The sequence below is a fragment of the Ranitomeya variabilis genome, chromosome 5 (genome assembly GCF_051348905.1).
Source record: "Ranitomeya variabilis isolate aRanVar5 chromosome 5, aRanVar5.hap1, whole genome shotgun sequence".
In the NCBI taxonomy this organism is placed as follows: Eukaryota; Metazoa; Chordata; class Amphibia; order Anura; family Dendrobatidae; genus Ranitomeya; species Ranitomeya variabilis.
The window spans coordinates 410,929,355-411,001,443 of record NC_135236.1 but is presented as its reverse complement, the minus strand read 5'-3'; the positions used below and the strand labels follow the sequence as shown (position 1 = coordinate 411,001,443).

At 44.5% G+C, this 72,089-nt stretch overlaps 1 protein-coding gene across 2 annotated transcripts; it reads left to right on the top strand.

The window, feature by feature from the left end:
- Positions 1–14,903: 14,903 nt before the first annotated feature.
- USP44 (ubiquitin specific peptidase 44) lies at positions 14,904–68,108 on the top strand. 2 transcript variants are annotated; one of them, XM_077265157.1, is made up of 6 exons: positions 14,904–15,043; positions 25,713–27,205; positions 44,139–44,337; positions 46,319–46,427; positions 65,001–65,206; positions 67,592–68,108. In XM_077265157.1, the coding sequence occupies exons 2-6, from the start codon at positions 25,781–25,783 to the stop codon at positions 67,768–67,770; spliced, it is 2,118 nt and encodes a 705-aa protein (XP_077121272.1). In that variant the 5' UTR covers positions 14,904–15,043; positions 25,713–25,780; the 3' UTR covers positions 67,771–68,108. The 2 variants fall into 2 exon arrangements, with proteins under 2 accessions (XP_077121272.1, XP_077121273.1); XM_077265158.1 differs by lacking the exon at positions 14,904–15,043 and adding an exon at positions 25,475–25,599.
- The last annotated feature ends 3,981 nt before the right edge of the window (positions 68,109–72,089 follow it).

Here is a 72,089-nt window from a genome sequence, read left to right as displayed (position 1 = left end):
ATGAGGAATAACAGAGGAACAGCCCAAAGCTGTAGGATAAGAAATATTTCATGGGGTATGCAATTATGTGTTAAAACAGACAAGGCAGGATTGGAAATAGATCCTCTGGTATGTTATGGTAGGATCATGGGACAAACAAAAAATAAAAATGATCCTTTGGGTGCAGACAGACTGCTATTTAACACAGACGATGATAGCATCAGAGTGCATGTCTCCTGGCCCAAGAGTGAAATACATGCCATAACGCCTGGGTCAGGAGATCCGCCGGCCAGTCTGCGCATGGCGATCTGATCATCGTCCAAGTTATAAGGCCATCTGATGGCACTCTGTGAGGCTCAAGCAGCACAATGCTCTGGCTGGTGAGGTCCTAGTAAAAATGATTGACATGTGCTAGTGTGAACAAGCCATAAACATCTCTTACATAAAAAAAGGCTGGAGTGCAAGCAATCCAGTCTCCACTTCCTTATGACAGCTCATATCATCGTAAACCTTAGCTATAAATATATATGATGGTAAAGGAACCTGAACGTCATACCTTGGAATTTACTGATTTACACCTCGAGGTTTATGATATGGCTTACACTTTACAAACAAATTCTTAAATAGAATCTGTCACCAGATTTGGTGTCAAAATCCAAAAACAGCATAATGTAGATATAAAGACTCTGATTCCAGTGATGTTTCGCTTATTACTGTACTGCTTAGTGTAGTTTTGATAAAATCAATGTTTTATCAGCAGATTATCACAGTTGGACTAGTAAACCTGCTGCCATACAGTCCTCCATATTCATGAACTCTGTATAACCTCCCAGCACAACCACTGATTAACAGATTACTGCCTATGCACAGTGTACACAAAAGCTGTTAATCAGTGGTGGGGGCGGAGTTATACAGAGCTCAGCATTCAGAGAACTGATAGATCTGTAGCAGATAAAACAGGGATTTTATCCAAACTGCAGCAAGCAGCCCAGTAAGTGACTCTCAGAGGGATAGCAAAAACCTAATAACAGGTTCACTTTAAGAATTATTCACACTGGCTAGCCGTGGAAATGTATGTTCGCACAGAGGTTTTGATGGATTTGTGCTGTTTTGTGCATGGGTTGCTTTTTCTGCTTAATTAAAAAGTTTCAACAAGTTGCTTCTTATTCCAGATGGAAAAAACTGCATCATGTGCACTATAGGTGTGTTTTCCAATTGAATAGGAATCTTATTGAAAGAAAGGTTTAATCATTTATTTCATTTGAATTTTGGAGCAGAATCCACTCCAAAATCCACATATAAAACCTCCATGTGCGTGTACTCTAAGGGCTCATACTCATCTGCGTTTAGAAAATTGTTCTGGTCCAGAAAAGTTGGACGAGTGTCATGCGAGTACAATGCGATTCTTCTCACCTAGCATCCATATGACATGCCTATGCAATGAGTTTTTAACATCAGATTTTACATACAGGAATTCTTTATGTCATTTCAAGCTAGTTTACTAAGTAATAAAACAATTTTAGATATAGATAATGATGGATAAATAGAGACACATAATTGAGATATAAAATCATTGCAGTGTAGCTTACTGTACATGTATTTAGCTCATAATTAAATACTTAAAAAAAAAATGGCATGGGGTTCCCCAAATTTTTAATAACCAGGTGAGGGAAAGCCGATAGCTGGGGACTGTTGTTTGTAACCCCCTGGGAAGGGGGTAATAGACATGGAACTTCCCAGGATATCAATATCAGCTTACAGGTGTCTACTAGCCTTTACTGGTTATTAAAGTGGGGGAACCCAAAACATAATGTGGGGTTTCCCCATATAATTAATAACCAGCAAAGGCTAAGCAGACAGCTGCGGGCTGATATTAATAGGCTAGGACGAGTCCATGGATATTGGCCCCCTCCCAGACTAAAAAAAATCAGCCCTCAGTCGCCACAGAAATGGCGCCTCTATAAGAGGTGCCTAGTCTGGCGCTTAGCCTCGCTCTTCCCACTGCAAGTAGGGTAATAGGGTTTGGTTGATGTCGGTGTATTGCAAGCGTCCCTGCATGAATCCTCCTCACAGCTGGGATGTTGGCGTACTCACCACTCCTTGCTGTGCTGTAAGCTCCATGTCCTCTACTTGCTGTGCATGTTTCCTAGCATCATGCTTATGGAGCACGTGCGGGAACTTCTTGGTTCTTAAAGAGACAGTGCATTCGCTCCTAAGATGTCCCCAGCCAATATCTGGGAGGCATCTGATACTTAAGGCACCTCCCAAGCCATTGGGAGGTGCCTATTCAACATCATAGACTTTAGTGTCTGTTAGCTGCTAAGTCCATTGTCAGGTCCACGCCTTGCCCGAACCTCTTTCTGCCACCCTGGGGGCTGAATACCCAGGCCGAATCCTGAACCTGTATTTGTTCTTATCTGAACCTGTGTTCCTAGGTATGTTTGCCCAGGCCTGAGTTTGTACATGTGCCTAAATTAGGACCTGACTCTTATCCTGTTTGTGTCCAATCTATACACTGTGTGCAGAATTATTAGGCAAGTTGTATTTTAGAGGATTATTTTTATTATTGATCAACAACTATGTTCTCAATCAACCCAAAAAACTCATAAATATCAAAGCTTAATATTTTTGGAAGTTGGAGTGGGTTTTTTTTTAGATTTGGCTATCTTAGGAGGATATCGGTTTGTGCAGGTAACTATTACTGTGCAGAATTATTAGGCAACTTAATAAAAACCAAATATATTCCCATCTCACTTGTTTATTTTCACCAGGTAAACCAATATAACTGCACATGTAAAAACAAAACCCCAAAAAATTAGTGACCAATATAGCCACCTTTCTTTATGATGACACTCAACAGCCTTCCATCCATCGATTCTGTCAGTTGCTTGATCTGTTTACGATCAACATTGCGTGTAGCAGCCACCACAGCCTCCCAGACACTGTTCCGAGAGGTGTACTGTTTTCCCTCCCTGTAGATCTCACATTTTATGAGGGACCATAGGTTCTCTATGGGGTTCAGATTAGGTGAACAAGGGAACCATGTCATTATTTTTTTCTTCTTTGAGACCTTTACTGGCCAGCCACGCTGTGGAGCAGTTGGAGGCATGTGATTGAGAATTGTCCTGCATGAAAATCAAGTTTTTTATGAACGATACCGACTTCTTCCTGTACCACTGCTTGAAGAAGTTGTCTTCCAGAAACTGGCAGTAGGTCTGCGAGTTGAGCTTCACTCCATCCTCAACCTGAAAAGGTCCCACAAGTTCATCTTTGATGATACCAGCCCATACCAGTACCCCACCTCCACCTTGCTGGCGTCTGAGTCGGAGTGGAGCTCTCTGCCCTTTACTAATCCAGCCTCTGGCCCATCAAGAGTCACTCTCATTTCAGTCCATAAAACCTTTGAAAAGTCAGTCTTAAGATATTTCTTGGCCCAGTCTTGACGTTTTATCTTATGTTTCTTGTTCAAAGGTGGTCGTTTTCCAGCCTTTCCTTACCTTGGTCATGTCCCTGAGTATCGCACACTTTGTGCTTTTTGTTACTCCAGTAACGTTGCAGCTCTGAAATATGGCAAAACTGGTGGCAAATGGCATCTTGGCAGCTGCACGCTTGATTTTCCTCAATTCATGGGCAGTTATTTTGTGCCTTTTTTGCCCAACACGCTTCTTGCGACCCTGTTGGCTATTTGCCATGAAACGCTTGATTGTTTGGTGATCACGCTTCAAAAGTTTGGCAATTTCAAGACTGCTGCATCCCTCTGCAAGACAGCGCACAATTTTGGACTTTTCAGAGCCCGTCAAATCTCTCTTCTGACCCATTTTGCCAAAGGAAAGGGAGTTGCCTAATAATTAAGCACACCTTATATATGGTTTTGATGTCATTAGACAACACCCCTCCTCATTACAGAGATGCACATCACCTGATTCACTTAATTGGTAGTTGGCTCTCAAGCCTGAACAGCTTGGAGTAGGACAACATGTATAAAAAGTATCATGTGATGAAAAAACAACTTGCCTAATAATTCTGCACACAGTGTATCTTTCCCTGTATCTGCTTTGTCAGTATCTGAACCTGTCTCTGTATCCTTCTGTGCCTGAATCAGCACCTGTTTCCACACCAGCTGTGTCTGATTCAGTTCCTTCCTTCAAACCTGTTGTCTGAATAGGCCGGGTTCACATTAGGCTTCTTTCACACTTCCATCGGTCGTCCTGTGTCAGAGTGCAGTGAACCGACGTATGTTGCAAAAATAGTTGAAAACGTGTGCAACGCATCCAGTGTTATGATGGATGCGTTGCATGAATCCTGGGCTGAATTTTCATGTATAAAATGTCCGGGGAGGAGAGAGAGTGATATGGAAAATGCTTCCTGGCATGCTCACATGTAAAAACTGAATCCGTCACTGGATTCCTGCATTTCAAAGTGTGCACAGGATCCAGTGTCCATAGGCTCCCATAGTTCAAGGGAACGTTTTTCCGTACGTCGCATCCAGTGTTTCACACTGCGCATGCCCAGCAGGAAATATCGCTCTCACGATCTTTCCTGCTTGGCAACGCAGACGGAAATGTGAAAGCAAACACTTCAGTCGGTACGTCGGGCGCTTCGTGACGGCCCTGTACCGACGGAAGTGTGAAAGAAGCCTTAGCGTTTCTGTGCGCAGCGTATGATCCGCATACATCTGCATGCATCATGCGTACATATCTTTAACATTGTGTACGCAGAGATATGTTTTTGCATGCGACGTTTCGCAGTGTGCGGCGGTGTCTGGCGAACGCAACATGTTACATTTTTTGAGGCTTCAAATATTGCGCAATCGTCCGCATGCGGACGATTGCATATGATTGCGTCAAAAAATCATTATTGTCTATGGGAATGCATTGGTATGCAAGGACATGTGTACGCATGCGTTCGATACGCATGCGTACTTTAGACTGCACATGTCCAGAAAATGATGTCACAGCCTCCACCATGCGCATAAAAACGCAAACGCATGCCAAAACGCATTTAAACACATGACACGCAGCATTTTTGTTTGCATCATGTGCAAGATGATGCGCAGGCGTAAGCATGCTTTTGCATGCATTTTTGATGATACGCTGCACACAGAAACGCTAATGTGGACCTAGCCTTAGTCCCTACCCCTATACCTGCTGTAGCAGATTTCTTTCCTAATGTGCTGTCTCACTCTGTACCTTTCCTTAAACCTTGTGTCTGAACCAGTACCAATTGCTAAAAACCTGCAGTGTCGGAACCAATACCTATCTCTATTTAGTTGTCGCCATGCAGCAGTAGTGATCTGTGTTATACACTTGCTACTTCATGGGAAGTACGCTGTGCAAATATGGCTCTGTCTGACCGGTGTGTACTTGCCCTTATGTTCGTCCTGTGTGAACCTTGTCCAGTCTGTTCTGTCTGTACCTATCCTTACCCTGTCTGTTCTATGTGAACCTGCTCCTGTCTGTCCTGTGGGAAACTCTGGTTCCCAGTTAGTCCACATTTGCGGTTCCTGTATCCCAGTTGTACCTGCAAGTGACCCAGTTCTTCCTAAAACTGTTCCTGTCTATCCAGTCTGAACTTGGTCCTACTTGTGTCTGCCGGCACCTGCCTGCCTGCAAGTATATCAGCTGTGCTTGCACCAACCTATCTACATACTAGCTGTGGCTGCCAGTACCAGCCTGTGAATCAGCTGTGCCAGACAGAATACCTACAGTACCTGCCGCTATAGTGTCCTGTCCCTTTGGTGGTCAGCTGCTACAGCCAGATGCCGCCCTGGAGTGGTACCTGGCAGCTACTGGCCATACATGCCTGACCTCACTACTAGAGGCTCCAGGGAAGACCATTGTAGCTGCTAATTAGTCACGTCCCTCTGGGATAAGTCTGGTCTGTGGCACAGTGGGTCCACGATCCATGCTAAAAAGTACAACAGTCAGCTTTCTATTGTCAACTGACACAAGGTCAGGAATTAGTAATGCAGAGGTCTATAAGATGCCCCATTACTAACCCCATAGTCATATTGTAAAAAATACACATCCAGAATAAAGTCTTTTAATTGAAAGAAAGACACAGACTCCTTTATTTTAAATAAATATGGATGTTTATTATTTTTTATTTTACAGTAATAAATGGGGAAAAAGAGGGATGAGGAGTATTTATTTAAAATAAAGGAATCTGTGTCTTTCTGGTGAGGCTTAGGGTTTGATGGTCCAGCCTGCAGCTGTCTGCTTAGCCTTTTCTGGTTATTAGTCATATGGGGGACCCCACATTATTTGTTTTGGGGGTCCCACATTTGAATAATCGATAAAGGCTAAGTAGACAGCTGTGAGACAATATTAATATCCTGGGAACCTCCATGTTTATTACCCCCTTCCCAGACTATAAACATCATCCCCCAGCTGTTTGCTTTCCCTCAGCCAGTTAACAAAATTGTGGGGGATCCTACGCCTTTCTTTTAGGTTACTTTTTAATCATTGTAAAAACATGTTAAACAACTTAAAAAACTGGGCAAGAAAATATACATGAAGAGAAAATACAAGGTCCTTATATCCGAAGCAAACTCATCACTGCTATAGGCCTACTTAGGTATTTTAAATACCGCTTCCTGTAAATCTGTTAGCATAAATTAAGTTTAAAAATGTATTCAAATTCACTATAGGAGTGGACAGATAGGGAGTAAGTGAGGGAAGGCGACTAGAGGGGGGAAGCCCGGAATGTTGGGTAGGAAAGGGTTTTCTGAGCCAAATATACTACCCTCATCCTGTGGTTCAGGTGGCTTATGCGGCTCTGGTGGCATCTCAGCACTGAACTCGTCATTTGGATATCTCCATCGGCCATTGTGTTCTAGGATTTGCCCCACATTTCAAACACACAAAAGTGTTTGTGGCAGGAGACATAGTGGTTAGGGAGGTGTTGGGTGCCAAGATTGTTGGACTGGAGGAGTTTGTGCTGGCTCCCAGGTGGCTGGCACTGGAGGAAGTTGTGCTGGCTACTGGGTGGCTGGGACTGGAGGTGGATGGTGTCGAGCAGGTGGCTCAGCTGAGTGATCTTCTTTGAGGTACAATTGCCGGTTTTGGTTTTCCTGAGAAAAGTACACCTTTCTAGGAATTCAGAAACTGGCATTGGACAATTTCAAAGTGGTGCGTTACTCAAAACGATTTGTATGGCAACCCTGGTCCTGAGCCTCAAACCAAAGGGGACATGGCAGAAATAACAAGCCAAGCTATGACAGAAATCCTCCTCCCCATCCTCACTTACAGTAACTTCCATGTCTCAACTGGCAGTGATGGCGTGGCAGGCCCTCCTTCGCAGGAAGCGTTGCTGGATGATGGGTAGCTGGGGGAGGTGTCAATGGTCTTTGTTGTGGTGGTGATCTCCGCCAGCTATGGCTTCCAGCACCTCCAAACTGGTGGCAGCTCCCTTCCTGCCCCGGCCCACTCTGTAACGTGAGGGATGACAAAGAAAAAATTATGTTTTCAATGCAAAATAATAATGAAAACATTACAAAAAAAATGAAAAAGTTACCACTTACGGGCGAAGATCAATCACTGGGACCAAAAACTGGAGCCGGTCGTAATAGAGGTATGGCCTTTTTCAGGGCAACACCACCGCTCTTGCTCCGTTCTTGTCTCTCACATGGCAGACCTGGTCCCACTAACTCCTCCATTTTCTTGTCACTAAACCCACTGGAAAGAAAAGTGGAAGATATTAGAATAATACAATAATATAGGTAAAGGATGCTGTATGCAATAACGTATAGTGTGTGGTCTCATCTCAGTGCTGGTATGGTGTTTATTTATTTAGTTGAGCGAAAAATGATTGTTGTTGGGTGTTTTTGTTTTGGTTGAAAAAAAAATGCAGATGTGAACAGAATCATTGACTAACAATAGTCAGAGTGCAATAGGATTTTTTATCGGATTCCTCTGGGAGATGAGTATGAGCCCTAGGAGTGTGTGCACACGTGTTTTTCAGATGGATTTTGAAAGGATTTTGGAAAAGCGTTAAATCCATGAAGAAAGAATGTTTGTGCAACAATGTAAAAAGCAATGACGTTTTGTCACTTATTTTAACCTCCTCAGGCTTCAAAACTGCGAAGCAATTGAGAGAAGCGTCATGTTTATTCCTCAAGAATTATAATAATATGTACAATTAAGGCCGGCCTCACACTGGGCGTAAGACAATACGCCACGTATTATACGTCCGTACTACGGCCGTAATATGGAGAAATGTTCCCAAAATATTGATCCGTAGTCTTGGTGTGTCAGCGTATTTTGCGCATGGCATCCTCCGTATGTAATCCGTATGGCATCCGTACTGCGAGATTTTCGCACAGGCTTGCAAAACCGACATCTAATGGATTTATGTGCTCAAATGTTCGGGAAAACATATATACAGTATATATATATATATATATATATATATATATATATATATATGTCATACATACAGTAAACCATCTCATATCCCCTTTTTTTTGCATATTCCACACTACTAATGTTAGTAGTGTGTATGTGCAAAATTTCAGCGCTGTAGCTGCTGAAATAAAGGGTTAAATTGCGGAAAAAATTGGCGTGGGCTCCCGCGCAATTTTCTCCGCCAGAATGGTAAAGCCAGTGACTGAGGGCAGATATTAATAGCCAGGAGAGGGTCCATGGTTATTGGCCCCCCCGTGGCTAAAAACATCTGCCCCCAGCCACCCCAGAAAAGCCACATCTGGAAGATGCGCCTATTCTGGCACTTGGCCACTCTCTTCCCACTCCCTGTAGCGGTGGAATATGGGGTAATGAAGGGTTAATGCCACCTTGCTATTGGAAGGTGACATTAAGCCAGATTAATAATGGAGAGGCGTCAATTATGACACCTATCCATTATTAATCCAATTGTTGGAAAGGGTTAAAAAACACACACACACACATGATTTAAAAGTAGTTTAATGAAATAAACACAGCGGTTGTTGTAATAATTTATTGCTCTCTCAATCCATCAGGAACACCCTCGCTTGGAAAAATAATAAACGCACAAGATACATACCTTCTGGTGAACCGTCTCGTCCCACGAAGTAATCCATCTGAAGGGGTTAACTAATTAAATAATGGATAGGTGTCATAATTGACGCCTCTCCATTATTAATCTGGCTTAATGTCACCTTCCAATAGCAAGGTGGCATTAACCCTTCATTACCCCATATCCCACCGCTACACGGGAGTGGGAAGAGAGTGGCCAAGTGCCAGAATAGGCGCATCTTCCAGATGTGCCTTTTCTGGGGTGGCTGGGGGCAGATGTTTGTAGCCAGGGGGGGCCAATAACCATGGACCCTCTCCTGGCTATTAATATCTGCCCTCAGTCACTGGCTTTACCATTCTGGCGGAGAAAATTGCGCGGGAGCCCACACCAATTTTTTCCGCAATTTAACCCTTTATTTCAGCAGCTACAGCGCTGAAATTTTGCACATACACACTACTAACATTAGTAGTGTGGAATATGCAAAAAAAAAGGGGATATGAGATGGTTTACTGTATGTAAACCATGTCTCATATCCTGTCGGGTTTGTGCAGGAGAAATGAAAAGCCGGCAATTGAATTACCGACTTTTCACTAACACCGCTGCGTATTTCTCGCAAGTCACACTGCAGGTCCGTGTGGAATCCGTATTTTTCTCGCCCCCATAGACTTTCATTAGCGATTTTTTTGCGCAATACGCTGACAAACGCAGCATGCTGCGATTTTGTACGGCCGTAGAAAGCCGTATAATACTGAACCGTAATATACGGCTAATAGGAGCAGCCCCATTGAGAATAATTGTGCCGTTTATTTTGCGAGTTTTATGGACGTAATTTCTGCACTCTTACATCCGTAAAACTCGCTAGTGTGAGGCCGGCCTAAGACATAAGAAAAAAATGGCGGAGAAGCCACTGCCAAAAATGTCAGAGGCTTTATTAAAAACAGACATTTCAGGAAAAACACCAAGCTGTGTGCAAATATCCTATGGGTATGTTCACACATGGCATTTTTTAAACTGCGTGTTTGGTGCACAACATACCCATATCGTATTCCACGGTTTTCCTGTCAGCCTTCAGGTTTTTGGTGCAGAGAAAAACGCAGCAAAAATGCAACGTGTGAACATAGCCAAAGGGTATTTCTACATAGAAGGGTTTCCTTCTGGAAACTTTTCTGTAAAAAAACCTCAATGAAAACAATGATTTTGGTGCTTTTTCCATACATTTTTGTGCCTCAGATATTTTTTTTCTGCTTTGTTTCAGCTTTGGAGCATTTTTTTCAAGCAGAAACGCCCTAAATATTACATATAGTTACATAGTTATTAAGGTTGAAGGAAGACTTTAAGTCCATCTAGTTCAACCCATAGCCTAACCTAACATGCCCTAACATGTTGATCCAGAGGAAGGCAAAAAAAAAACATGTGGCAAAGAGTAAGCTCCACCTTGGGGAAAAAAATTCCTTCCCGACTTCACATACGGCAATCAGACTAGTTCCCTGGATGAACGCCCTATCAAGGAATCTAGTGTATATACCCTGTAACATTATACTTTTCCAGAAAGGTATCCAGTCCCCTCTTAAATTTAAGTAATGGATCACTCATTACAACATCATACGGCAGAGAGTTCCATAGTCTCACTGCTCTTACAGTAAAGAATCCGCGTCTGTTATTATGCTTAAACCTTCTTTCCTCCAGACGTAGAGGATGCCCCCTTGTCCCTGTCACCGGTCTATGATTAAAAAGATCATCAGAAAGGTCTTTGTACTGTCCCCTCATATATTTATACATTAACATAAGATCACCCCTTAGCCTTCGTTTTTCCAAACTAAACAGCCCCAAGTGTAATAACCTATCTTGGTATTGCAGACCCCCCAGTCCTCTAATAACCTTGGTCGCTCTTCTCTGCACCCGCTCCAGTTCAGCTACGTCTTTCCTATACACCGGAGACCAGAACTGTGCACAGTATTCTAAGTGTGGTCGAACTAGTGACTTGTATAGAGGTAAAATTATGTTCTCCTCATGAGCATCTATGCCTCTTTTAATGCATCCCATCATTTTATTTGCCTTTGTAGCAGCTGCCTGACACTGGCCACTGAATATGAGTTTGTCATCCACCCATACACCCAGGTATTTTCATTGACGGTTTTGCCCAGAGTTTTAGAATTAAGCACATAGTTATACATCTTATTACTTCTACCCAAGTGCATGACCTTACATTTATCCCCATTAAAGCTCATTTCCCATTTATCAGCCCAAGCTTCTAGTTTACATAAATCCTGTAATATAAAATTGTCCTCCCCTGTATTGATTACCCTGCAGAGTTTAGTGTCATCTGCAAATATTGAAATTCTACTCTGAATGCCCCCTACAAGGTCATTAATATGTTAAAAAGAGGGCCTAATACTGACCCCTGTGGTACCCCACTGCTAACCACAACCCAGTCTGAGTGTGCTCCATTAATAACCACCCTTTGTTTCCTATCCCTGAGCCAGCTCTCAATCCACTTACACATATTTTCCCCTATCCCCATTGTTCTCATTTTATGCAACAACCTTTTGTGTGGCACCGTATCGAAAGCTTTTGAAAAGTCCATATACACTACATCCACTGGGCTCCCTTGGTCCAGTCCGGAACTTACCTCTTCATAGAAGCTGATCAAATTAGTCTGACATGAACGGTCCCTAGTAAACCCATGCTGATACTGGGTCATGAAGTTATCCCTCTTCAGATACTCCAGTATAGCATCCCTTAGAATGCCCTCCAGGATTTTACCCACAGTAGAGGTTAAGCTTACTGGCCTATAATTACCGAGTTCAGTTTTTGTCCTCTTTTTGAATATTGGCACCACATTTGCTATACGCCAGTCCTGTGGTACAGACCCTGTTATTATGGAAAATAATGGTCTATCAATGACTATACTTAATTCCTGCAGTACTCAGGGGTGTATCCCATCCGGGCCCGTAGATTTGTCAATTTTAGTGATTTTTAGACGCCGACGTACTTCCTGCTGGGTTAAGCAGGTGACATTTAATTGGGAATTTTTATCACTAGTCATTTTGTCTGCCATGGTATTTTCTTTTGTAAATACTGATGAAAAAAAGTCATTTAGCATATTGGCTTTTTCCTCATCCTCATCCACCATTTCACCCAGACTATTTTTAAGGGGGCCAACAGTTTCATTTTTTAATTTCTTACTATTTATGTAGTTAAAGAATATTTTGGGATTATTTTTACTCTCTCTGGCAATGAGTCTCTCTGTCTCAATCTTTGCTGCCTTGATTTGCTTTTTACAGAATTTATTTAATTTTTTGTATTTATTTAATGCCTCATCACTACCTACTTCCTTTAATTCTCTAAATGCTTTCTTTTTGTCACTTATTGCGCCCCTTACAGCTCTATTTAGCCATATTGGTTTCCTCCTATTTCTAGTATGTTTATTCCCATACGGTATATACTATGCACAGGTCCTATCCAGGATGCTAATAAACATCTTCCATTTTCTTTGTGTATTTTTATGTCTCAGGATATCATCCCAGTTAATTGCACCAAGATCCTCTCTCATCCGTTGGAAATTTGCCCTCCTGAAGTTTAGTGTCCTTGTCACCCCTCTACTACCCATCTTATTAAAGGTTACATGAAAACTTATTATTTTGTGATCACTATTCCCCAAGTGACCCCCAACCCTTATATTTGATATGCGGTCTGGCCTGTTGGTTAATATTAGGTCTAGCAGTGCCTCCCTTCTTGTTGGGTCCTGAACCAGTTGTGAAAGGTAATTGTCTCTCATAGTTGTCAAAAACCCATTACCTTTGCTGGAACTGCAGGTTTCTGTTCCCCAATCTATTTCAGGGTAGTTGAAGTCCCCCATAATAATGACTTCTCCTTGAGTCGCAGCTTCATCTATTTGCTTTACGAGGACATTCTCCATAGCTTCCTTTATTTTTGGAGATTTATAACAAACCCCTATCAGTAATTTATTATTTTTTCCCCCTCCCCTTATCTCCACCCACAGGGACTCTACATTTTCATTAAATTCACCTATATTATTACGCAGGATGGGTTTTAAGGACGATTTTACATACAGACACACCCCTCCCCCTCGCTTATCTGTATGGTCATTTCCGAAAAGGCTATAGCCCTGCAAGTTAACAGCCCAGTCATGGCTCTCATCCAGCCACGTCTCAGATATCCCCATGTCATAATTATGCTCCAACATTAATTCTAATTCGTCCGTTTTGTTGGCGAGGCTACTGGCATTAGTATACATGCATTTGTTGTTCCTCTCTGTACCTCTATTCTTTCTTAAATTAACTGTTCTAACCCCACCTCCCATGCCACCGCCACCCCCAACTTCCTTACTTGTGCCCAGGTCTCTATCTGCACTATCTTCCCCTCCTATAAATTGAATACCCTCCCCCCCAATCCCTAGTTTAAACACTCCTCCAACCTTCTAGCCATTTTCTCCCCGAGCACAGCTGCACCTTCCCCATTGAGGTGCAGCCCGTCCCTAGCGTAGAGCCTGTAGCCAACTGAGAAGTCGGCCCAGTTCTGCAGGAACCCAAACCCCTCCTTCCTACACCAATTGTTGAGCCACTTATTAACCTCCCTAATCTCCCGTTGCCTCTCTGGCGTGGCACGTGGTACAGGCAGTATTTCGGAAAATACCACATTGGAGGTCCTTGCTTTCAGCTTGCAGCCTAATTCCCTGAAATCATCTTTAAGGACCTTCCACCTACCTCTAACTTTGTCATTTGCGCCAATGTGCACCATGACCGCTGGGTCACCAGCCCCTCCCAGTAATCTGTCCTCGAGCGCCAGGTAGGCAGCACACCGTTCGACGATCCCTGTCTTTGTGACAGATTGCCCTATCTGTTCCCCTAATAATTGAGTCCCCCACTACCAGCACCTGTCTGGCCTGCCCTGCTCTCCTATTTCCCTCCTTACTGGAGCAGTCACTCCTCCGGCTTTCAGAGGACATGCCTGGCTGCAGCAGTGCTACCCCTGTACTGGCACCCCCCTCATCTGCCAACTTAGCAAACTTATTGGGGTGTGCCAGATCAGGACTAGCCTCCCTGGCACTCTTCCCTCTACCCTGCTTCCTGTCACCCAGCTTGCTACTCCATTGTCCTGCAGCTCCATCCTACCATCCCCCCCTCATCTATCCCATTGAGCGTCTGCTCAGTGAGCAGAAGACTCCTCTCCATATTGTCTATGGATCTCAGTGTTGCCAGCTGCACATTTGGATCCAGAATCTGGGCTTCCAAATGCTCAACGTGCTCACATCTCGCACAGCAGTATGCACCCTCGACCGGCTGATCAAGGACTGCATACATGTGGCAAGATGTGCACTGGATGGCATTATTGACGTGTTACTTCTTTTTCCGCGTGGAAAAACAGCGCTATGGCCACTATAGGCGCATATTCCCGCTGAATAAATACAGGGAGTTATTTAGAGGGTAGCTGAAAAGCAATAAAAGCGGCCCCAACACTAAATACTCCTCCTACAGAACCCACTTTGCTGTCCCTGCAGTGAGAGTTATTTTTTTCTGTCACGGTTTTGAAAACCTTTTCGTTGAAAAAGAAGTGACTTCTGGACCTCCAGCATGGAAAACCGCATGAAGCCGCGACCTGGCCAGCACGACATCGCAGTACATGTGACAGGCCAGCCTCGGCCAGCCCTAAGCCATAGATTGCGGTACTGCGCTCTGCTCACTGTGTGTACTGTCACATATGGCACACAGCGGCTCTCCGCTCCAGCACCGCATGGGATCCCGTGCCCTCATCTAACATGGCGCTGAGTAGTCTCATCTAACACGCCTCCTCTGCCTTCTGCACCAATCAGAAAGCCGGCTTGTTGTTACCCAGCCTTAGGCCCCTCCCACCGCGGCGGCGGCGCTGAGCGGGTGCCCGGATTGTCTCCGCCTCCTCCCCTTGGCCGTCCGCAGACGTCATCCTCCTCGTCACCGTCAAGAAAGAGAGAGCAGAGCGGCGGGCTGAGTGAAAGAAGCCACTAAGTGTTGTTATTGTTGCCGTGCTCCGCGTCTCTCTCCTTCCCGGGCAGCTGCCATACCTCTGCGCGGTGAGTGCCTCTTGTGTCCCAGCAGCGGCTCCAACGGACAATGGGAGCAACAGCACATGTCACCCAGCTCCCGGCCGCTCCGGGTAGACGAGCCTGGCTGCTGGACAAAGCCTGTGAGAGGGCACATGTACGGGGTCTCTGCCTCCCCCGGGCAGGGAGCCGGGCTCTGCTCCGGCCCCGACAGTCCTACAGGCTGGGACTAAAGTTGTAGTGATCGGGCAGATCTCCCCGCACGGACTGTCCTGGCTGTGTGCCCGGCATCTGCTGTGTGGTAGAGCCGTGCACACACCACCTGTGCTGCTCCCCTGGGTCTCCAGGACCTGTGTATAATAGAGCCGCCGTCCTGTATCGGTAGATGGGTGTGAGTGACACTTTCTACACTACTTTGTCGCCCCATTGTCTGTCTGTCCTTCCAGCAGGTACATAGTGAGGCCTCAGCTCTAAGAAAGGTCCATTCTGCATCCAAGGGCCACATTCAGGCTGCACTCACATGTCCCACAGTGCGGAGCACAGACTGATTTGTGGCCCACAGGTTTCCTGACCCAAACTGGCATCTTAGGGCCCCGTCACATGTCCGTGTCTCCAGTACGTTGGGCATCCGTTGTTTTCATGGCTATTACACGCACCCATTATAACCTATGGGGCTGCACACATCTGTGGGTTTGCAGGAACCGCGTGTGCGACCACACTGATAAGGGCCGATACTCGCACAGCACATGGAGGGCATCAGTGTACAGTGTGTGTGCCGTCCGTGTGCTGTATGTGTTTAACACTGCAAGTATAGGAGAAACCTAGAATGGTAGAGTTTGAAGACTTCCATTGAAGGAGAACTCCCCACGTCTCGTGGCAGCCTGTTCCACCATTGATCCCCCTCACTGTCAAAAAGTTCTTCTATTATCTAATTTGTATCTTCTCCCTTTCAGTTTCATTCCATTGCTTCTCGTCTTTCCTTGTGCAAATGAGGATAAGAATGATCCTTCTACACTGTGACAGCCCTTCAGATATTTGTAGACAGCTATTAAGTCTCCTCTTAGCCTTTTTTGCAAGCTAAACGTTCCCAGATCCTTTAACTGTTTCTTGTAGGACATACTTTGCAGTCTGCTCACCATCCTGGTAGCTCTTCTCTGAACTTGCTCCAGTTTTTCAATGTCTTTTTTTTTTTTTTTTTTTTTTTTTTTTTTTAAATGTGGTGCCCAGAACTGGGCTCAGTATTCCAGATTAGGCCTCACCAAAGAGGAGTAGAGGGGAATACTTATACTTATTTCACGTAGCCTCTATTAATACAATCTAGAACAGTGTTTGCCTTTCTTGCTGCTGCATCACATTGTTGACTCATGTGCAGTCTGTGATCTATTAGTATACCCGTCTTTTTCACACATGCTGTTGCTTAGTTCTATTCCTCCCATTCTATAGATGCATTTTTCATTTTTCTCGCCCAGATGTGGAAACACAGGAGAAGTTTTCTGAAGCCATACCAGAAGGAAAAAAGGATGGCACATTGATCCAAAACACCTTCCAGTACTGGTGTTATCTGGATGTGGAAGGGCCTTTTATAGGCATATATGAGGCTGTCAAGTTCGGGTCAGATCTGCGGCCTGCCTGGAAATCGCAGTCCATAAACGAACTGTGAACCTGCACATGTGAATACAGCCTGTTAATGCATTCTAATAGCTAGTGCAAACTCACCAAGGAAGATGAGGCAAATTTTTTACATCGCCACATCTTCCTAGGAGTGAAACGCTTGGGTGTTGCACCTAAAACTGGCACAACCCACTAATAAACCTGGCGCATTTTTAGAGTCTCAAACTCCTCCATCTTTCACTGCAGTCCTGACACAATGTTAGGAAAGGGTCTGCCTCTGATCTTCTATAGGGCTCATCAGTTGACAAATATGATTAGTTGGTGTAGAGACGGCATGCATCGGCACACTACAGCGATGACTTTGCACCAGGCCTACTAGTCAGAAGAGGCATGCCAGCTTGTAGGAAGAGGGTCACAGGGCTGTGGTCAGCCACGGACTACCAACATGGCTGCAGGGATACTCTTTTTTTGCTTAACTTTATTCATCAGGCTTCTGTTCTCTTAGTAAGGCCTCCTACACATTAGATAAGTGGTCTGAACCTGCCAATATTGGCGGGACCGACGGTCATTCCATGGTAGCTAACGTTATTACAACACAATATAGTAACTTGCGTTACAAAGATGATGTTAACTAAGGCTACGTTCACATTTGCGTTGTTGGGCGCAGCGTCACCGACGCATGCGTCATGCGCCCCTAACTTTAACATGGGGGGCGCATGGACATGCGCCGGTATGCGTTGTACTGCGTTTTACGACGCATGCGTCATATAGACGCACAAGACAGGGTGCAGGGGACGCTACTTGTAGCGTTTTCCCTGCGCCGAAAGTCCCGATCTGTAGGATCTTATGACAACGCATGCGTCGCAAAACGCTGCGTTGTGTACATGCGTTGTTGGTTGCGTCTCCGACGCTGCATGCAACAACGCAAATGTGAACGTAGCCTTACCTGACAATAAGTTTAATCCAATGGATGGTAACATATTGTAACGTAAGTTACCATCAGCTTAGTAACGAAAGTTACTACACTGTGCGGTAACGTAAGTTATCTACATTTCTTGTAATAAAAACTGTTGCTTTTAACTTGAGAGGTTCAAATAATTTTTTTTAAAGTTGCTTGGTCTAGTTTTAATACAATAAAAATAGTGCTTCTCCCCTGTTTACTAGAACACAAGATTTGGCAGTCTCATGATATGGACAATTGCCTTTCCTTTTTGTGTAACGTAAGTTACAAAGTAATAACACTGTATTTTGTATTTAATTTGTATTGTTGAAAAATCAAACTGTGTTGAAATCTATTGAGAATAGTTTAATGTACAATATACATTCACTCATTTTTGTGCCTGCCTTCAAAGAACAGTCTAGCCAGTTTTTGGCTTGTGAATGTAATGTAAGTTACCGTGGAATGACCCACACAGGATACGGTATATTGTGTATGAGGCCGTCCACCTGCCCCGACATATTATGTTAGGGGACATAAGGATCGGTTGGTTGGAATTTTTTTTTTTTTTTTTAAATTCGTTTATTTTCAAACACAAATAAAGTATAGCATACATATTTGTCCTTGTCATTAGTCCGCATGGTTACATTTACAAAGGATAATAAGGACAGCACATACATATGCCAATTATTTCACAGAGGAGAAACTTATGTGTACAATTATAAAACAATCAAACACAAAATCATAAACATAAAACTCTTAAACTACAACCAAACCAAGCCTCCAAAACTATTAAGCCACCATTTAACGATAGTGAACAATATTTCCCTCCCTCCGCTGCGTAGTGCTTGTAGAATAAGAGTCAAACAAACCATGTCCTTGTCTATTAGTCCCGTCATAAGGTGAGATGAGAGGCGTTCCATCTATCCCAAATTTTATTGAACTTGCCCGGGCAACCCCTGTTTTGATATAGAGTGCGCTCATATGTGACAACTGTATTCACCAACTCGATCCAGGATCTAATGGAGGGGGGTGAACTCCCCATCCACCGCAGAGCCAACAATTTCCGTGCCAGAAACAGAGTTTCACGTAGAAAGATCCCCGTATAATGGTCCCAAGCTTCCTCGTCCCATACTCCAAACAGGCAGACCAAAGGCTCCACAGGAACCGGGATTGACAGTACAGAGGTTAATAGCGACGTCACCTCCCCCCAATATTGAAAAACAATGGGACACTGCCATATCAGATGTAGAAAGTCAGCGTCTGGTGAATGGCAACGCAAACAGTCTGATGTCGAGTATCGACCCATCCGAAAGAGTCTCAGTGGGGTCAGATACGACTGATGGATTATATACAGCTGGGTCATCCTGTTATTAACTGACGGAGAGACTTTGAGGGGGGAGTCTAAAATATCCTCCCATTCCTCGCTTTGCATATTAGTGATGAGCCCTTCCCACTTGCTCCTCACCGAGTCCATAACAGAATTCGCTCCCACCGATAGCAAATATGTGTACAAAGAGGAAACAAGGCCCTGAGGTCCCTGTGACTTAAGAATACCTATCAGGGGCAAAGACGAGATGTTACGGTTTGTTCCTACATTCCTGACAAATGACTGGATGGCAGATCTGAGTTGTAGGTATCGAAAAAATTGAGATCTTGGAAGATCATATTTAACCTGTAGCTGTTCAAAAGATCTAAAGACCCCCTGATCATATAAATCACCTATCAACAGGACCCCGTGGGAAACCCAAAAGCCCGCAGACGGGTGACCCACCAGCACAGGGAAATAATCATTACCCCATAAAGGCATCTCAGCCACAATGTCCCCAAATCCAATGACCTTTTTAGTTTTCTTCCAAGTGGATCGCGCCAATCTTATCATGGGCAACAATCGGGGGGCATTTACTTTCCCTGATTCTAGAAGGCCCAGTGGACAATTAGTACCGGCAGAACTAACCAGGTGACTTTCAGAATTAGGGAGATAATTATGAGGCATCCACTTACAGAGTGCCTTGATCTGCCCTGCTAAGTAGTATAAAAAAAAATCTGGTAATGCCGCTCCTCCCCCCTGCTTAGGCCTTTGTAAAGTTGTCAATTTAAGTTTGGGTCTACTTTTCCCCCACACGAATGAAGTAACATAAGAATTTAAGTTAGTGAAAAAGAATTTTGGCACGGTAACTGCGCTATGTTGAAGACAATAGTTGAACTTAGGGAGCAAGATCATTTTTATGAGATTGATACGGCCTGTTACAGACAGTGGAAGTTTACCCCAGGACGTGAATTTCGATTTGGCATATTCTAGCAGGGGAAGGACATTGAGTTGTAAATCTAATTCACTACACCGGGACATATAGATACCCAAATATTTAAATTCAGACACTACAGGTAACGGGGAAAGAGCATCAAGATCAGGTATTGGGGACTGGGACAGAGGTAGTAGGGTAGACTTATCCCAATTAATATATAGGCCTGAAAACCCACTAAATTTGTCTATGGTATCTATTACCTTTGGCAATGTTTTTTCTACCTCATCCATGAATACTATCATGTCATCAGCATATAGACCGATGATATCGGTACGGTCCGCTATTTTAATACCATCAATATCGGGAGCAGAACGTAGACGAATAGCTAATGCCTCTATTGCTAGAGCAAACAAGGCTGGGGATAGGGGACACCCCTGACGGGTTCCCCTATGCAGTGGAATTGACTCAGACATGGAGCCATTTACGATTATGCGGGCCTTGGGTTTCACATATAACACGCTAATCCAATGTAGAAATTTTTCCCCAAAGCCATACCTCTGCAGACAAGCAGACAAAAAGGGCCACTCGAGAGAGTCGAACGCCTTAGCCGCGTCCAGTGACGCCAGCGCCCAACTGTTATCTGGTAATAAAGAGCTATATTGGATCACTGATTGAACCCGTCTAATGTTTATAGATGTACTCTTACCAGGCATAAAGCCTGTTTGGTCTGGGTGTATAATATCTAATATGATGGAGTTCAGTCTGGTCGCCAGTATCTTAGTAAAGATCTTATAATCCACATTTACCAGCGATATGGGACGATAGGAACCACACTCCAAAGGATCTTTCCCCTCCTTCTTGAGCACAATGATATGTGCCTCGTAAAAAGTATCAGGTAGACATCCACCCTCCCAAATCCCTCTAAATACCTTCAGTAACAGCGGAGCCAGTATTTCCCGGTATCTCCTATACAGCTCTATAGGGAAGCCATCCGGTCCAGGGGCCTTCCCAGAAGCCATATCCGTTATAGCTTTCTCTACTTCCTCCAGAGTAAACTCAGCGTCCATAAAGGCCTGCTGGGTGGGACTCAACGTGGGGAATGTTATATCAGATAAATAACTTAGACAATCAGAGACGTTAAAACTACTCTTAGATTCATACAGTCCTTTATAGTAATTATAGAAACATTGAAGAATCCCCTCAGTAGTGGAATTTAGTGAAGCATCAGGTGAGCGAATTTGTATTATCATATTGGATATGTTATGTTGACGCACTAGATAGGCCAAGAATTTTCCCGCCTGATTCCCCATTTCAAAATACGATTGTCGTGTGAAAAAGAGTTTGCGCTTAGATTTGGTATCTAAGTGTTGGGTATATAGTCTTTGTAGAGTCAGCCACTCAATCCTATTATTATTAGTCTGATCGGCCGTATATGCGGCCTCAGCCTTTCTCAGTTGTTGTTCAACCTCATCGTCCTCCTTTGACGTTTTCTTTTTGATATAAGAAATTGTAGACGATAGACAGCCTCTTAAATATGCCTTAAGTGTATCCCAAAATAAATTAACATTTTGAAGGTCTGAATGGGATTGGATATAGCAGTTCAACTGATCAACCGTCCTATCACCCGAATCTAATAGTTTGAGCCAGAAGGGATTTAACTTCCATATTCTACCATTATTCACCTTTCCAAACACAAGTTTAAGTATAATTGGACTGTGATCCGAGATTCCCCTATTACCATGTTCCACATTATCCACCCACTGTACTAAGTTGCTGGATCCAAAGATATAGTCTATACGTGAGAGAGAGCGCTTAGTGGATGAGTGACAGGTATATCCCCTCTCCTCCTGATGACGTACCCTCCATAAATCCACCCAGCCGCTATTTTCTATAAACAGTGCCAGCTGAGTCGGGGTCGAAGAAGGGGGGAAGGGCAGGGGACCCCCAGGAGATCCATCCCCCAATCTCATTCTATCAAGATCACTATCCATAATTAGATTGAAGTCACCCATACAGATAACATGTGCGTCTGGGTAATTTAACACAAAGCTCATTGCCATCTTAAGCACAGAGGTACTGGCCGGAGGAGGGTTGTAAATACACAATATAACATATTCGCGGGAATCAATTAATGCATGGACAAAAACAAAACGTCCCTCCAAGTCCCGTCGAGTCGTCTGAGCCTCCCACCTGACATCTTTATGTACTAACAATGACACCCCTCTCGAATAGCTAGTGTGAAATGCGTGAGCATGCCATTGTACCCAGGGCTTCTGCACGTATTTGGCCGTGTCTCTGGTCAAATGTGTCTCCACCAGGCCCACAATATGGGGATGGTACCGTCTTATCTGAGAAAACACCTTAATTTTCTTTCGGGGTGATTTAATACCCCGTATGTTCCATGTCATGCATATTAGTTCAGACCCCATATTCACTCATTAAAAAACATAATATGCATCGACAACAATAATAAAAGTCCACATACTACGCATAGAAGGTTATAGCAGTATCGAAGGCGGCTTTTACCTAGATACCTACTGAGGCTAGTTAAATTTAACAAGAAAAAAAGAGAGAGAAAAAAAACACAACTTAACAAAAACTGCATAATCCAGGAGCTTAACTCAGCGCTCCCATCCTTAAGTAAACCTGGGGATACCCCCGCTGATTCCAGCGTCCGGTATTGTTGGTATACTAAACGCTCATTGGGAGAGCTCCAATTCAACAGTTGAAGAGTTGTAAATCAGCTTAAAATCTATCAGGGATCTGCTCCATTAGACTTCCCGCGAGAACGTAGCCAGTCCGCCGCTTCTGACGGGTCAGTGAAGAACAAGGAGGAGCCATTGCTGACAACCCGCAAACGCGCCGGGTATATCATGGAGTAAATAATGTTCTTATCCCTAAGTTGCCTCTTGACATCTACGAATCTTGCCCGCTGTTTCTGGAGCTCAGCGGAGAAGTCTGGAAATATTGAGATTGTAGCACCGTCGAGCTTGATGGGACTCTTTTGTCGTGCCAACCGCAGGATAGCATCTCTATCTTTGCAATTGAGGATGCGTGCCAGAAAAGGCCTGGGTGGAGCTCCAGGAGGATGAGGTTTGGTGGGCACTCTATGAGCTCTTTCCACTGAGAACATTGGGGAAAACATGTCTCCCAGCGAGGACTTGAGCCAGTCCTCCAAGAATTTTTCAGGTTGTTGGCCTTCTGCGCGTTCCGGTAGACCTATGATGCGGATGTTGTTGCGGCGCATTCTGTTTTCTAAATCATCAGCCTTTTGCTTCCAGGCATTTGTGGAACCAGCAACTTTTGCCAATTTTGTCTCCATAGGTTTAATGGTGTCTTCCACCTGAGATACCCTCGTTTCCACTTCCGTCATACGTCCCTTCATAGCTTGCATGTCTTGTCTTAGACGTCCCACCTCAGTGTGCACATCCTCTATCTGTCCAGAAAGGGACGTTCTAGTCAGGGATATAGCCTGCATTAATTGTGCAGATGCCTGCGCAAGTGTCAGTTCATCTTGTTCAATCTCATCAGTACTATCAGAGGGACGGTTTTTCCCCCGCTGGGCTTGTGATGAGCTATTTCTAAGAGATCTTGTATTATCATGGGCATCACTCCTAGCAAACTCCTTAAGCTTGTCAGCTACAGATGTACTCTTTGTGCGCTGCATGATTGACCAGTAGGTGGCGTAGCAGGACAGTTCAGAACAGAATCACAACAATGTCCAGAAGCCACACCAAAGTTATTGTATATAGTATGCAGTGCTGCTGTGAACCTCTATGACCAGGAGGAGCACTGATGTATTATCAGGAGATGTATGCTGTAAGAGAACGGCAGTCCCTTCAATAGGGAAAGTTCCAAATAATGGCAGAGAACGGTTTAGGAGGGGCTGGGGGGGTCTGCAAATTAAAGGTGCAGCCGGCTGGAATACTATTTATGGGGAGAACGTGGGGCTCTATGCTCAGAGCTCACACCACGCTGTCCCTGCGTCCATGTGAGGCAAATACGAGCTGCTCAGCCGCGCTGCTGTAATGAGAAGTTGCGCTGCCTCCTCAGCTACAGGGGCATGCGCCTCAGCAATGGCCGCCGCACACAGCCTCCCCCGTCACCTTTATAGCTTCCTCTTCTTACTCGTCGGGTCGGGGGTCCTGCAGCTCCCACCCGCAGGTGTCCGCCGCCCTCTGAAGGCCGAGGAGGATCTTCAGCTGCCGCTACTCCGCAGCGCCGTGCCCTGTATCACAGGATCTCCTGCCGGGAAGATGGCCGCCGCCACATGCAGGGCTCACCACGCCGCCGGTCTCTCTTCCTCACCAGCGTTCCCCAGCCGTCACTTCAGTCCTCACCAGGGGCCAGCAGCCTCTGTGCTTCCAGGAGTCTCGGTAACGGTGAGGTACGTGCCGATTTAGGGGTCCAACGGATTAAATGATATCAGGATATTGAGGAGCTCTCCCAAAACACGTCTCTCCTCACTCACTCCATAGCCACGCCCGCCGGTTGGTTGGAATTTAGTCGCCCAATCCTTCTGTTTGTATGGGAGATAACCTACTGCCATGATTTTGCCATCTGCTTTTACGTCGAGAACACTTAGCATTCCTGTGCATGTGGGAATTCTATCGATCGACTGACCACTATCTAACGTGTGTGGTCGGGTGAGAAATGTACATCTTACTGCAGAGCATGGAACATCTCGTGACCTTAGCCTTCCATATTTAGCAGGACGTTCATCGCTGGGTTACTCCTAATATGAGCCTGTTGCACTCGTGTCCATAAGGAGGACAGGGGCTTTCTTTGAATCTACCAGGAGCTTTATTTGCAGACTTTATCACGTTTGATGGGAAAAAAGCTAAACACAGCATAAGGCCAGTCTCACGTCCAGATATTTCCGGTACTGGAAGAAACGGTCCCGGCTATCTGTGTCTGTGTGTGCACGTAGGTCATCCGTGTGCTATCCGTGTTTATCGTCCGTGTATTGAAACAATTTGTTTCAATTTTATCCCTATGACTTTAAAAAAGCATACGGACGGCATCCGTGTGCGGTACGTGTTGACACGCACCCATTGACTTTAATGGGTCCATGTGATCCGTGCTCTCCCACAAACACTGACATGTCTCCGTGTTTTGCACACGGACACACGGTCCATGAAAACACGCTGACATCTGCAGAGACCCATTTATTTTAATGTGTCTACGTGTGTCAGTGTCTCCGGTACGTGAGGAAACTGTCACCACACGTACCGGAGCCACGGACGTGTGAAATCGGCCTAACCTTTATTTGTTTCCTCTATGATTTGTAACTTAAAGGGAATATTTTGGCAAATCCGAGAATTTAAAGGGTTTGATTAACATTCTTTTTAAATTGTCATAAAGCTGGGAAGGCAATGAAGTAACAGTCCACCAGTTGTTTGGCTGGGCTTTGTAAATTATCATGCAGGAATGGTGGGTTGTAACTGTCACATGCGCATGTCTCGCATGTCGTCACCTCTGACAGTTCACTGGAAGAACGAAAGTGCTGGAATGGCAGGGACTTACCAGATATGTTATTTTGTTATCTGATCGCCTGTCTTGCTTTGTGGCCATTTTTCCAATTCTTGAACAACCCCTGTACGGGGAGGGAAGACAAGAAAAAGAATCCCTCTATAAAAATAGCACCAGGAACTCATTGACATGAATGGGGCATCCTACAGTAACAGCTGTACATTCCTTCAGGGATCAGCACCATAAAGTTGTCCTGGGTTAAGGCGTTGGCTATATGGACAGTTTATTAGGCACTTGTCAATGGTGCTTTGTGTCTATAGGTAAAATGCCCCAAATATACTGTATGTTCATACAATAAGTGCATTCTTTCTAATGTACTATATACCCATGTACATTTACAGCAGTCGTCTAACCTGTCATTGTTGACTTGCAGGCCAGAATGTACATGCAAAGTGCCACAGACCAGTCGCAGCGGAGCTGACACACATCTGAAAAATCAAGATGGATAAATGTAGGCATGTGGGTCGATTACGACTCGCTCAGGACCATTCAATATTAAACCCTCAAAAATGGCACTGTGTGGATTGTAACACTACAGAATCTGTGTGGGCCTGCCTGGGCTGTGCCCACGTGGCATGTGGTCGATACATTGAAGAGCATGCACTGCGACACTTTCAGGAAAGCAAGCATCCGATGGCACTGGAGGTGAACGAACTGTATGTATTCTGTTACCTCTGTGATGATTACGTTCTCAATGACAATGCCACTGGTGACCTTAAACTTTTACGCAGCACATTGTGTGCGATCAAAAGTCAAAATTATGACTGCACAACGCGCAGTGGTCGGACTTTGCGGTCAATGGTAGCTGTTGATGACTCGTATAGTTCTCATCAAGGTGCTAAAGCACTTCTTCAAACTGAAGACCTCACGTTTATGGCTCTTTGGCATCGAAGACACGCACTCTTGGGGAAAGTGTTTAGATCATGGTTGGCTTTGACGCCAAGAGGTAAACAAAGGTTAGAAGAAGAATGCCTCAGGGAGAAGACTGAGAAGAAACGGGAGGAAGCCCGGAAAAGGCGCCAGATGCAAAAGCACAAATTAAAAGAAGAGATGGAAAGTACCCCCCCAAGAAAGAGCTACCGCTTGCAACAACAAATGCAAACACCTAAGACGTTGCCACTAACAAAACAAAAAATCCACCAAAAAACGGTATCTAGCAAAAAACGAAAAACATCACAACCTACCTCTGATGTACGTATAAAAAAATTGCGTGATTCTCCAATAAAAAGGAAGCCCACTTTGACCCCTGGGGTGACAGGACTGAGGAACCTTGGCAACACTTGCTATATGAACTCTATTCTACAAATCTTAAGTCACTTGCACGTGTTCCGGGAATGTTTCTTACAGCTTGATCTCAGTCAAACTCAGGAGATATTGGCAGCCACAGCCAATGGAAAAGACAGATCTTTGAGCCAAATCTCTCCTGCTACAGACTTCTCTAGAATAGCTAAAAAGCACACAAAAGTGGAGAGGTCTTTGGTAAAGCGCCAAAGCTCTTCATCTGGCCTTAGTGGCGGAGCATCAAAGAGTCTAAACATGGAACTCATTCAACCTAAGCCTAGCTCAACGCACATTTCTCTTTGTCATGAATTGCATACTCTCTTCCAAGTCATGTGGTCGGGTAAGTGGGCACTAGTCTCCCCCTTTGCCATGCTTCATTCAGTCTGGAGGCTGATCCCAGCCTTTCGTGGATATGCACAGCAAGATGCTCAGGAATTCCTTTGTGAACTTTTGGATAAAGTACAACAAGAACTGGAGACCAGTGGGACCAGGTACCCAACCCTGATTCCCAGCTCTCAGAGGAAACTCATTAAACAAGTCCTGAATGTGGTCAATAACGTCTTTCATGGACAGCTTCTCAGTCAGGTATGTCAATCACCACCACCATGCTAGTTGGCGGCGTGGAGTGAACATATGTCCTGTGTACAGTGACTGTGATGTCATGTCTTGGCATTAATGATGTCACAGCAGACAGTCTTGCCACATATGATTTTTGAGATCTTGCCAAAGGCATTTTTTTGTTTTCAGCAAATACGCATGGTCATTTCCTAATATTACATATGCATTATAGAATTTTCTTATATTTTCTGTGTATTTCTTGTGTTTCTCAGTGTCCTTAAATAGGAAGCTTCATTTACTTTCAGAGGGCGAAAGTAGGTGACGTGATAACACTAAAACACAGGTTATTACAGTGCAAGGCCTTTCTCTTGTACATGACCAGATTTTATCCTCTTTTCAAGGACTAAAAGCAGCGATAACGTCATACCTGTGAAGATATAATTCAGATATCATATTAGAAAACTGCACAATTTTCCACCTTGTTAGTCATGCTTCACTCCCCTACAGCAGTTTGAAACAAATCTTGGACCACCGTAAAACCTCATGTTTAGCTCATTAGGGCGCGAGTGCTTGCAACAAAATTATGGCCATGTGATTGTTATTGATAACATAGCCTTATGGGCCATTTATATGAGATCGATGGAACTCCGACTCCCAGCACCTCTGCCAATCTGCTAACGGAAAGGGGTCCACAGTTTACCAGGCACCACTCCATACGTCTTATGGCTGTTTCCCATTAGAGGAGGCAGCACTGATATGGCGCTGATGTGGGCAAAAACCAGGGCCATGTGCAGCCTTTGCAGTTTTCAGTTTTACTAAATGGGCACATAAAATGAATACGACTGAGCTTCAATATCAGTCACAGCTGCAAACAATTGTACAGCACTGTACCTGGAAAACAAGCATCCCTTCATTGAGCAGATCGGGTGCTGGCAGAACACCACCATGAGTCCGATATTAATGTCTTGGGCTACACCATCAATATCAAATACCTTTTAAAGAGAATCTGTCAGCAGGTTTTTGCCATCTAATCTGAGGACCGCATGATGGGGGTGTTAAGACACCGAATTTAGTGATGTGTCACTTATTAGGCTGTGTGCTGTTTACTTAGACTGAAGGTTTTATCACCTTGTGATCATCATTGCTCAGGCTATAGAACTACATGAGCCTTGGTCTGACTCTGCCCCCTCCTGTGATAAACAGCTCGCGGTGTATAGCTTGTACATGGAGAGCTTGGCGTGGGCAGATTTCTCAGCTCTGCTGCATTGCTAAATCTAAAACCTCTGTGTCAGATCTAGAGTTGAGCGAATTTTTCAAAAGTTGGTTGTGATTATTACCGGCGCCGAATATTGTTTTTGCAATATTTGCCGTACACAGCCAAACGTCATTGGAGTCAATGGGAGTAAAAATTAACGAATATGCCCAGAACCAATCATCAAACATAAATTAGCCATGCATAGGGTACCAATATGGCAAATTCATCTTCAGCGACCGATTCCGAGCATATTCACTCAACTCTAGTCAGAGCGGCTGCTCCCAGTACAGATTCCCTTTAAAAAGCACATTCCATAATACGCCAGGGACACCTTGCCTTGAATGCACTTCTCTTTTGTATGGCAGTGACATAGGACTGCTGTTCTCTGGTTTCTGCACTATACACACACTATAAGGCCTTGTTTAGACGTCCATGAATTATATATGTGTTCTGTCTGTGAGGCTGTTCACATGTCCGTGTCTTAAAAGAAAAAAAAAAAGAAAAAATTGTTGTTATTCTTGACCCAAGTTATGGATCAAAATTACTCAATTCAAATCCGTGGGTCAGTGAAAATCACAAATGGCCAACAGATGGCATCCTTGTGCATTCTGTGAAACACTGATGGAAATCTGATTGATCACACTGAGACCGGGACCATTTCTTGCGTACTCGAAAAATCCCTGCCATCTGAATGAGGGCTCTAAGATGCCTTTCTTCCTGTTTCTCACAGCGCTGCCATACAGGAATGTGTGGCCTCCTTTGTGGACAGGTTATCTTTTGTCTTTGCCCCTTGGTTGTTCTGAGGTCATTTTCTCTTTATAAGGCATCAGGACAGTCTTTGGATGGCATTACCCCATGTCTGGGCACTGTATAAGGCTGGTTCCCGTGGATTTAGTTTGTGGAGGATTTGTCTGTAATTTAGTGTCTTCACTGGGATATTTGATAAATGAGACTCTTTGGGGCACCACTGTCTGAAGGATTTGTAGAACGGGCCTTGTATATATGGGCAGCTCTGTCCACTCTCCCCCAGCAGCCATGGATTTTAATTGTTTAACCTTTTCATTGGAAGGGGCTCAGTTCAGCCTCTTCTTTCATGTCAGAATGGTCATTGAGGAAAAAAAAATCCTTTTCACATGCATTGAAGCATAACGATCCAATCCCACCAAGGGCCGGCTTACTCAATGCAAGTTTTCTGAGCAGCGTGCTAGAGATCTCCGGACCCCCCTTTACTAGGTGCCTTGTTATTGAAGTCCTGCTGGAGGGATGTGCAAGCGCCTCTTTGATTTTTAATCTTCAGAACTTTCTACGTGATATTTTATGGTGGTCTTCTATATATAATGTATTGGACAGAGCAATCTGATAGACTTGGCTCTCTTTTCTTTTCCAAAAATAGTACTAGTTTGTTTCCGGCCCAAAGTTATAGCCACGGTTTATCGGTCTGTGTTGGCAATGGTTTTTCACTTTTGGTGTCACTTCATATATAATTCCGGTGTACATAGATACTAATATGGGATTTGTACTTCGCTTTCTTGATATTTTTTTCACTCATTAATTTTGTTTTTCTATGTCAGGGAATACAGGAGCCAAGATCCTTGGTTATACAATTCGTGAAAAATGCTACAGAACTAGTCATACCGGTGTAAAGAACATGAGCCTAGGAAGGAACAAGATTCTGATCACAAGTGTACTTCCCAAATAATCCCTTCACAGTAAAAATAATCATCCTACACAGGCATCTATTCATTTTTATTTTTATTTTTTTTGCGGCAGTAGATTTTGTGTCGAATTGGCACAATTTATTATTTATTGGGACAAACTAAAAGATTAGAAAGAAGGAATATAAACCAGCTCACCCGTGATGCATAAACCAATCTTGGGGAGCACGGACCCGCTGTGTCCAAGCGTATAAAGTCCAAAAAAGAAGAGAATGTCCAGCTTCACCGAATCCGTAAAAGAGTTTTCTTTATTCGCAAACTTTAAACCTAGAGGATACAGACTTCAGCACAAACCATATGGGTAAGAATCTCAACGTGTTTCTGGAGACTAAGCTCCCTTAATCAGGTGCTGAAGTCTGTATCCTCTATGTTTAAAGTTTGCGAATAAATAAAACTCTTTTTTACGGATTCGGTGAAGCTGGACAGTCTCTTCTTTTTTACAAACTAAAAGATGCCTATGGTTTTTTGGCCTTTTTTGCACTTTCTTAATAAACAAAATGCCTAAATAAATTTGGCTTAAATAAAAGTGCAAATTAAATAAATGAATATGACCCAGATATAAAGTCACTTTGAGGACCAATTTTACTCCAGAAAATGGCGCGTAAGCGATGATGAACCTGCTCCGTAGTTTGCAGAAAAGCTTGTCACTGGTTATCTGAGAGCTCCGAAATACGTTACACACTCAGGACACTGATGTCATTTTACTAACAGACTTGGTCGTGGCGTTTTGGGACTTTTAGCTCAGCTTTGGACTTGTTGATTAAGAAAATTCCCAGATGATTTGGGTTTTTGGCTTGCTTTTTAAGCCGTTGAGAGTGAATTGCAGGTGCCTGATAAAGAAAAGCACTGGGGGCGTAGTGTACACTGTAAGCAATGTGTAGGTTTTTATGTTTGTATCCTTGATTGGCTATCTGTTGTCTCTACATTTGCAGTGTAAGAAATTAAAATGATACATGACATGGTAGAAAAGTCGTCTCTGTGAAGCCATTGCTCCAGACTAGGCATGGAAAATCCTCTTATTTGCATTCTAGATGGTGGCACGATTCTAACGTATCTGGTATCTACTATATAATTGTCTAAGGGTCATGTCCGTCCGTCCGTCCGTCTGTCTGTCACGGATATTCATTGGTCGCGGCCTCTGTCATGGAATCCAAGTGGCTGATTGGTCTCGCCAGCTGCCTGTCATGGCTGCCACGACCAATCAGCGACGGCCACAGTCCGATTAGTCCCTCCCTACTCCCCTGCAGTCAGTGCCCGGCGCCCGCTCCATACTCCCCGCAGTCACCGCTCACACAGGGTTAATGCCAGCGGTAACAGACCGCGTTATGCCGCAGGTAACTCACTCCGTTACCGCCGCTATTAACCCTGTGTGACCAAGTTTTTACTATTGATGCTGCCTATGCAGCGTCAATAGTAAAAACATCTAATGTTAAAAATAATAAAAAAAAAATAAAAAATCATTATATACTCGCCTTTCCCGCTCCTCGCGATGCTCCGGTGACCGCTCCATGCAAGCGGCAGGTTCCGGTGGCAGAGATGGTCTGCGAGAAGGACCTGCCATGACGTCACGGTCATGTGACCACGACACGGTCATGTGACCGCGACGTCATCACAGGTCCTGCGCGAGAAGGAGGCGGCAGGACTACAAGGGGCCCTCGGAAGGTGAGTATATGTTTTTTATTTTTTAACCTGTGACATACGTGGCTGGGCAATATACTACGTGGCTGGGCAATATACTACGTGGCTGGGCAATATACTACGTGGCTGGGCAATATACTACGTGGCTGGGCAATATACTACGTGGCTGGGCAATATACTACGTGGCTGGGCAATATACTACGTGGCTGGGCAATATACTACGTGGCTGGGCAATATACTACGTGACTGGGCAATATACTACGTGGCTGGGCAATATACTACGTGGCTGGGCAATATACTACGTGGCTGGGCAATATACTACGTGGCTGGGCAATATACTACGTGGCTGGGCAATATACTACGTGGCTGGGCAATATACTATGTGGCTGGGCAATATACTATGTGGCTGGGCAATATACTACGTGGCTGGGCAATATACTACGTGGCTGGGCAATATACTACGTGGCTGGGCAATATACGTGGCTGGGCAATATACTATGTAACTGGGCAATATACTATGTAACTGGGCAATATACTATGTAACTGGGCAATATACTATGTAACTGGGCAATATACTATGTAACTGGGCAATATACTATGTAACTGGGCAATATACTATGTAACTGGGCAATATACTATGTAAGTGGGCAATATACTATGTAACTGGGCAATATACTATGTAACTGGGCAATATACTACGTGACTGGGCAATATACTACGTGGACATGCATATTCTAGAATACCCGATACGTTAGAATCGGGCCACCATCTAGTTCTAGAATATGTAGGTAGTATATAGCACAGGAAAAAAGGAGAAGATCCAGCTCAACGATATAGTGAAAAGTCCATAGTTTTATTTCACCTCGAGGTGAAATAAAACTATGGACTTTTCACTATATCGTTGAGCTGGATCTTCTCCTTTTTTCCTGTTTGTTCACGCCCTGACACAGCGGTTCCGTGCTCCGAGACCTGGGGAATGTCGGTATGGTGAGCTGGACTTTGTTCCTTTACTCAGTATATAGCACAGGCTACGTACTATATTGCACAGTGACGTAGTATATAACACAACAGACGTAGTATATAACAGAGCTACGTAGTATGTAACACAGCGTACGTAATATATAGCAGAGCAACGTAGTATATAACATAGCTACGTAGTGTATTGCACAGGTGCACAGGTATGTAGTATATTGGTCAACCACGTAGTATATTGCACAGCCACGTAGTATATTGCACAGCTACGTAGTGTATTGCACAGCTACGTAGTGTATTGTAGAGGCACGTAGTATATTGCACAGTTGACGTAGTATATAACAGAATAGACACAGCCACATGGTATATTGCACAGCTACTTAGTATATAACAGAGCACGTAGTATATTGGACAGTCACGTTGTATATTGCACAGTCACGTATATTGCCAAGCTACATAGTATATAGCACAGAGATGTAGTATATAAGAGCCCACGCAGTATGTAACACAGCCCACGTAGTATATAGCAATGTGGGCACTATATATACGTGGTTAAAAAAGACTTAAAATAAAAAATAAACATACTCACCTTCCGAAGGCCCCTTGAAGTCCTGGCGCCTGTGTGCGGTGCACGCGGCAGCTTCTGGTCCCAGTGTTGGTATGAGTGCAGGACCTGTGATGACGTTGCGGTCACATGACCGTGACGTCATGGCAGGTCCTTCTCGCATAGCATCCTTGGCACCGGAACCTGCCGCTTGCACTGCCGAGGACAGCCGCGACGTCAGAAGGTGAGAATAACCTTTTTTATTATTATTATTATTATTATTATTATTTGTAACATTAGATCTTTTAGAGCATTCTTACATTGCAGCATTATTCTGGAAGATATTTCACGCGATAACTGCATGGCTTATGAACAGCTGTTTACTTGCATATGTTTGTGAAAAGCAAGTGCTAAGTGATGGAGTTTATCCTTTTATTTTCTTAAAGCAGCACTTCAGCATTTTTCTTCATTACAGTGCTGGAGTGGTGCGACTGATGTAAGTTTACTGTACTCCCCAGCCTCTGTCCTTCGGCTCTTCCCAGTGCCACTCTGGTCCCGCTCTGTCATCTTGTGACTGTGTCATAATTTTCCAGGTTCATAGATTCTGAATGAATTCGAGTTCTCTCTATTCCAGGAATCATGGATTACTCACACACTACATTTGTCTTGCATTTGGGCCTGGGGTAATCTGGCAGATTGCAGCCTTCTACATAAGAAGTGTAATTTTAATAATTGAGGATTGTGGTGTAATATGATTGACCTCAAACTTTTCCAAAATATATTGTTCATCAGTACAGAAAAAACTATTGTTACAAGCCTTACATCACAATCACTAGTTAGGATGTGCATGTAATTATATGTGTAGAACAGCCAATAATGCTGTGTCTAAGCTCTGTACTATGAGTCTTGTGTAATATTTTCCCTCTCCTTCATTGCAGTAAGACCCCAATTTATCATTGCTTTTGTGCCCATTCTGTGTTTACCGCTCTTGTTTTTGTTTGAACTCAATTTTTTAATCTAAATGTGCCATTTTTTTTGTCTATGTGCTTGTCTGTGGTGGCTTTTTTATTCTTTTGTTATCTGCTTTGTCAGTGGATTACAGCAATTCCATATATAATGTGCAGCACGGTGGCTCAGTTGTTTGCACTGTTGCTTTGCAGTGCTGGGATCCTGGGTTCAAATCTCACAAAGGACAACTTTGGTTAAGGCATTTGTATGTTTGCGCCGTGTTTCTGGCGGTTTCCTCCAGGTACTACCGTTTCTTCCCAAACACCACAGACCTACTGATAGGAAAATTAGATTGTGCACCTCAATGGGGAGTGTGTTGATGGTATCTGTAAAGTGCTGTGGCATTAATAGCGCTATGTAAATAAGTGAGTAATACACGTAAATATTAGCCTGATTAATCAGTTGCAAAATTTAACGCAATATCACTCCAGTCACCACTTACGGTATGTATTTTTGAATACAACTAAATTTTGGCGATTTTTTTTTTTTCGACTTTTGGCCTCAATTGTCACAAAAAGAGTTCAAATATCAAAAAATTGACCAGCACTTCAAAACCGAAAAAGACTAGTGTAAAAAGGTGCAAGCTAAGAGAGCCATTCTATGTAACTAACAAATTAAAGCTGAACTCTGAAATGCTATTGGATCGTCCCCCCCATAGGGCAGTGGGGTACTCTGTATCGGGTCCTTCAGTTCTCAAGGGGGATGTCACGGTGTCTGACCCGGTCCGTGGCCCTAGGGACGTCCGTGTAAAAGGGGGAATGGTCTTTAAAGGGATAATGTTCGTGATGCCACCTGTGGTATTCGGTCAGGGTGACCGACGCTGCTTTAAGGGGTCTGCTGGGGTGATGTTATGGCAGCTAGATGGTATACCTTCCCACAGGTGAAGTATGTCCCCAGGACTTCCCAGTGTGTGGATGGTGAGAGGCGCAGTGAAGAACGAGGACACAAGGTTGCAGTCTCTTTACCTTTTTACTGAAGGCTTCAGCATCCACAGTCCAGGTCACCAGATCATAGGGCAGGCAGAGTCCAGCCGGTCCGAAGGCAATTCCAGAGTCCCCTTATCCAGGTGGAAATCAGTAGCCTTCCTCTAGCGCCTGGGTGTTGTAGTACCTTCCTGCTGAGCGTCTCGGTTAGGTCCTCACAACTGATGTTGGTGTTCTAGATGTTATGTCTCTCTCTCTGTCTCCCAGATGGATAGGAACAAACCCGTATGACTGATGGCCTGAGGCTTTTTACAGGGACTCTAGCACGCCCCGGCCCCCACAAGTTGCCACCGTGCCTCCTGGGTATAGGGCGGATCAGTAACTTGGAATTAGCTGTCCTGCCGGTCTCTGGAGCAAAGCATGGAGACTGTTGCTCCCTCGGTGTTTCGGCTACCGGATCCTGCGCCTCAGAAAGGAGGCAGCCTTTTGCAGGGCAGAACTCCATCTGGTTTCCTCTCCTTTTGCTATGACTTCGTTTCTCACCCTCTACAATACAATTCGCTGTTCGTGTCTTTCTTAGGATGCTGCCACACGTCGGGCAGGCGCAGCTCCGTGGCCTTCTCTCTAGGTCTCTGACAGGATCCCACCCCTGTCAGGGACCACCCTGTCAGCAGCTATTAGGTGTTCCTCCTTCCCCTCTGTCTGCCTGAGAGGTACTGCCTCGGTGAAGACCAGTCAGCTTCTGCCTAACTTCCTATCCAGACCACCAGTTTTACCTAATTGTGAAGAGTGCCCTAATAGATAGGAGCATAGCTCCCCCTGGTGGACTGGAGTGTGAATTGTGTTGCATGGTTTGTGATACCTGGTAAAGAAATCTCCTTTATTGCCTTCAGACGTAACATCACTCCCCCGGTGGAAGAATGACATTACTGCAATGACCAGGACCCTGGGGCGCTGCACTATAGTATGTAAACATTGAATATATGAAATTGGAACTGCATTACTGCTGGAGAAAATAAGTTAAATGAAGGTACTTGGCGCGTAAACTGGTGAATACATGAGAGCCCAACAGCCAGCGACAAGGCGTACCCTTTTGTTGGGACCCTAAAACTAACATGCCTCTACCAGGCTGAAAGCCTAGTTATATGGGCGGGTTGGATCAAGCTCGTTTAAAAAAAAAAAAAAAAAAGTTTTCTTCCTGTCTTGATTTTTTTTTTTTTTTGGTCCCAAATTCATGAATCGTTTGCTCCATTTTGACGACTTTGGTGCCAAAACCGGCAACTAATACTACAAGACAAAAAAGGAAGGTGACATAACAAATTGTTCATTTTCTGTCTGTGCCTTTAGATTGAAGCTGGAGGGAGAAACCTTGGACTTCATACACACAGTATATTGTAGCTTTGTGCAACTTCCAAGTATACAAGCAGCGATACAGGACCTATAAAAATTCTGCAGATTTCCCACAGATTTCATATTTTGGATTAAATCTGCAGTGAAAATCTGCAACATGATTTTGTATGCTGTATATTGAAAATCTGGACAGCAGGTCAATTTTCGCTGCAGATTGTGGTAAAATCTCATCCACAATATTTTTACTCTAAGGATGCTTTCACATTGTGTTCTTCCTCACATTCAGTGTTCCCGTTGGGGCTTGTGTCCAAACCCTCGCAAAATTTGGACATATGCGCCAATGGGGGCGATAGACTGTAATGGTACCAGCGGAATAATTGTGCGCTGTGACGTGCATCATTTTCGGGTGTGTACCTACTGGCGGTGGACAGTCAGACGTAGTAGACTGCTACTGGGTGTCCGACTCCAGTAGGCATATACGCCTGAAAATGTTGCATGTCAGAGCGCCCCTTCTCTCGGTCGGCACCATTTTAGTCAATAGCCCTGTCAGCGCATACATCCGACTTTCATTTTGTGGGGGTTTCGGACACAAGCCCCGACAGGGCCACTGAACGTGGGCAAGAACGCAGTGTGAAAGGGGCCTAATACACAGCTGATTTCCCACACACAATTCTGTGAGAACATACCTTAACCCCTTCATGACCTTGGGATTTTCAGTTTTTCCGTGTTCATTTTTCGCTCTCCTCCTTCCCAGAGCCATAACTTTTTTTCCGTCAATATGGCCATGTGAGGGCTTATTTTTGCAGAACAAGTTTTACTTTTGAGCAACATCATTGTTTTTACCATGTCGTGTACTAGAAAACGGAAAAAAAATTCCAAGTGCGATGAAATTGCAAAAAAAAAAGTGCAATCCCACACTTGTTTTTTGATTGGCTTTTTTGCTAGGTTCACTAAATGCTAAAACTGACCTGCAATTTTGATTCTCTAGGTCATTACGAGTTCATAGACACCAAACATGTCTAGGTTCTTTTTTTATCTAAGTGGTGGAAAAAAAAATTCCAAACTTTGCTAAAAAAATAAATAAAAAATGTTTCGATACCCATAGCGTCTCCATTTTCCGTGATCTGGAGTCAGGTGAGGGCTTATTTTTTGTGCCGAGCTGATGTTTTTAATACCATTTTGGTGCAGATAATGTTCTTTTGATCGCCCGTTATTGCATTTTAATGCAATGTTGCGGCGACCAAAAAAAGTAATTCGGGCACTTCGAATTTTTTTTCTCGCTACACCGTTTAGTGATCAGGTTAATCCCTTTTTTTTTATTGATAGATTCTGAACTCGGCAATACCAAATATGTGTAGGTTTGATATTTTTTTTTTAATTTTTTTATTTTGAATGGGGCGAAAGGGGGGTGATTTAAACTTTTTTTTATATATATATTTTTTTAAACTCTTGCTATGCTTCAATACACTTGGGAGGCCAGAAGCTGGCACAACTGGATCGGCTCAGCTACATAGCAGCGATCATTAGATCGCTCCTATGTAGCTGAATTACAGGCTTGCTATGAGCGGCAACCTCATGCGTTCAATATGAAAAAGATTTTCCAGGAGAATTTCCTTGACACAAGCCACGCCAAATGGGCGTGTCTCATGGGATTTCTGTATATAGACCCTTGTAGATGAAATCCTCAGACTTTGTTCCTGTATCCTGTGTCAAGATGGATCTTCGCATGGAGAGTTTCTATCGGAATCTGGATTTGGATGTCAACTTGTTTTTTTGCATTTGCTTGTGAGCAAGAACGGAAAAGAGAAAGACAGAGAAGACTGCGTCGGTGCTTTTGGCAGCACCCAATTGTTTAACTCCGACAGAGCCGTGGAGCCTACTACTTCTTATACAGTGAGCTCTGTGAAAACCTGGAGAAATATTTTGAGTACACGAGGATGTCTCAAGACAGCTTCATGAATTTGCTGCTTCGTGTACAAGGAGCCATCAGCAGGCAGGACACCCAGATCCGTAGAGCGATTCCTGCTGAGGAACGTCTGCTGGTGACACTAAGGTTCGTAATATTTAAAGGAAACCTGTCAACCCCCCCCCCCCCCCCAGGCGTTTTAAACTAAAAGAGCCACCTTGTGCAGCAGTAATGCTGCATTCCGACAAGGTGGCTCTTTTAGTTATTGGTGCTGTAACTGCAGAAATAATCCGTTTTGTAATTTGTCTCAAATACCTTTCTTCAGTCCTGGAGGCAGGCCTTTCCCCCCCTGCTGCAGACGCCACACAGCCGTCACTCAAGTCTGAAAATAAAACCCCTCTAGTGAAACACCTGTTCAAAGTGCCCTCTACATTACAATACTTTTTTTAGTTTTATAAGGTGATCACCGGTTCACAACTAGTCTTTATAAAATCCACTCCCTGTTTAATGCACTTACACTACACCTCTTCTCTCTGAGGTCAGTGATCTGGTAGGTGACCTTGGATTAGCTCCATCGTCTCTTCAGTCTGCATTTCTATAGTCCAATAGATTAATGCAGACTGAAGAGATGATGGAGCTAATCCACCTCATGACTTTACTCACCTGCCCATGTGTCAGAACTAGTGCACTCAGGATGCAGAAAACCCAGCATCCTGAGTGCACTAGTGTTGACACCTGGGCAGGTGAGCATTGCTGACCCTTTGTGCTGTATTAATATATTTTTTTGGAGGATTTTCAGTCCTCTTTGTGTTTTTGCCACCTCATAGCTCCATGACAGACACAAGAAACAAAGCTGCAGTGTAAAGCACATAAAGAGGGGCAGCAGATTGTGTGTCATGGAGCTATGCGGTGGCAAAAACAGTGTGTGTCGACGCCGACGAAAGAGACAATGAACAAGCAGTGATAGGGGAAAAACAAAACAAATGTATTGAACGCAAACAAAAACAAAAAATATTTTTTTACGAGACAATGAGGGTGAAATGTTATGGACCTGGGGGGTGTGGTGGAGCTGGGAGGATTGGCTAGGTGTGGATGATGAAGGATTCCAGGGGAAGGGCCTACTACATTTTTGGGGTCTGGGAGGTCAAGGATGGAAGTAGACACATTAGGAGTGGAAGCATGTGACGGGAGAGACACATTGGAAGGGAGATACAAACTGGACAACACAGACACATTGGGAGGTGAGGGTGGCGGTAGTACGACAGTGCTTGTTGCCCGTTTCTACTTATTCTGTTTGCCATGAGTAGGCTGGTGGCTTCTTTGTCTCCTTGGGAGGGTGGGAGTGGTGGGATCCAGAACCGGCGTGGTGGTGGATCGGGATGGATGTGCAGTTTGCTGAACCGCCATGGTGGTGGCGGTGGACGGCCATGCAGGAGCAGGACTCTGCATGGTGGTGGAGTGACTTTCAGCAGCACCCGGCATGGTGGTGGCAGTGTAGTGGTGTGTGGCAGGACTGGGCATGGTGGTGGCCGTACAGTAGTATGCAGCAGCAGAACTCTGTATTGAGGTAAAGTGTGTAATTGGTGGCACAGGTGGAAATACCACTTGTGGCTGCTGTAAGTACCGAGTCGGCTACTTTCACACTAGCGTTTTTCGGCGGACGTCGCAATGCGTCGTTTAGGAGAAAAAACGCATCCTGCAAAGTTGTCTGCAGGATGTGTTTTTTCCCTATAGACGAACATTACCGACGCATTGCGACGCAGTGCCACACGTGGAAACCGTCGTGCGACGGTTGCGTCGTGTTTTGGCGCACCGCCGCCACAAAAAAAGTTACATGTAACTTTTTTTTGCGTCGGGACCTCCATTTTCGACCACGCATGTGCGGCCGAAACTCCGCCCCCTCCTCCCAGACCTTACAATGAAGCAGCGGAAGCGTCTTAAGACAGCTTCTTCTGCCAACGTCGGGCATTTTCTTCACAGTATGCGTCGGGACGACGCAGCGCGACGGCCCCATACCGACGCTAGTGTGAAAGCAGCCTTAGGCTATGTGCACACTTTGCGGTTTTTGCTGCGGGTCCTCAGCGTTTTTGGACGCTGCGGATCCGAAGCAGTTTTCCATGTGGTGTACAGTACAATGTTAACCTATGGAAAACAAAAAACGCTGTGCACATGCTGCGGAAAAAAACGCCCGGAAACGCAGCAGTTATCATTCCGCAGCATGTCAATTCTTTGTGCAGAATCCGCAGCGGTTTGGCACCTGCTCCATGTTAAAAACCCGCAGATGTCTAAAACCGCAGTGGAAACCGCACAAAAAAACGCGATAAATCCGCAGTACTTTTTGCACTGCGGATTTCATCAAATCCGCTGCGGAAAAATCCACAGCAGAATCCGCAAAGTGTGCACATAGCCTAAGGGTACATGTTTACCCATTAAAACGCATGCGTATGCTAACGCAATCGGACTCATGTCCTTGCGTACCAATGCGTTCTCATAGACTGTAATGAATTTTTTTTACGCACTGCGTCCGCATTCATATAGGGGCGGAAACTTGTCGCCTCAAAAATTGCAACATGGTGCGTTAGCCATGCCCCGCTGCACACCGCAAAAAGACGCATGCGTAAACGAATGCATGCAAACGCATGTATGTGTCCACAATGTTAAAGATATGAAATCAAGACGCATGCGGATGTATGCGTCAGAAACGCTGCGGACAACCGCATATGTGAAACCGGCCTAAGAGTTTCATCCTGAAATTGTGCCGTACAAGCTAGAAAAAAAATAATGTTTAAGTTCCTAATTTCTGCTCCATCCTAATTCTTTCTCTTTCTGTGGAAGATGTCCAGGAAACCTATTAACCAGCCTCCTTAGGCCTCTCTCGCCTATTACTGCCAGCATGTAGACGGTATGTATTAGGAAGTTGTACCCTGACGGTATTCCAGGCTATGGAGAACAGTCTCCTAGGTTGCTGTCATTTTGGGTATGCCCTTTTGGTTTCTATGTTTTGCATGCACAGATGTTAGTCACAGCGGAGGAAAGCATGGAGAAGCTGTGCTTTCTAATGCACAGTTTGAAATGAAGAGGTGGAATATTTTACTATCCTATGAACAGGGAATAAGTATTCTTAGGTCGTACCTGTTAGTGTGCTGGAATATTCAGTGTTACCCTCTGCCATGTGCCATTCTGTGTCCTATCATCGGAGGTGTCCTTTTCCTGTCTTCTCTTACTCTACTTGGAGAGCAGCAGCTGGCCAGCTAAGGGTTTGGCGTGGGAATGTTGTGGTCTGCTGGTCTGAAGCTCAGTGGGAATGTTGTGGTCTGCTGGTCTTAAGCTCAGATGTTCCTCTGGAAATGTTGCTGGATGAATACTCAGTGTTTAGATGCAATGCAGAAAGTATTCTGGTCACAGTCTTCTCTGGATAGACCATGATGTATGAGGAGCTTTCTTAAATCATGTTCTATTGAATGTGCCTCCTGTCAATTACATAATTTGAATGTCTAAACCAGGGCATCAACAAAAGTTGGCAGGATAACTTGTGTATGGGGGTGCGTTCAGGTAGGCATTTGGTGAGTCATATGGTGCAGATTTAGGCTTTATTCAGACGTCCAAAGTCGCATGCGTTTTCTGTCTGTGATTTTCACAGAGCATGTACTCATTAAAATCTATGGAACTGTTTGCAAAATAATCTTTAACATTTTTGATTAAAGTTAAGGATCAAAATTGCCTATACAAGTCTATAGGTCCACGAAAGTTTGTGTGCCGTCTGTGATTAACAGTGTAATGGACCGTAGAAACTTTTTAGTAATTTTCTATGCCTGAAAATCACTGATGAAACAATAATGGCAAAAGCTAAAGCACTGGCTATACATAGATGAGACTCTGGTCCAAAATACTTGGACCGTTTTTTGTGTGTAAAATCATGATGTTTGAATGAGGCCTTATATGTAAGCGCAATAGTATATATAATTCATTGACAGTTATACTATGCAATTCACACAGTGAGGATCGCTGCCACTGATTCCCTATTGGTTCCATAGTGACTTCACTCAAATTAAATGGCTGTAATTAGTGAATATACCACACCGTCATGAACATCGCTTCTTGGGTCACATCAGTGTGAAATTGGGTGCCCTGTTCCTTCTAAATTAATTACAGCAGCAGACAGAACAGAAGGTTGGTAAATCTCTGTTCCTGTCCATCCCTGTTGTGGGAGCATTGAGGACCATCATACCATGTGGGGGACCATCATACTATGTTGAAGAGGCTATGGGGACCATCACACTATGTAGAGGTGGCTGTCATACCACGTGGGGTGGCTGTGGGGGGCCGTCATACAGCGTGTGGAGCTTTTAATCTAACTTCAATGGCTGAATAACAGGAGAAGTATAAGGGTACGTGTCCACGTTCAGGATGGCCGGCAGTTTGGACGGAGCGGCAAACCTGCTCCGCCCCTTCTGTAGACTCGATGATGCCGGATGTGTTCATTGCACACATCCGGCATCATCGCACCCCACACATAGGGCCCTGTGTTTTACCTTGCGGCGGCGCTGCAAGGTAAATGGACATTCTGCGATCTAAAAAGCACCACATGTCCGGAATCGCAGGGCCGCCGGATGCGTGTTACCATGCATAGTGGAGACGGGATTTCATAAAATCCCCTCCACTATGCTGTAACATCTGGACGCTGCGTGTTTGATGCTGCGGCTCTACGCAGCGTCAAACACGCAGCGTTTCCTGAACGTGGAAACATACCCTAAATCTTATAGAAAGCAGTAAATTATATGATTGATTGGCTGCTACTGGTGGGAATACATTACACTGAGCCCTATAGTAACATGTAGTAGCAGTGCAGCTACTAATATACTGCTACTGCCCAATATTAAGTGATAAAATTAATATAAAATAATCTGATAATGTGCATATTGAGCTGAATTAATTCCATCTTATTGGTTCGGCCCCAGACAATAGTCTGTCTTTCATGTAACCCCTTGGGATAACAAATTGCTGACTCCTGCTCTAAAACGTTGGTTTCCTGAGATTTTACCTTCTGTGGTGTAATAACTATACGAGAGACCTTGGATTACATTGCGTGAAGTTTATAAAGGGGGGGTGCCTCCTTTAAAAATGTGACACATCTTGTACTATTCTAAATCCTGAAAATGAAATCTATGCAGCAAAATTTGCCCATTTCTGGCTTGAGGTTGTTAGTAACGCTCCCGCCTGATTAACCACAGCTGTTTTGCAATGGTTTGAGCTCAGCTTCCAGCAATAACCCGGGGTAAACTGAGTAATAATCCAAACTATTATACTTATGTTGAGATTTTTCTTTTCCCAAGGTCTGTTTTATGGACACCTTGTCCAATGCTATTATATTATAGATCTAATAAACCGCTCCTGAGATGGCTTGACAGCCCCTTGTCATCTTCCCCCTACTATAATGATGATATCTTGGGAATTCAAGGAGAATTTGCCGCTGATCACAATTAACCCACTGGCATTAGGCTGTGTTCTAGATTTGGGAAAGTTTGAAATATTTGTTCTTCTCTTCAGTTGCATCCACTCACATAATCCACTGCCTTTTGTACCTTGTCACATGCCACACTCCACATCTCTATGCTTCACTGAACAAAGGTCTGTGTATTTATTTAACAGGTCACTTGTCTTGCCTGTGATAATAAGTCTAATACCATCGAGCCCTTCTGGGACTTGTCACTGGAGTTTCCTGAGAGGTATCACTGCAATGGCAAGGAGACGGCCTCCCAGCGACCTTGCCTTCTGACCGAGATGCTGGCTAAGTTCACAGAGACGGAGGCACTAGAAGGAAAAATCTACGCCTGTGACGAGTGCAACAGTGAGTAGATGCAGTATGTATTCACAAGGATATTCTGATCTAACCCCAGAAAAAATGATACATGCTCTGTTTTATTCATTTTTTTTTCTGCATTACATATGTGTTTTATAAATCTGTAAATGCCCCTAAAATCGAAATTGGACAATAATCTCTACCTGTGTTGTCATCTTTCATCTTGTTGACGTTTGTTCAATTTAAAGTAAAGATTGTAGGGGTGCAAAAGACTCCACAAACTATACTTGGGTTTCTGCATCCAGTGATACAGGGGTCTGACCCTTGGTAAACCGTGAGGGGCACAGTACATGGAGAAGAGCTGCGGCACCTCCGTTCTGTGGTATACTTGACTGACAGGGTCAGCTCCTTGCTAATCAAAACATCACAGAAGACCTGTCGCCTAGTCAGAAGTGGTTAATTTATCCCCTTATTTTATTCTTGCTGTTACACGTAGTATTCTGTGTTTTTAGCAGTTTGGGATTTTTTTTAAACCTCTTAGTGGCAAGCAATATATTCTTGATATAAATGAATGTCACCCCCCCACCCCACCCCAACAGGGTGAAAATTCAGTAGCTGTACTCTATAGCTGGTAATTAAACAGAATTTAAAAATCTAGTAGAAATGGATGCCTAATGGAAAAAAGTAATAAATGCAATCCTGAATGGTAAATCACTGTCCCAAAAACTAGAGTAAAATTAAAATATGGCATCCAAATCGGTACTCAAATCCAAAATAAGCACTGGTGGTTTGGGTCTTCACAATTGCATGAGTTGTAGATCAATTGTTGATGATAAAATGCAGAGAAAGGCAGCAGGTAGGATAATCACTATAGCCTGTGTGGCATGTAACCTACCCTGCTGTTGCACCGTTCCGGTGTAATGCCGTGAAGCCTTGAGTGCTGGTCTGTTGCCGCAGTCCGAGAAGGCATATTTTAGCTCTGTTGCAGTGTGAATAGGGGTAGGCATGTGTAGAGCCCGGGGCGCTCCGGCTGGTAGCGTCCCTGGTTACCCGGCAGGAAGAACATGACCGACAATGCTTGGAGACCGCGTGTGATGTCACAAATATACGGAGTGTCCAGAGGACCAAAAAGCAAACCGACGCGTTTCAGGGAATACACGTTTCCCCTTCCTCAGGGTGTTCCCTGAGGAAGGGGAACCTTGTATGTGACGACATACGCTGTCACCATGCCTTTAGATTTTTATTGTATACAGCTTGTTGCCTAGGTTACTGGCTGAACATGTGCAGTGTTTACAAGCGCTTTCCGATAGAGCAGTGTTTCTCTACTCCAGTCCTCAAGAAGACCCACCAACAGATCAAGTTTTCAGGATTTCCTTAGTATTGCACAGGTGATAATTTCATCTCCTGCTCAAGCAATAGTTCCATCATCTGTGTAATAGTAAGGAAATCCTGAAAACATGACATGTTGGCAGGTCTTGAGGACTGGAGCTGAGAAACACTGCGATAGAGCTTGTAAGCACTGCTCTGAACCTGGCAAACAGGAAGCCAGGAGGCAGAGGAGCAGTGCGCTACTGAAAAGAAAGTTTGAGACAAACCTCTTAATGCCATTTTTATAGCTTCTGACCACTAAATGTCAGTAGACGATTAGGGTTTTATAGCTGCTTTTTATTAACACAGCAAAAAAAAGGCAGCAGTATTTACCTGGTCTCAGGACTAATGCAGCAAATCCATATAAGAAAGATGGCGGCAACAGAGGTGCAAAATACTGATGAGACAACTACTCATAACCTACCAATTCATGGAGGGGGTGATCGTTTAGTATGAAAATTGCACACACAAAAGACTTGTATAGGGCGCTGGTCACACAGTTAGTGCACAGTGTCTGGCTTACAGCCTTTTAGTGACACCCACGAACGGGGGGGGTAAAAAAACATAATTTTTTGGGGGGTAGCCCAGTTCACATTTTGCAGGAATTAAGTGGTTTTTAGATGAAGAAGAAAACTTGAACAATTTTTTTTGTAATTTTCAGCAAAACGCAGGAAATTTTCATCAAAACCAGTTGTCCTTACAGAAGCCCAGAAGCAACTGATGGTGTGTGGCCTACCTCAAGTTCTGAGACTGCATCTCAAGAGGTTCAGGTGAGGAACACTATTATGTGTGATATTGATTGTCATAAGTGTTACTACCTTGGTCCTCAGCCAAGTAGTCAGTCTGTTCTTATTTTATTCTTTATCCACACACTATTGCAGAGTTGGATAGATTTATCAAGTCATATTGCCCATCACAACCAATCACAGTGCAGCTTTTATCAGAGCAGTTTAAGAAATTTAAAGCCGAGCTCTGATTGGTTGTCTTGATAAATGAGGCCCAATATATATATATTTTTTTTTTTAAATTTGTTTATTGGCATCAAAATAGTAGTGTTACAAACATTTTACATCCAAGGATGTCAAGTATAAAATGTAATACATACAAAGTGCGTATTATTAAGCTTGATATAAAATGCAGCTGTCATCCATAGCCAGAGTTATATTATGGTTATTAAAGCTATTAGATCAATAGTAACACATGAAATTATGTAAATAGAAAAAACTTTAAAAAAAACCCCAAAACACTTGAGTTAGAACTGTATCTACGCTAACAACTAACTCGCCGCCGCACTTCACAACCGACCTCCACGCAACACCCCCACTCCACAACAAATCTATAGAGTAAGATGGGAAGAGTTCCACCTACCCCAGATTTTTTCAAATTTGCCCGGGCACCCTCTGTTCTGATATAACGTGCGTTCATATGGAATGATTGAGTTAACCAGTTCAATCCAAGTTCCCTTAGGCTACTTTCACACTAGCGTTAACTGCATTACGTCTCAAAACGTCTTTTTTGCCGAAAAAACGGATGCGTCAAAAAAGTGAAAAACTGTGACAAACGTATGTCACGCATCCAGCATTTCGACGGATACGTCGCAAATCCGCTAAACGTTTCCGTCGAAATACTGGATGCGTTGCATCCGTTTTTACCATCCGTTGTATCCGTTTTTCCGACGGATCCGTTTTTAAAATGGGAGGCTCCCAAATTTGATTGGCTACTGGAAAATAGGGAAAACTATATAGTACTGTTTTTACAGCCCATCTTTGAGGGTTTTAGTTTTGTGGCAGCGATGGAAGGTGTTCTTGGGAGGATTTCTAGTTTGGTTACCGACGTTATCTTTGAGACGAATCGCCTGGATATCATAGTGCGGGAGAAGGAGGCGGCAGCGGAAAGGCGTAGGATGCTTCTGCAGCAACGGAGACGGAGACGACTGTGGATTCATCCGATTAATAAACTACGGATGACCCGGGGTGTCCAGTCCACTCTGTACCTGGAGTTGCGGCACAATCCACACAAATTCCACAACTACGTGCGGATGAGGATGGAACATTTTGATTTTTTGCTTGCAAAAATGGAGGATGTCATCCGAAGACAGGACACAAGGATGAGGCTTGCCATCACACCGGCGGAGCGGCTGATGGTGACCCTGCGGTAAGCCTCATTTTTTTTCTGTCATTGGTCATTTTTAATGTTATATTACATGCTGCAGACAATACTGCGCTGGCATACTGCGCACTATTTTCTGCAGCATGTAATTTTGGTTTTCTTTGCGGACATTCCACTGCTTTTTTACACCGGTTTCATGCTAGTTTTATTGTGTGTCCCGTCCTTAAAAAAAAATAACCGTGCCATATTAAAACTTGTTGGTCTGTGCAATTTTTTCTAACATTTTTTTTTTTTTTTTAAAGTTTCCTAGCTACGGGTGAATCTATGACTTCGCTCCATTATCAGTTCAGGCTGGGCATTTCAACTATCTCTGGAATAGTGAAGGACACATGTCGGGCTGTTTGGACCACTTTGCAACCAGAGTATATCCCCCAACCATCCATGGAAATCTGGTTGCGAAGTGCTGAAGAGTTTCAGCAAATTTGCAATTTTCCTAATTGTGTGGGTGCAGTTGACGGGAAACATATAAGGATTGCGAAACCGGCAGGAACAGGATCGGAGTATTATAATTATAAGAAGTATTTCTCCATCGTCCTTATGGCTATTGCAGATGCCAACTGCAGGTTCCTTGCCGTGGACATCGGAGCATATGGACGGTCCAACGATTCGCAAGTTCTTAAAAACTCTCCAATGGGTCGTTGCCTTTATGGAGAGACCTACGATTTCCCGCCAGCCAGACCACTGCCAGGAACAAATGACCCAGCCATGGAATATGTTTTTGTAGGTGATGAAGCCTTTCAACTGTCGCCGCACCTACTGAAACCGTACAGTAGCCGGAACTTAAACCATACCAAGCGGGTCTTTAATTACCGGCTTACTAGAGCACGAAGAGTAGTGGAGTGTTCCTTTGGCATATTGACGGCGAAGTGGCGAGTTCTGCTGACGGCTATCAAACTGAAAAACACAACTATAGATGAGGTAGTTAAAGCCTGTGTGGTGCTCCACAACTTTGTCCTTTCAAAGGAGCCCGTTTCCTTGGATGATGAAGAGTTGGAGACCACCTTGTGGGACTACCGCAGCAGCTCGGTTCGCTCTACAGGTTCAGTTACAAGGATGAGGGACCAGTTTGCCGATTATTTTGTCTCACCTGTCGGGCGGATCCCATGGCAAGACATGATTGTGTAACCTGTTTTCCATGTGTTTGTTTATGTAAAAAATGTGTTTCTTCAGAAAAAAACAAAAAAAACAAACAAAAGCGTGGTTTTCTTGCTAGTAAAACCAATGTTATACCTTTCACACGTCTGGTGTTTGTTTTTATTTTACCTTTTTTATTTAGTTGCCATATTACCTTAATAAATCCACACACACACACACACAGAGTAGAATTTTAATCAGAATTTTATTTTAACTCTTTTTTTTTTGGAGAAAAAAAAAAAAAATTTTATTTTCAATTTTTTTTTTTTTTAAACTTTGCACATTTTTTAACATGTACATTAAAATTAATTTACAACTCTTCAAAGTGGGGGGTGGAGATACGAGGGGAGGAGGGGCTGGAAGGTTGGACCACGTCGATAGGTGGGGAAACCCTACTTGTTTGGGGTGCAGTGGAAGGGGGGGTAAAACCAAGAGGCTGACCAGAGGGGGGTGGTGTTGGGGTAGGGGGAAGACTTACTGGGGAAGAAAAGCTGGGTAAGGAAGAAAACATTGGGGAAGGAATTTGGTTTGGGGGCCGGGATGGGTGTGGGGACTGGGTTGGGTATTGGGACTGGGTTGGGTATTGGGACTGGGTTGGGTATTGGGACTGGGTTGGGTATTGGGATTGGGTTGGGTATTGGGACTAGGTTGGGTATTGGGACTGGGTTGGGTATTGGGGCTGGGTTGGGTAATGGGGCTGGTGTGGGTATTGGGGCTGGGTTGGGTAATGGGGCTGGTGTGGGGATTGGGGCTGGGTTTGGTATTGGGGCTGGTGTGAGTATTGGTGCTGGGTTTGGTAATGGGGGGGTATTGTGTGGAAATGGGGCCTGGGGTTGTGCATGGTGTGGAAATAGGGCCCTTGGTGGGGCCTGGGGTGGAAATGGGGCCTGGGGTGGAATTGTAGTGGAGGTGTGGGGAGGTGTGTGGGTAGATTGGGGGTCATTAACGGCCTGCAGTAGAGCATTATGGCAGGTATTCATTACCCGCATCTGTTGCTCAAAAGAAAGCTTCTCCATGCTCCTGAGCATGGATTGAAAAAAAATATTGTCCGGATCGGGACTTACAGCTGAATGCAGCCTATCCAAGCGACTGCTGGTTTCCTGGCTTGTTTCACTGATGCGGGATTGCACCATGTTGAAACCAGCAGTCACTTGCTCTCCCAAAATTTTGAAAGAGCCTTGGAAGGATGCATTCAGGTGTAAGAATTCAGGAGCATAGCTCCTTTCCTGACCCCTCTGTCGCTGACGCCACGAACCTAATGGTGGTCTCGAGGTGGCAGGATCAGAGGGGTGGGGTAAAGGGAACGCTAACTGTTCAGCATCAGATGCGAGCAATGAAGCCTGCAATAATGCTCCACTGCTTGGGGCGGATGAAGTGGAGGGGACAGAGGGGTCAGAGGAGGGGACAGAGGGGTCAGAGGAGGGGACAGTGGTGTGGGGCCTACCGACGTGGCCCTCAGTGGCGGACTCAGGAGGGATCGCTCCAGAGGGCGCAGAGGAAGATGCAGGCGCCCGGTGGCTGGAGAAGGTGCTGTGAAAGAAAAAACAAAAGAAATTAATACATTGATATGAAAAAGCCCTGACTGAAAGCAAACTAAGTAGACAGGTTAACATGGTTATTAGTGGACTGTAGAATACTTACACTCTGCTCAGCATTGTTCGCCTCAGGAAGGAGAGGGCCGGGCCGTGTTTGTATTTGCTCCTCTTCCTTCCTGCAGAGCCACTCGGGGCCTGCATCTCCGCGTTGAATTCCCTCTTAAAGCGATCCCTCAATGACCGCCACCGCTTCCTAACCTTTCCAACTGTGAAGACAAGAATGAAAAGAAAAAAAAAAAAATTGGTAAATGCAATACATTAGTCAGCTCAAAACATCACTGGAAAGTGAATACTTACCTAGTTTGCTCAGCTGCTGAGGATGAAGGCTCTCCCACCTTGGAAAGAGGTTGTGACACACTTCGTCCCAGAGCCGACGGGTGACACCGGTATCGGCATGCCTGCGGTCAGCCATGTTCCACAGCGGCTCCCGCTCGCGAACCTCCTCGATGAGACCATCTATGTCGATGTCGTCGTCATCGTCATCTACTGCGGGAGCACGCTGTGAAGCCTGTGCCAAAAAAAAGAAGAAAAACAAACAAATTAGTACACTGAAACACTAAAGTACCAATAGAATCCCCCTCCCCCCCAAAAAAAACAACTCACTCATGGCCGACCGCGGCGACGAGTCCGCCGACTCTGGGAGTGTCTGGGAGAACCTTCAGCAGCAGCAGCAGCAGCAGGAGCAGCAGCAGCAGCCTGAAATAAAGGAAACAAATTCTCAGTAATGTAGGCATATATTTTCTGTGTTTAGTTATGTATGAAAATCTGTTTTGTGTATGGTGCAGTGTGATGTGCGAAGCAACTGTTTCACCACTACTTACACTTGGTTCCTCCTCCACTTGCATCTCTCCACCCGTCTCGCCCCCTTCTGACAGCTCCTCATCTGATTCAGCTTCCTGTTTAAACATAATTTATGTACTGATCAACAAAAATGTAAATTAAAAAACCAAAAAAAAAACCCAAAAACCATTTTTTGTGTTAACTTACCGATGCACGCTGTTGCTGTGGAGGGGGGCTGTTAGAAGAGGACATTGTTGCGGTCGCAAGGCTGGCGGCTGTGGTCCTGGTGTCTCTGTAAGTTAAAAGACACTTGCAATCTGCTCTACACATTGAAGCAGCAGATTTGGGGTCTTCAAAACTTACTTGTAAAGATGTGTGGCTGTGGTCCTGGTGGGCTGGTACTGGTGGGGAAGACAGGCGGCAGCGGCTGTGGTCCTGGTGTCTCTGTAAGTTAAAAGACACTTGCAATCTGCTCTACACATTGAAGGAGCAGATTTGGGGTCTTCAAAACTTACTTGTAAAGATGTGTGGCTGTGGTCCTGGTGGGCTGGTCCTGGTGGGCTGGTCCTGGTGGGGAAGACAGGCGGCAGCGGCTGTGTTCCTGGTGTCTCTGTAAGTTAAGACACTTGCAATCTGCTCTACACATTGAAGCAGCAGATTTGGGGTCTTCAAAACTTACTTGTAAAGATGTGTGGCTGTGGTCCTGGTGGGCTGGTCCTGGTGGGGAAGACAGGCGGCAGCGGCTGTGGTCCTGGTGTTTCTGTAAGTTAAAAGACACTTGCAATCTGCTCTACACATTGAAGCAGCAGATTTGGGGTCTTCAAAACTTACTTTTAAAGATGTGTGGCTGTGGTTCTGGTGGGCTGCTCACTGGATGTGGTCCCTGGTGTATCTATAATAAGTATAATGTATTTATAGTTAGACCACCCCCTGAAGTAGGCAATGTTTAAAGATAAACACCCTGCTAAAATGATGTGAGAAATGTTCATTAAAGGTGAACACCAAAACCCAAAAAAAGAGGCACGTTATACCATTCATTTCCATGTCCCTAAAAAAAAAATTTTGAAATGTGAACCCACCATGCAAAAATATATTTGCCACATTTCATTTCAAAAAATCACCTCCCCCCAAAAAATTTTTTTACAGTATAACCTTTATTAAAAAATAAGCCCTCAACCAACTCTGTATTGCAAGTATAACCATTGGTACATACACCAGTTTTAAATTTACCTTTATGAAATGATACTACGGACATTTTTTTAACAAACATTTTATTATTTTCTTTTTTTTTTTCACTCTTTTTTTTTTTTTTAAATCACAATTAGGAGCTGAAATGCTCTTTATTTTAAATACAAGTACATCATTTGCAAATGGTTTTAACAGTAAAATAAAATCAACACTTTTAAATAGAAAAAAAAAAACACTCACACATTCAAACCACAAGCTGCAGACCGCTAGACTTTTTAAAAAAATACATCAGATTTAAAAAAACAAAAAAACAAAACAAAACACATTTAACCCCTTCCCGACCCATGACGCCACATAGGCGTCATGAAAACCCGTGCCAATCCGACCCATGACGCCTATGTGGCGTCATGGAATGATCGCGTCCCTGCAGATCGGGTGAAAGGGTTAACTCCGATTTCACCCGATCTGCAGAGACAGGGGGAGTGGTACTTCAGCCCAGGGGGGGTGGCTTCACCCCCCCGTGGCTACGATCGCTCTGATTGGCTGTTGAAAGTGAAACTGCCAATCAGAGCGATTTGTAATATTTCACCTGAAAAACTGGTGAAATATTACAATCCAGCCATGGCCGATGCTGCAAGATCATCGGCCATGGCTGGAAACACTAATGTTACCCCCCCACCCCACCGATCGCCCCCCCACCGCTCTGTTATGGGGTCCGGTCCCCTCGGTGCTGTGCTCCGCTGCCCCGTGCTCCTGCCCGCTCCCCCCGTGCTGCTGTGCCCCCCCCCCTGTGCTCCGACGCCCCCCCCCCCCGTGCCCCGATCTCCCCCCCCTTATACTCACCGAGGCTCCCGGTGTCCGTCCGCCTCCACGCTGGGCGCCGCCATCTTCCAAAATGGCGGGCGCATGCTCAGTGCGCCCGCCGAATCTGCCAGTCGGCAGATTCGTTAAAAAAATAATAAATAAACCCCCCCCCCCCCCCCCTTTATCACCCCATAGGTAGGGACAATAATAAAATAAAGAAAATTTATTTTTTTTTTTTTTTCTTTTTCCACTAGGGTTATGGTTAGAACTAGGGTTAGGGTTACAGGTAGGGTTAGGGTTATGGCATGTGCGGATTTGGCTGCAGATCCGCAGCGGATTGGCCGCAGATCCGCAGCGGATTGGCCGCGGATCCGCAGCGGATTGGCCGCGGATCCGCAGCGGATTGGCCGCTGTGAATTCGTAGCAGTTTTCCATCAGGTTTACAGTACCATGTACACCTATGGAAAACCAAATCCACTGTGCCCATGGTGCGGAAAATTCCGTGCAGAAACGCTGCGTTGTATTTTCCGCAGCATGTCAATTCTTTGTGTGGATTCCGCAGCGTTTTACACCTGTTCCTCAATAGGAATCCGCAGGTGAAATCCGCACAAAAAAACACTGGAAATCTGCTGTAAATCTGCAGGTAAAACGCAGTGCCTTTTACCTGCAGATTTTTAAAAAATCGTGCGGAAAAATCTTACACGAATCCGCAACGTGGGCACATAGCCTTAGGGTTAGGGTTGGAATTAGAGTTAGGGTTGGAATTAGGGCTAGGATTGGAAATAGGGTTAAGAATAGGCTTGTGGTTAGGGTTACGGATAGGGTTAGGGGTGTGTTGGGGTTACAGTTGTGGTTAGGGTTGGGATTAGGGTTAGGATTAGGGTTGGAATTAGGGTTACGGGTGTGTTGGGGTTAGGGTTGGGATTAGGGTTATGGCTACAGTTGGGATTAGGATTAGGGGTGTGTTGGGGTTAGTGTTGAAGTTAGAATTGAGGGGTTTCCACTGTTTAGGCACATCAGGGGCTCTGCAAACGCAACATGGCGCCACCATTGATTCCAGCCAATCTTGCATTCAAAAAGTCAAATGGTGCTCCCTCCCTTCCAAGCCCCGACATGCGCCCAAACAGTGGTTTACCCCCACATTTGGGGTACCAGCGTACTCAGGACAAACTGGGCAACAACTGTTGGGGTCCAATTTCTCCTGTTACCCTTGCAAAAATAAAAAATTACTTGCTAAGACATAATTTTTGAGGAAAGAACAATTATTTTTTATTTTCATGGCTCTGCGTTATAAACTTCTGTGAAGCACTTGGGGGTTGAAAGTGCTCACCACACATCTAGATAAGTTCCTTGGGGGGTCTAGTTTCCAAAATGGGGTCACTTGTGGGGTGTTTCTACTGTTTAGGCACATCAGGGGCTCTGCAAATGCAATGTGACGCCCGCAGACCATTCCATCAAAGTCTGCATTTCAAATGTCACTACTTCCCTTCCGAGCCCTGACGTGTGCCCAAACAGTGGTTTACCCCCACATATGGGGCATCAGCGTACTCAGGAGAAACTGGACAACAACTTTTGGGGTCCAATTTCTCCTGTTACCCTTGCAAAAATAAAAAATTCTGGGCTAAAAAAATATTTTTGAGGAAAGGAAACACATTTATTATTTTCACGGCTCTGCGTTATAAACTTCTGTGAAGCACTTGGGGGTTCAAAGTGCTCACCACACATCTAGATAAGTTCCCTTGGGGGTCTAGTTTCCAAAATGGAGTCACTTGTGGGGAGTTCCTACTGTTTAGGCACATCAGGGGCTCTGCAAACGCAACCTGACGCCCGCAGAGCATTCCATCAAAGTCTGCATTTCAAAACGTCACTACTTCCCTTCCGAACCCCGACGTGTGCCAAAACAGTGGTTTACCCCCACATATGGGGTATCAGCGTACTCAGGAGAAACTGGACAACAACATTTGGGGTCCAATTTCTCCTATTACCCTTGGGAAAATAAAAAATTCTGGGCTAAAAATCATTTTTGAGGAAAGAAAAATTATTTTTTATTTTCACGGCTCTGCGTTATAAACTTCTGTGAAGCACCTGGGGGTTATAAGTGCTCACTATGCATCTAGATAAGTTCCTTTGGGGGTCTAGTTTCCAAAATGGGGTAACTTGTAGGGGAGCTCCAATGTTTAGGCACACAGGGGCTCTCCAAACGCGACATGGTGTCCGCTAACGATTGGAGCTAATTTTCCATTCAAAAAGTCAAATGGCACGCCTCCCCTTCCGAGCCTTGCCGTGCACCCAAACAGTGGTTTACCCCCACATATGAGGTATCAACGTACTCAGGAGAAATTGCCCAACAAATTTTAGGATCCATTTTATCCTGTTGCCCATGTGAAAATGAAAAAATTAAGGCTAAAAGAAATTTTGTGTGAAAAAAAAGTACTTTTTCATTTTTACGGATCAATTTGTGAAGCACCTGAGAGTTTAAAGTGCTCAGTATGCTTCTAGATAAGTTCCTTGGGGGGTCTAGTTTCCAAAATGGGGTCACTTGTGGGAGCGCTCCAATGTTTAGGCACACAGGGGCTCTCCAAACGTGACATGGTGTCTGCTAGCGATGGAGATAATTTTTCATTCAAAAAGTCAAATGGCGCTCCTTCCCTTCCGAGCCCTGCCGTGCGCCCAAACAGTGGTTTACCCCCACATATGAGGTATCAGCGTACTCAGGACAAATTGGACAACAACGTTCGTGGTCCAGTTTCTCCTTTTACCCTTGGGAAAATAAAAAAAATTTTGCTATAAGATCATTTTTGTGACTAAAAAGTTAAATGTTCATTTTTTCCTTCCATGTTGCTTCTGCTGCTGTGAAACACCCGAAGGGTTAATAAACTTCTTGAATGTGGTTTTGAGCACCTTGAGGGGTGCAGTTTTTAGAATGGTGTCACTTTTGGGTATTTTCAGCCATATAGAACCCTCAAACTGACTTCAAATGTGAGGTGGTCCCTAAAAAAAATGGTTTTGTAAATTTTGTTGTAAAAATGAGAAATCACTGGTCAAATTTTAACCCTTATAACTTCCTAGCAAAAAAAATAATTGTTTCCAAAATTGAGCTGATGTAAAGTAGACATGTGGGAAATGTTATTTATTAACTATTTTGTGTCACATAACTCTCTGGTTTAACAGAATAAAAATTCAAAATGTGAAAATTGCAAAATTTTCAAAATTTTTGCCAAATTTCTGTTTTTTTCACAAATAAACTCAGAAATTATCGACCTAAATTTACCACTAACATGAAGCCCAATATGTCACGAAAAAACAATCTCAGAATCGCTAGGATCCGTTGAAGCGTTCCTGAGTTATTACCTCATAAAGGGACACTGGTCAGAATTGCAAAAAACGGCAAGGTCATTAAGGCCAAAATAGGCTGGGACATGAAGGGGTTAAACCACATGCTGCACAGACCGCTATACAGTCAATACATCAGAAAAAGGCAATTAACCAATTAAAGCATGGACATTGCACATGCAATCAACAAGACGCACACAAACATGCATGGTATGTGTCCACATTCCGGATCGCATCAGGATTTGGTCAGGATTTTCCATCAGTATTTGTAACCCAAAACCAGGAGTGTAAAGGCCCCGTCTCACTAAGCGATTTACCAACGATCACGACCAGCGATACGACCTGGCCGTGATCGTTGGTAAGTCGCTGTGTGGTCGCTGGGGAGCTGTCACACAGACAGCTCTCTCCAGCGACCAACGATCAGGGGAACGACTTCGGCATCGTTGAAACTGTCTTCAACGATGCCGAAGTCCCCCTGCAGCACCCGGGTAACCAGGGTAAACATCGGGTTACTAAGCGCAGGGCCGCGCTTAGTAACCCGATGTTTACCCTGGTTACCAAAAAAAACAAACAGTACATACTCGCCTTTCGGTGTCCAGGTCCCTTGCCGTCTGCTTCCTGCTCTGACTGAGAGCCGCCGTACAGTGAGAGCAGAGCGCAGCGGTGACGTCACTGCTGTGCTCTCACTTCTCACTGTACGGCCGGCAGTCAGTGAGAGCAGGAAGCAGACGGCAAGGGACCTGACGGACATCAGAAGGCGAGTATGTATTGTTTTTTTTTTTTTTACATTTACGCTGGTAACCAGGGTAAACATCGGGTTACTAAGCGCGGCCCTGCGCTTAGTAACCCGATGTTTACCCTGGTTACCAGTGAAGACATCGCTGGATCGGTGTCACACACACCGATTCAGCGATGTCAGCGGGGCCTCAACGACCAAAAAAAGGTCCAGGCCATTCCGACACGACCAGCGATCTCGCAGCAGGGGCCTGATCGCTGGTACGTGTCACACATAGCGAGATCGCTATGGAGGTCGCTGTTGCGTCACAAAACTTGTGACTCAGCAGCGATCTCGCTAGCGATCTCGCTATGTGAGACGGGGCCTTAACAATTAGAGGGAAAGTATAATAGGAAAACAGGCACACTTTTGCTTTTATCACCCACTCCTGGTTTTGGCGTACAAATACTGATGGAAAGTCCTGACAAAATCCTGATGCAATCCTGAACATGGACACATACCCTCCCACATGAACAGGCATAAGATTGGCAAAGGCATAATAAGGTGCAGGCACATGATACAAAAGCACACAGCCGTACAAAAATACACACATACACATGCACGCACATAGCTTTATGCAAATACACATATGTACAACAAAGGCAGAAAGGTGAACCCAATCAGAAGACGCATACACACACACACACATACACATACAAAAGGCTGACAATCCTTTGGCAGGAGCTGCAGGTCTTCACAGTGGCTGGCATCATGGTGGATCTGGACTCTAGCATGGCACTGGCTGGTGCAGGACGATGGCAGGCCTCAGGTTCTCTTCAGGTTTTAAGCTCTTGCTGTAGTCAGTAGTACCTCATACACACAGAAATGCACAGGCACACAGATGCACACAAAAATTGCAATACTCACACTGGCTCTATGGTGGCTGGAGTCTTGTGGCTGGCTCCTTCCTGTGGCTGGCTCCTGTGTCAGGCTGGGGTCTTATGGCTGGGGTCCTGTTGCTGGCTCCTTCCTGTGGCTGGCTCCTGTGGCAGGCTGGGGTCTTGTGGCTGGGGTCTTGTGGCTGGGGTCTTGTGGCTGGGGTCTTGTGGCTGGGGTCTTGTGGCTGGGGTCTTGTGGCTGGGGTCTTGTGGCTGGGGTCTTATGGCTGGGGTCCTGTTGCTGGCTGGGGTCTTGTGGCAGTCTCTTCTCCTCTCTGGGTCTTGCAGGCATATGTGGGGTTGAAGGCCCAGGCCAGGTTTATATAGATTTGGGGGTGTCTGGCCAATTGGCAACAAAATTCTGCTTCTGAGCATGCTCAGTGTAAAAAAAAACGTATTGCAGCGCTGTATTGCGTCGTACGACGTGTCCCGACGTATCCGTCGCTCATAGGCTTCCATTGCAGCCAACGACGTCTGCCGCAGGATGCGTCGCGACACGTTTTTTAGGCGGAGACAAAAAACGTTACAATCAACTTTTTTTGAGACGACGTGTCGCCAAATTTCGACGCATACGTCGTAAAACGTACACGACGTATGTCAATCCGTCGCAATACGTCGCCAATACAAGTCTATGGGGAAAAAACGCATCCAGCAAAAACTTTTGCTGGATGCGTTTTTTCGAAAAAAAGACGTTTTGAGACGTAATACAGTTAACGCTAGTGTGAAAGTAGCCTTAGTTGGACCTGTACTCCCCATCCACCGCAAAGCCAGTACCTTCCGTGCCATAAAGAGCGTCTCACGTAAAAAAATATCAATGTAGTGATCCCAAGTCTCCTCCTCCCATACTCCAAATATACAAACTAATGGGTCAAGGGGAACAGGAATTGACAGCAGTGATGCAAGTAGTGATGTCACCTCCCTCCAGTATTGAAGAATAACGGGACAACTCCATATCATATGAATGAAGTCTGCATCTAAGGAGTGACAACGCAAACACTCTGATGTTTGAAATCGACCCATTTTAAAGAGCCGTATCGGAGTTAGATACGATTGATGTAGTATGTATAGTTGAGTCATCCTGTTGTTAACCGAAGGGGAAACTTTAATTGGGGATTCAAGAATGTCTTCCCATTCCTCCCCCAGCATATTAGAAAGAAGTCCCTCCCATTTCCCCTTAACCGAGTTAATAACAGTGGACGCATCACCCGAGGATAGCATATACGTATATAGAGAGGAGATAAGACCTTGGGGACCCTGCGATTTAAGAATTCCTATCAAGGGTAGAGAGGATATAGCACGACCTGCGCCCGCCTGTCTCATATATGATTGTACGGCTGACCTTAGCTGTAAATATCGAAAGAACTGGGGTCTCTGTATACCATGTTTGATTTGTAATTGTTCAAAAGATATGAAGACCCCCCCATCATACAAATCACCCAATGAGGAGACACCATGCCCGATCCAGAAGTCAGTGGATGGATGATTCAACAAAGTTGAGAAATAGCCATTTTTCCACAGGGGCATCTCAGCCACAACATCCGTGAATCCCACAATTTTTTTTAATTTGCCTCCAAACCGACCTCGCCAGACGAAGCAAAGGAAGCATCCGAGGGATATTAATTTTCTCCAATTCTAGAAAATTCAATGGACAGTCTGTTTGAGTCGTATGAAGAAGATGACTTTCAGAGTTAGGAAGGCAATTATTGGGCATCCATTTATTAAGAGTTTTAACCTGACCAGCCAAATAATGTATATAAAAATCTGGCAACGCCGCCCTACCCCCCTTTTTTGGTCTCTGCAGCGTAGATAGTTTAAGTTTGGGCCTAGATTTCCCCCATATGAAAGAAGTAATTTGAGAATTCAAACTTGTAAAGAAGGATTTAGGAATTAACACAGCACTATGTTGCAGACAGTAACTGAGCTTGGGGAGCAATATCATCTTAATTAAGTTGATGCGGCCTGCTACAGATAACGGAAGTTTGCTCCAAGTTGTAAATTTAAATGTAACTAATTCTGACAACGGGAGTGTGTTAAGTTGTAAATCAGATCTACTGCCCTGAGAGATGTATATGCCCAAGTATTTAAAACTGGATACAATAGGGAGGGAGGAAAGAGTCCCCAGGCCGAGCGACGGAATATGGGAGAGAGGCATCAACGCTGATTTGTCCCAGTTTATATATAGGCCCGAATGTCTGCTAAATTTATCTATAGTGTCTATTACCCGCGGTAGTGTTACCTCCACCTCATCCATAAATATCACCATATCGTCAGCGTATAAACCAATAGTGTCCACCCGATTAGCTATATTTATACCTTTAATATCAACAGAGGACCTTATGCGTATCGCCAAGGCCTCTATCGCAAGGGCGAAGAGGGCCGGGGACAGAGGGCACCCCTGACGGGTCCCTCTATATAAGAAGAAAGATTTAGAGATGGAGCCGTTAACAATTATACGGGCCTTGGGTTTCATATACAATAGACCCACCCACTTCAAAAATTTTTCCCCGAAACCATATTTTTTCAAACATGCTGAAAGGAAGGGCCATTCAAGGGAGTCAAAGGCTTTGGCCGCATCCAGCGATGCCAATGCCCAGGAGTTATCTGGTACCAATGAACTATACTGTACTACTGACTGGACCCGTCTAATGTTGATAGAGGTATTTTTGCCCAGCATAAAACCCGTTTGGTCTGGATGTATAAGGTCGAGTATAATCGAATTTAACCTTGTAGCTAGAATTTTAGTAAAAATTTTATAATCTACATTTACTAGTGAGATAGGTCGGTATGATCCACACTCCAATGAGTCTTTCCCCTCCTTTTTAAGTAAAATAATATTTGCCTCATAGAATGTGTCAAGCATAGAACCCCTCTCACACATCCCCCGAAACACCTTCAACAAGAGCGGTGCCAGAATATCGTGATACTTCCTGTAAAATTCAATGGGAAACCCGTCTGGACCAGGGGCCTTCCCAGAGGCCATATCCGTCAAAGCATTTTCAACCTCCTCCAAAGTAAACTCTGCGTCCATAAAGGCTCGCTGAGCTGGGGTCAATAGGGGAAATGTTACATCTGATAAATAATCCAGGTTCTCAGGGATATCAAAGTCACATTTAGATGTATATAGCGACTTATAATAATCCTGAAAGCAACGAAGTATCTCCTCATTCGAGGACACCAATGACCCATCTGGTGTTCGAATCTGTAGTATAGTATTGGAGACATTATGTTGGCGCACCAAGAAGGCCAAAAATTTGCTAGCCTGGTTTCCCAATTCAAAATAGGATTGGCGAGTAAAAAATTGTTTACGTTTAGATTTAGTGTCTTTATGCTGAACATATAGCCTCTGGGATGTTAGCCATTCAAGTCTATTACTATTAGTTGGGTCAGATATATACGCAGATTCCGAGTCTTTAAGTCGTTGCTCCACCTCGTCATCTTCCCGCGAGGTCATCCTTTTAACATAAGATATTGTAGAGGATAGACACCCCCTTAGATATGCCTTAAGGGCATCCCAAAATATGTTAGTATTCTGAGATTCTGCGTGGGATAAAATGAAACTCTTCAGTTGGTCTACGGTTCTGTCATTGGAATCTATCAACTTGAGCCAAAATGGATTCAACTTCCACACTATGCCGCCATTTGATTGCCCAAATTTGAGTTTAAGAATAACCGGGCTGTGGTCAGATATTCCTCTATTGCCATGCTCAACACTATCCACCCATGTTGCCAACCCCTCAGATCCAAATATATAATCTAGGCGGGAGAGGGATCGTCTGGTAGATGAATGGCAGGTATAGCCTTTTTCCCATGGGTGGCGCACTCTCCATAGATCCATCCAACCACTACCCTCCATGAATGAAGCTAACTGGGATGTAGTCTGAGAGGACTCCCCCACCACATCGTCGCCCAATCTCAGCCTATCCAAGCGGTTATCCATGACCAGATTAAAATCCCCCATGCAGATGACATTCGCATCTGGAAAGCTTAAGGCAAAGCTCATCGCCATCCGAGGTATTGATAAATTAGCTGGTGGAGGGTTATAAACACATAATATAACATATTCACGAGAGTTAATTAGCGCATTCACAAATACAAACCGACCTTCAGGATCCCTCCTAGCCTTCTCCATCTCCCATCTAACGTCTCTGTGAATTAACAGAGAGACCCCCCTTGAGTAGCTGGTGTGAAATGAGTGTATGGACCATTGCACCCATGGTTTCTGTACACATCGGGCCGTGTCTCTAGTCAAATGTGTCTCGACTGGTGCTATAATGTGTGGGTGGTAGCGCTTGATCTGTGAGAAAACCTTAATATTTTTCCGGGGAGACTTGATACCACGTACATTCCAGGTCATGTAGATTATTTCAGACCCCATACTCACTCATTACCACATGGTAAACAATAATTGTCCAGGCAGAGTTTAGGGATAGCACATAGAGGCCAAGAGATCCGTCGGCGGGGAGCTTACCTACAAAACAGAACAAACATAGAAAGAAGAACAAACCAAAAACCATACAATGTAGGAGCGTAATCCCATGCTCCTGTTATCAGATGAAAACGGGGATACCCTCGCTAAGTTAAGCGTTCGGTATTGTTGGTAAATTAGGCACCCACAGGGAAAGCATTATATAATCATCCACCCAAATGTATTAGGATGTCTTTATACTGGACCCCCCCGTGGACCCGCAACCACTTAGCTGCTTCCTCCGGATCAGTGAAGAATATAGAGGAACCTTCATGAACGACTCGCAAGCGGGCAGGATAAAGCATGAAGTATACGACGTTCCGATCTCTGAGTTGTTTCTTAATTTCCAGGAAGCGTGCCCGCTGCTTCTGAAGCTCCATGGAGAAGTCTGGAAAAATCGAAATTGTGGCGTTGTGGAACTTGATAGGGCTCTTTTGCCGTGCCAGGCGTAGAATGGCATCTCTATCCTTACAATTAAGAATGCGTGCCAGGAAAGGTCTCGGAGGGGCTCCAGGGGGGAGGGGCTTCGTGGGGACTCTATGGGCCCTCTCCACAGAAAAGGTTGAGGAGAATTCACCTTCCAAAGAAGTTTTAAGCCAGTTCTCCAGGAATTCCTCAGGTCGTTGACCCTCCGAGCGTTCCGGTAGACCAATAATACGAATATTGTTCCGACGCAGCCTGTTCTCAAAGTCATCCGCTTTTTGTTTCCAGGCATTAATGGAACCTGCCACCTTTGTCAGTTTAGCCTCCATGGGCGTAATAGTATCTTCTATCTGTGACACTCTTGTTTCCACCTCCGCAATGCGTCCTCCCATGGTCTGCATATCTAGTCTCAGACGGCCCACCTCAGTATGTACATCTTCTATCTTTTCAGTCAAAGAGGATCTGGTTAAGGAGATGGCCTGCATTAGTTGCTCAGAGGCTTGTTTAAGAGTTAACTCCTCCTGTTCCCCCTCCTCATTACTATCAGAAGATCGACCTTTACGCTGAACCTGCGCGGGGGTATTTCTGAGGGTCCGCCCACCATCCGAATGGTCCTCTCTGGCAAATTTTTTCAATTTATCAGCCGTTCCTGATCCTTTGGGGTGCTGCATCTTTGATAGAGAGAGGCAGCAGAGTAGTCGAGATTGTAGTTTGGAGTGGTGCCAAGTACCAGTCACAAGTAATTAGCAGAGCCGGCAAAGATTGTTTATGTGGTGTTATGAGGCACCCACAGGCATATATAGAGTGCTTATAGTTACAGGTGCAGCAGCTCTTAGAACTCAGCAAAGTCTGTGTACCTGGGGGATAAGACCACAGCAGAGGCAGCAGGGGGAGGGGTGCCAGACCCTCCAAATCACATGCACTGGCAGGATAGGTATCTTTAAATAAGGGAACGCGGGGCCCAAATTTCCAGGGCGCTCACCGTTCGTTCCCTGATATACTGCAGGATATGAGTTCACCCTCCAGACAGCGCTGCAGATATATGCACAGCGTCACGTCCCCTCTCACTGGAGCACGCGCTTTGTACTGACCGCCACCACACCGGCACCGCAGTTCCCCAGTTCCAGCGCACCCGGTTTCAATCGCCGGCTCCGCAGTCCCACAGAGGCCTCCAAGGTTCAGGGGGGAAGTCCCGGGGATAATAAGAGCCGGCGCCACACTATGTTTCCTCACAGCGCGCTCACACACACCAGGCTCCTGCTCCGGCGGGCTCCGCCGGGTCTCCGCTCTCCTGCAGACCCCGCAACACCCTCCACAGCAGCCTCGCACCTTCCAGGACCCAGGGGGGCCACAAATAGTAAGTAGTCCACAGTATAAGGGGGATTTGAGCGGCAGGATAGTATCAGGATTATGGGAGCTCTCCCAGGGCACGTCTTCTCGCTTCAGCTACATAGCCACGCCCCCCCAGGCCCAATATTTTTAGTTATTTCTTAGTATTATTTATTATTATAGCGCCATTTATTCCATGGTGCTTTACATGTGAGGACGGGTATACATAATAAAAACAAGTACAATAATCTTAATCAGTACAAGTCACGACTGGTACAGGAGGAGAGAGGCCCCTGCCTGCGAGGGCTCACAATCTACAAGGGATGGGTGAGGGTACAGTAGGTGAGGATAGAGCTGGTCGTGCAGTGTCAGAAGAGGTGGGTCATTCATGTCATAGAAAATGATGTACATGAAGAACAGCTGAAATGACATTAAGACTTTTTTTTTTTTTTTTTTTTTCCCCTCCTTAGGTGGTCTGGTCGCAATCATCGGGAGAAAATCGGGGTGCATGTCCAGTTTGGTCAGATGCTAAACATGGAGCCATATTGCTGTAGAGAATCTACTACAATCCTGAAACCGGATTCTTTTATCTATGATTTGTCCGCCGTAGTGATGCATCATGGAAAGGGATTTGGTTCTGGGCATTATACGGCCTTCTGCTATAACCCAGAAGGAGGTAATGAATGTGCTGATTTTCAATCGCAGAAATTTCGGCAGCAAACCCACTGATGTGATTGCTTCCATAACTGTCAGATATCAAGTCTTCCTGAGGGAGAGCCAGTATATATTTCTAACTTTAAGGCATGGTTTTCGAAAAACAAGTGTGTCCATGTTATGATCTCTCGCTGTTATTGTAAACTGTTAAACCATACATTGTTACAATGATGTAGGCACTTTGGTAACTGTATCTTTGCTCATCAAAGAGGACCTGTCAGAAGGTCAATACCATCCAGTTTTATACCCACTGCTCCCGAATATTCACTTTTTTTTGTTTGTTTGTTTTAAATCTGCCATACGATTCCAGATTTTTTTTTTTTGTTTTTTATGTAAGATCAAGAAAATTTGCAGCAAATAAAAAGACCTGTATATCTGGAATCGTATGGTGGATTTATGAAAAAATAGAGTGCGGGAATAAAATAAAAGGGAAAACTGGCATCTTGACCTGGTGACCGGTCCTCTTTGATCTGTAACCTCATTAGTCTAGTTTCTATAGTTTGTGTTCTACCTTATTATTACTGCATGGTCTTACAGAGTTCCACATGGTAAAATGTTAATAGTCCAAATCAGTGGCTATTCCCTATGTCCTGGATTTGCATGAGCACTATAATAGGTCCTCATACTTACTCTTACTAGTTAATCTACACAAAATTCTGGAGTAAGAGGTTCCAGGCCATTAGGGTCAGGAATAGAAAAGCAAGAAAATAATTTTCTTGAATCTCTAGTAAATTTTACTTGGACTTAGTAATTCACAATGCCCAGGGGGCTTGAAATTCTATGGCAGTGCAAGATGGACCTGTGTCTTTATCAAGTGCTCTAGTGCACTTAAAGGGGTTGTCCAGCACTAACGATTAACCCCCAAACAGCTCCCTGTGGTCTGAATATATAAAAAATAAATAAAAAAGCATAATACTCACCGTACAGATCCCATGTTCTCTCGTGCTGCTGATTCGTTGGTCCTTCTTCCACACTGGAATGAAGAGCTGACATGGTGTGACACTTAACCGCAGCCAATTACTGACCACTGCGGTCTGATTGTTCGTCACATGTTCTCACTGGAGCCATTTAGAGAGCAGATTAGGCCATGTTCACATGTTCAGTATTTGGTCAGTATTTTCCATTCACTATCTGTTAAGCCAAAACCAGGAGTGGGTGATAAATCCAGAAGTGGTGACATGTTTCTATTATACTTTTGTCTGATTTTTCAACTCCTGGTTTTGGCTTATAAATAGTGATGTAAAATGCTGAACAAATACTGAATGTGTGAATGTCAATTTTGTGTCATTATGGGAAGGGCAGGATGTTTAAGTATAAGGCCATAATTTATTTTACAAATGGCTCAACAGCTTATAAAATGGCTAATTAAATAAAATTCCGTTACTGGACTCACTTTTTGGGGGGGTAAGTAAAGAAACACAGAAGTCTGAATGAGGCTTAAGATACAATAGGGCTTTCACAGCAGCTACCTGCAGCCACCATTAGGGGGGACCTTATTGCATATTTCTAAAACTATTGATTTTAATATTAGCAATATATATCAATATACATTAATCACCCCTAGTGGTTAAATCAAACTGCACTATGAAAATACATTATGAAATTTGGTATAGAAATTTGGGCCAAAAAACAGAATAGTTGACATCAAGTTTACAGTATATACTTGAGTATAAGCCGACCCCCCCCCCCTAATTTTGCCACAAAAAACTGGGAAAACTTAATAACTCGAGTATAAGCTTAGGGTGGAAAATGCAGCGGCTACTGGTAAATTTCAAAAATAAAAATAGATACTAATAAAAGTAAAATTAATTGAGATATCAGTAGGTTAAGTGTTTTTGAATATCCACATTGAATCAGGAGCCCCATATAATGCTCCATACAGTTCATAATGGGCCCCATAAGATGCTTCATACAAAAATATGCCCCATTTAATGCTGCACAAAGGTTGATTATGGCCCCATAAGATGCTCCATAGAAACATTTGCCCCATACAATGCTGCATAAAGGTTGATTATGGCCCCATAAGTTCCCCCTTTGAAACATTTGCCCCATATGCTGCTGCTGCGATAAAAAAAAAGACATACTCGCTTCTTTTCTTTTTTTTTTTTTTCTTTTTTTTTTTTTTTGTGTTCCAATACACACAAAGGAAATAAACATGTTTATAACAAAACCTGTGTAATTGAAGTATTTTTCCCAGAAAATTATTTCATTTTATGAAACAATTTCAAGGGTGCAAACACTTTGAACCCGGCCATAATTAAACAATATTACAGTATTTTAATGTGTATTAATTATATAACTTTTTTTTGCGGTGATGAATTTTGACAATGTTCTGTTTCTCCATTAGGATTCTGGGTGCATTGTAATGACTCAAAGTTGCACACTTGCTCAGTTGAAGAGGTCTGCAAGGCTCAAGCTTATATTATCTTCTACACCCAGCGAGTCACTCAGGAGAATGGACACTTATCGAATAGGCTTCTAGGTCGTGGCACCCCATCTATCAGTCCACCGTCCACACCATCCTGAGATAATAAATACCTATTGGCATCTGAACATAATGGCAGCTTACAGTCTGAGTGTTTTCTTTCCCCAAGTCACATGGCAGAAAAGCATTGCCCTGTGTGATGTGGGCACGGACACAATTGTATGACTTTTTTTAATGTTTTTGAACGTGTTGCATACAATAAGTCGGTAAACCATACCATACCAGAAGGTGTCAGCACCGCAAACGTAAGAATGTGATATTTCTCCTGTACAATGTTTATACAGTCTTGTATGGTATTAAGCGCTCAAATAGAATAAAATGATTTTAACATTTGTATATTAGCAATGTATAACTTTCTATAAAATCATTTTTTACTGTTCTCATGTAAGTTTTATTATTCATACCTCAGGCTGCATTGTTCACTTTGTGATTCATGAATGTCGTTTTCTGGTTTTAGAAAATCTTATTTCTCCTTTTTATTTTAATACATCATGCCTTGTATTTTTACAATCCTTGTGCACCTGTCTGTTCTTACACACTGCAGTCCAGTCTGGTTATTCATCAGTTTTTGAGCATTGCCTCCAGTTACAACAAATGTTTTAGAATATTGATTCAGATGGTGAGTTTCAGACCTTTGCTTTGGCCTTGCGCACTCTGGCAGGTTACTGATCTATAGTTCGGCACCCATAGCTTGCTAATGGTTTTTGCTGCACCTCAATGATGCCTGTGATTTATGGCATGGCTCATGGATAGTTTTAACAATTGTTCATTCAGATTAAGGATAGTGTCAAGCCATAGAACACTGGCTACATATGGTGTCACAGTTCCCGAACTATCTGAATCCTTAGATCTTTAACCCTTTCCCTGCACAGGACTTGTACATCTTTGCATGTTGGCAACCCTGTAGTCAAGGATGTATGAGAGAGCCATATCTCAGCCTGGATTGTAGCTAAAGGGGCATCCCATGGTTCACGTTTAAAAAGTCATAACCCAGATTGAGATATCATGGGTTAAAGAGAGCGCTGCGGCTGTCACGCCCTATTCTCACTTTACCTGTGCTATCTCAGGCTGGATTGCAATTCTGGTCCCATATTTTGAAGCTAATAAAATGAGCCCTAGGGTACCGCTGTAGTTGTGATTCACACTGAGATATTGCCCATTAAAATGTTTTTTTCCCCTTACCACCTTCCCACCCCCCATGGTGGTGCTTATTGAAAGGAACCATACAATTCAGAAGCGGTATAACAAAATATAGCACAGTGTAAAAAATAAATCTTCCTTTATTTGAAAGTGCATGTCCATGGAAAGTATATAACTAGGTATCAATCCGGGCAGTGGCTTTTTTGCGTTCAAATACGCTTTGTTGACTGACCCTCACCCTGTCACTGTGTAACAGTTTTGGTAGCTTTGCCACAATGTGTATTGTAAAGATTGAAGAGAGAGACCGTATCAGACACATTATAGATAGCGCAAATTTAATACGTTTTGATGTCCAATAAATCATTACCAGGATCAAATATAAGCATATTCAGTACATAGTAATAATAGTATTAAAGGTAAAGCAGAACAGATATAGAGCACTTGAATAGAATAGAACAGTGATGGCAAACCTTTTATAGGCCAAGTACCCAAAAATGCAATACAAAACCCACTTACTTATTGCAAAGTGCCAACACGGGAATTTAACCAGAATACTGATGTTTTATTTTAGAAAAAACAGCTCATACAGAGAGCAGGCAGGGGTAAAAGAGAGCAAGCAGGCATATCTGAACAGACAGGCAACAAAGAGCAGGCAGGGGTAAGAGAGCAGGTAACAGAGTAAGCAGGCATATTTGAGAGCAGGCAAGGGCAACAGAGCAGGTAACTGTAAGCAGGCATATCAGAGAGCAGGCAGGGGTAAGAGAGCAAGCAGGCTTATCGGAGCAGATGGGCATCAGAGAGCAGGCAGGGGCAACAGAGCAGGTAACCGTAAGCAGGTATATCCCAGAGCAGGCAATGGTAAGAGAGCAAGCGGGCTAATCAGAGCAGACGGGCATCAGAGAGCAGGTAACAGTAAGCAGGCATATGAGAGCAAGCAGGCGTATCAGAGCAGGAAGGCAACAAAGCAGACGGGCATCAGAGAACAGGCAAGGGCAGGAGAGCAGGCAGGGGGTAAAGAGCAGGCAGAGGCATCAGAGAGCAAGCAGGCAAATCAAAGAGGAGATGGGCAACAGAGAGCAGGCAGAGGCAACAGCAATCAGGCAGGCATATCTGGGAACAGACAGGGGTATCTGAGCAGTCATGGACAACACAGCAGGCAGGGGTAGCAGAGAACAGGATGAGGCAACTGAGAGGAGGCAGGGGCAACAGAGAACCAACAAGGGCAACAGAGAGCAGGCCAGGTAGGGGTATAAGAGCTGGGTGAGGCAGGACAACAAAATACAACCACAGACAGGAGCAGGGTAGCAGACTGCAGATACAGAGCAGGAATAAAGTACAGGCACCAGACTGCAGGCAGAGGAGAGAGAGTGAGTGGTAAATTTCAGAATCAAGAAAGAGTAGAGAGGATGGGAGAGCAGAGGGGTAACAGGCAGAACCGAGTGCCAGGCAGGGAGGGGCCATAGTGGGATCCCCAGTGCAGATCAGGTCAGGTTGCTGCCAAGCAGTGCACTGTCTCTGTGGGCGCTGCAGTATGTATCTCCCCGGGCACCTGCTGTTCTTCTTGGCCTCATGGTCACCACATCCTCCTCGGAGGTCCTGTTATTCTGCTTGCAGTGCACCCCGGCCTCTTGGCTGCCTCCCAGCAGACTTCTCCCGCCCCGCCTGTGTGTGCAGCTGGTGCAGGCTCCAAGCTGTGGCTGCTGCTACCTGTACGCCTGCCTGGAGGGGGAATCATGTGGGGTCTACACTCCGCACTGCACCGCTGAACTGAGCTGCTGAGGAAATGCTGTGTGTGCCCACAGGAAGGGCTCTCCGTGCCCCAGGTTCGCCACCACTGGAATAGAATATCTTGGATGAGGCTGAAGTTGGTTTCTTATTCGGCAATTTTTTCTTTTCTGTTTTTTATAGGTTTAACCCCTTAAAGGGAACCTGTCACCTGAATTTGGCGGGACCAGTTTTGAGTCATATGGGCGGGGTTTTCGGGTGTTTGATTCACCCTTTCCTTACCCGCTGGCTGCATGCTGGCCGCAATATTGGATTGAAGTTCATTCTCTGTCCTCCGGAGTACACGCCAGCGCAAGGCAATATTGCCTTGCGCAGGCGTGTACTCCGGAGGACAGAGAATGAACTTCAATCCAATATTGCGGCCAGCATGCAGCCAGCGGGTAAGGAAAGGGTGAATCAAACACCCGAAAACCCCGCCCATATGACCCAAAACTGGTCCCGCCAAATTTAGGTGACAGGTTCCCTTTAATGACCGCCAGTGCGTCTTTTAACTGACCTGAGATATAAGAGAATAGCCTCCCCATACAGGTGACAATCCAGCAGCTGTCGGCTGTACGCTATAGCTGACAACTTGCTGCATCAGCCATGATCAGTGTTGGCACCGTCCATATCTATTTAACCCCTTAGATGCTGCTGTCAATAATGACATAAATGGTTAACAGAGTGTGGGGGCTTCCTCTTTATCCAATTGGTGCCCTCAGATCATGATTGTGTGGTCCTGATGTTTGCCATGGCAATTCACAACCAAATAGCGTCCTTAGAGTCTGACGGCTGTTGTAACCTGTTCAGAAGTTAGCAACATTTAGGTGGTAAAAAGACATTTTCATTTCTGTCATGCCACTTTGCATTAATTCCTGAAAATCACCTGAAGGGTTAATAAACTACCTGATTGCAAGTTTCAATATGTCAGGGGGCGCGGTTTTTAAAATGGTATCACTTTTGGGGGTTTCCCTATATATAGGAGCCCCAAAGTCACTTCAAATATGGATAGGTCCCTAATTAACAAAATTTTGTAAATTTCCTTGAAAAAATGAACTACTGCTAAATTTTTAAATGTCCTAAAATGCTAACAAAATAAAAGAAAATGCAAAACCAAAAATACCTCTGGTCGTTAAGGGGTTAACCAAATCATACCTGCAGGTAAATAGCATTATCTGACATGACAGGTCCCCATAATAATTTTAGGATCCTAGTTAAAATGCAAACAATGAATACTCCCCTCCAGCAGTGACACCGTTCTAGCAATGTCGGCGGTGCTGTTGGCAGAGGGTAATGTGACATGGCTGCAGCTGATCAGTATTCTGCAGGCCAGCCTTCATGTGACAATGACATGGGTACACGGGGCTCAGAGTGGAAGAACGGTGCCAGTGAAGGAAGTATAAATGTACGTTATTATTTCATGATATTTTCCAGTTTTTGGCCTCTAATAGCCAGT

What these genes read in the sequence shown, in the direction of transcription:
- USP44 (XM_077265157.1), top strand. Translation starts at nt 25,781, where the DNA reads ATGGATAAATGTAGGCATGTGGGTCGATTACGACTCGCTCAGGACCAT. An exon ending in CTGCATCTCAAGAGGTTCAG is followed by an intron (nt 46,428 to 65,000) that starts GTGAGGAACACT and finishes TCCCCTCCTTAG; the next exon opens with GTGGTCTGGTCGCAATCATC. An exon ending in CTGCTATAACCCAGAAGGAG is followed by an intron (nt 65,207 to 67,591) that starts GTAATGAATGTG and finishes TTTCTCCATTAG; the next exon opens with GATTCTGGGTGCATTGTAAT.